General features: G+C 47.9%; 4 protein-coding genes and 1 long non-coding RNA gene across 7 annotated transcripts; 4 read left to right on the top strand and 1 right to left on the bottom strand.

Annotated features, from left to right (window-relative positions):
• The first annotated feature begins 15267 nt into the window (after positions 1-15267).
• Positions 15268-16030, top strand: LOC120703083. Its single transcript, XR_005686753.1, has 2 exons — positions 15268-15699; positions 15840-16030. It is a non-coding gene; the product is annotated as an uncharacterized LOC120703083 (long non-coding RNA).
• A 2454-nt stretch (positions 16031-18484) lies between these two features.
• On the top strand, positions 18485-21966 carry LOC120703084 (probable galacturonosyltransferase 9). Its single transcript, XM_039987092.1, has 2 exons — positions 18485-19839; positions 21347-21966. Exons 1-2 carry the CDS (start codon positions 18610-18612, stop codon positions 21623-21625), a joined length of 1509 nt encoding a protein of 502 aa, XP_039843026.1. The 5' UTR covers positions 18485-18609; the 3' UTR covers positions 21626-21966.
• A 4220-nt stretch (positions 21967-26186) lies between these two features.
• LOC120703085 lies at positions 26187-30683 on the top strand. Its single transcript, XM_039987094.1, has 5 exons — positions 26187-26341; positions 26691-27530; positions 29086-29202; positions 29306-29787; positions 30028-30683. The coding sequence occupies exons 2-5, from the start codon at positions 26709-26711 to the stop codon at positions 30425-30427; spliced, it is 1821 nt and encodes a 606-aa protein (XP_039843028.1). The 5' UTR covers positions 26187-26341; positions 26691-26708; the 3' UTR covers positions 30428-30683.
• A 3155-nt stretch (positions 30684-33838) lies between these two features.
• LOC120703086 (sphinganine C4-monooxygenase 1-like) lies at positions 33839-37748 on the top strand. Of its 3 annotated transcripts, XM_039987096.1 has the most exons (4): positions 33839-34283; positions 34632-34831; positions 36003-36297; positions 36990-37748. In XM_039987096.1, exons 3-4 carry the CDS (start codon positions 36073-36075, stop codon positions 37554-37556), a joined length of 792 nt encoding a protein of 263 aa, XP_039843030.1. In that variant the 5' UTR covers positions 33839-34283; positions 34632-34831; positions 36003-36072; the 3' UTR covers positions 37557-37748. The 3 variants fall into 3 exon arrangements, with proteins under 3 accessions (XP_039843030.1, XP_039843029.1, XP_039843031.1); XM_039987095.1 differs by lacking the exon at positions 34632-34831 and having other exon boundaries at positions 33842-34283; XM_039987097.1 differs by lacking the exons at positions 33839-34283; positions 34632-34831 and having other exon boundaries at positions 35694-36297.
• A 9277-nt stretch (positions 37749-47025) lies between these two features.
• Positions 47026-49274, bottom strand: LOC120703087 (transcription factor TCP15-like). The gene has a single exon (XM_039987098.1). The coding sequence runs from the start codon at positions 48723-48725 to the stop codon at positions 47526-47528; it is 1200 nt and encodes a 399-aa protein (XP_039843032.1). The 5' UTR covers positions 48726-49274; the 3' UTR covers positions 47026-47525.
• Positions 49275-70628: the final 21354 nt, after the last annotated feature.

The raw sequence follows: 70628 nt of genomic DNA on the forward strand, positions 1-70628 counted from the left end.
CCAACACGGCGTGTCCAGCACTATATCTCAAAGGATCGAGCACAGCAAAGTGACCTCACCCACCGCTGCGAAGGGTCTGGGACGATGAAGCCAGGTCCGGAAAGATCGTGCTGTTTCCTGGAGTGGTCCGGAGCCCTGCGTAGCGCCTTAGCCTGGTTCCGACCCTAAGCCTACGCACTCCCCCACTCTGTAACAAGCACAGAGCTACCTGGGCTTGCGCATCTAGAGTCCTGGACCTGGTACCAGCCTGGGATTGGTCAGGAATGAGCCCCGCGGGTCTGCTACTAAGCTATAACTTTGAAGTGGTATACAGGTTAAAACCTGGCCAGTGGTAGACAGTCTCAAACCATTGAGCCTACCTACCAGGGGGTCCGAGTATCTGCTTCAAAGCTTTCATGCAGGATAAGAGCCAATCTCGATGGTAGACAGACTCATAGCGACTGAGTCTCTCTCCCAGGGGGCCCGGGGCATCCGCTTTGTCCCAGACATCGTGGATGAATTCTGCATGCGTCAAATAGCTAAGTTGCAGTATCGATGCTACTATATAAGCAAATTTGATTATTCTATCTGTACTCCTGTATACTACACAAGGAACAAGGCGCTTGCTCGTCTTACAGGCTACGCAGCCCTATGCCAAGGAGGTCCGGAGTATCTTCTACGGCTCAGATGGCAGACAGGTCCAAGCAACTGAACCTGTCTGCCAGAGGGCCAGGGCGCCGGGGTGCTGCATATTGCAAATCAACAACTGACAAACAACTAAGTTGAAGTTTTTCTGCTTCAAAAATTTCAGCTAGTACAAGTTTGTTACATAATGCAAAAGGAAAAAGATACGATGCCCAGCTCAAGAGTCTGCAGGTTCTCGCTTGAAGTAGGCAGCGACGAAGTCAACGACCTCCTGCACGCTGTACCGAGGGGCGGCCTCCGTCTCCGCTACAGGGCCATCGATCACGGGCGCCAGCGAGATGGTCGGGTCGTGGCTCCGGAGGCAGGTCAGGATGTGCTCCGCCACCAGCCGGATCAGCTCGCGGCCCTTGGACTCAAGCTGTCCAGCAAGGACTGACCCCAGGCGCTGGAGCCTATCCGAAGCAGAACTCAGCACCGGGAGGGCGTCAGCTACCGAAGCTGGCGGCACCGCCACCTGGATCGGGCTCAGGCCAAGTGGCACCAGCGCCAGGCTTGCTTCGCTTGCCCAGTCAGCGATCCGCTGGGCCTCGACGCGCTGGTCTTCCTGATGCTTCCGGACCGCCTCCCGGACAGCCTCCTGCACCCGGGTGTCCAAGGCCGCCTTGGCCACCTCCACCTCGTGGGACCTCTTCTCGAGCTCGCGGGATCTCTCCTCGAGTTCGCGGGACCGCTCCTCCAGCTTGGCCTCCTTCTGCTCCGCATATACCTTCCGCTTCTTGAGCGACTCTCGCTGGCGCCCAAGCTCTTTCTCTATGCCGGTGGCGTGAGCCTCCCGCTTGGCGAGAGATTTCCGGTCCTCCTCCAAATCCGCCTCGTCGGCAGCCAGCTGGCAGGCTCTTTCCTGCAGTTGTTCACGCCATCCCTGCAGAGTTGTAGAGAAGACGTCGAGCTCCTGCCTCTGGACCTCGAGGTCCTCGCTGCGAGTCTCCAGCTCTGACTGCTGGGCTGCGAGGTGGGCCTCGAGGTCGGACCGTTGAGCAGCGAAGCCAACAACCTCCAGGGTGAAGTCCTACTCCCGCTGCGCCAAGGATTTCTCTCGGTTTGACACTGCGAGCTCCCGGTCAAACACCTTCTTAAGGTTGACTCGGTAGGCCTCTTGGTCCGCCTTGAGCTTTGACCGAGTTTCCGCGGCGTGGGAGGCTTCAGCCTTCGTGAGCGCCTCCAGGCGGGTGTGCCAGTCGGAGAGGCGCTGACGCTCGCTCTCCAGCGCAGACCACTTCCGCCGGAAGGCCACCTCGGCGGAGGAGGTTGCCTCCTCGATCGAACGCCGAACTCGCAACAGCACTTGAGGAAGCGGAGTCGCATCCTCCTCCGGGGATTGGAGCTGCAGGAGCCGCCTGCCAAAGACCACCTCCAACTCTTCCTCCACAACAGGACCGGAGCTGGAGGTAGGGGCTTCCGCTGCGGCACTTGTCCTCGGCGCCTCCGCTGCCGCCGAGTCAGGAGCGGCCGAGCCCAACTCCGGCGCCCCTGCTGCTGCCGAGTCGGGCGCGGCCGGGCTCAGCTCCGGCACCCCCGCTGCCGCCGAGTCGGGAGCGGCCGGGCCCAGCCCCGGCGCCTCCGCTGCCGCCGAGTCGGGAGCGGCCGGACCCAGCTCTGGCGCCCCCGCTGCCACCGAGTCGGGCGCGGCTGGGCCCAGCTCCGGCGCCCCCGCTGCCGCCGAGTCGGGCGCGGCCGAGCCTAACTCCGGCGCTCCCGCTGCCGCCGTGGCGGACGCGGCCGCATCGGGTGCCCCCGCCACCGATACGTCAGGAGCGGCTGCGCCCTGCACTGGCACCTCCACCACCGTGTCGGGTGCGGCTGCACCCAGCACCGGCGCCACCGCCGCCGCCGCTGCTGCACTGAGCACTGCGGAGTCTGGAAATGGCATGACAGTCAGCATCGCGTCATGTGCCACGGAGTAAGCAGCAGGACGCCGTACCTGAGGGTCCCGCACCTACTGCCACCGTCACTGTCGATGCCGAGGTCGCCGCCGCCCGGGCACCTGCTGATGTGCCAACGGTGGTAGAAGAACCGCTGGGGCGGGAAGCCCTGGTAGCAAAGCAGAAAAGCCATCAGGAAAAAAAACGAACAAACAGAACACCAGCGCAAGGGAGGAGAGCAGGATGACACTAACCCAGCAGTACCGGGTACCCAGCGTCCCCGGAGCCCGGGCCTCTTCTCTTGCGGCTGCTGCTGCTGCTGTTGCTGTTGTTGCCCCTGCAGCTGCGATGCGGGCGCAACCCGGGCCTGCACCCGTTGCTGCTGTTCCTGCGGCTGCGGCATGGGCGCAACCCGGGGTCGCACCTGTTGCTGCTGCTGCCGTCCGCGTGCCTCCTGCCGCTGCTCTTGCGGCTGCTCCTGCTGCTGCTGCTCTTGCTGCCGGCGGGATGAATTCCTCGGCGGCGATGGTGGTGGTCCAGTTACGCCAGAGGACCCGTGGGGGCCGGCAGCCCGGGAGCTACCCTGGCCTGCGCCCTCAGAAGACCTCTGGCGCTTCGCGGCGGGCTCCGAGACCAGGGTCCCGTCGCCCCGGAGTAGCCTCCGCCGGCCTACGTCCCCCGACGACGCACCGGAGCTGCTCTGAGCCCGGCTGGAGCCGGCCGCGGCCGTGATGCTAGCCGCGGCCTGTTTCCCCTTCGTAGTGGCGCCGGACCCCGCAGCGCTCAGCGTAGCCTGATCCCCGGACGTGCCAGGGATCCAGAGCCCACGGTTCGGGTCACCTCCGGTCTGCCGTGGGGCCAGTCCCCCGTCGTCCAGGGTTGGCAGGGTGGCCAGCACCGCCACCCTCGCCGGGTCCTCGCAGAGGGGGACTATGCTCTGCGGGAGGATCGGGTTCTCTGGGATGAAGGCGTCTCCCGTCACGTTCCGCACCAGGACCTCCAAGGCCTCCTGGGTCAGATCGCTTTCCTCCCCGCGGTGGGTCCTGCTGCAATCGTTGAGGCCGGTGAAGCTCCACGCCGGTCGCGGCCGCTGCTTTAGGGGGGCGATCCGGCACTTCACGAAGTCGCCGAGCACGTGCCATGAGGTGAGGCCGCTCCCTGCCAGCGACCTAATCTTATCCAGCACGGAGTCGAACTCCGGCTGCAGGGATGGCTTGGCCCTCCAGGATGCTTTATCGGAGGCGGGCCCCGCGGTCGGCAGGACAAGGCGCTCGTTGGCTTCGGTGGTGGCGATCACCCAATCCCTGCGCCACTCCTCCCACCTTCCGCCAGCAAGGCCCGGAATGTAAGGAGTCGGCAGGTCACTCCTTATCTGGAAGTAATACCCTCCCACTTCGTCCCTGCTCCTTCCGGACCTCACCAGGATGAAGAAGTAGCGGAAGAGGATGACGCAGGGACGCACTCCCACGAACATCTCGCATAGATGCACAAAGATGGATGCCAGGAGGAGGGAATGGGGCTTCAGATGCTGAAGCTGGAGGCCGAAGTCTTCCAGCAGCAGCAGCAAGAATGAAGAAATCGGCAGTCCCACACCGGCAGAAACGTGCGAGGTGAATAGCACGAACTCTCCGGTGCGGAGGTGGCCAAGGGGAACCGAGCCTGCTCGCACCCCCCAGCCAGTCTCCTGAGCGCTCCACCCAAGCAGGCGGCGCACTGTGTTCAGCTCTCCCTCGGTCTGGAAGCGACGGGGATGAACAAGGGAAGCCATCTCTTGGTGGGTGAGGAAGGAGCCTGTGTAGGGGGGAGAGAAGGGCGAGGGAAGCTCGGAGGCAAAGGGGCGCAAAGGCTGGAGGAAGAAGACGAATGCGGGAAAGCAACCGTGGAATGCGGTATGCCCCGTTATAAAGCCTGTCTCAACCGGCGCGCCCCGGAACCGTCGCCGGAACTCAAGCGACGCCCGCACCCGGAGTTAGCCGCCCAGTCCATGACGTGGGGGCCAGGGCCCACCTGTCAGGGAGGGTGGGTAATCAACGAGGGTGCGAAAAGGCGGGATCTGAACCGTCGCCCACGCGCGTGAAGCAAGGCGGAAGCTGAGCTGACGTGCGCGCATTAATCGCAGGCATGGCCGAGCTTTTCGGGAGCTGCGCCGGTGGTAAATGATCCGTTTACTCCGGCCGCAACAATGCCGAACGTCGCGCGTGTGACTAGGTGAACCACTGATCATGGGGCCCATAGTCAGTAATCCGTTGCGACGTGATGAGGCAGCAACCAACCCGACGGGTGGTCAAAGCCGGTCGAGACCCCTACAGAAAGGAACTTCAAGCCATACAGAGCCAAATCACAGAAGTGGACCCACCTGTGGGTTCGTACCTTCCCCAAGGTGGGCCCGGGGGCCACTGTCGGTACCCTGTAGCAGGGATACCCACTCTTACTGCAGCAAGGCAGGACCCGCGTAGTTGTCCATAGCTGCGCGGGAAAGGCGGAGTAGCCAGGCCCCACAGGTTAGGCTCTTCCCTCACTAGGCCAACGGCCCCGGACCCGCTCCCCGCCTGGGGAAGGGTCCGGAGACGCCACGTATCCCTAAAGAAGGGAAGCTCCGTGCTGATCGCCGAGGCCCGGACCCCCATAGGGGTCCGGGACCTCCTGCGCCCGTCCAGACTACCCTCACCATGTAGGGGTCCGGAACCGCCACGTGTCCCGAGGACGCGGGATCGTGCGCGAGTCTTCCGCAGGGGGACTCGCCCACCCACCGCATTTAATGTGGTGGACAAGGCATGCTCTGTCGCCGCGGTATGTGAGACAGCCTTTGTCAGGCCTCGCTGAGCACCGCGTATTACCAAGAAGCACAGTGCAGCCGCCTGTGCCGCACCCGCGCAGAGCCCGCCTGCAGCATTAAATGGATACGACAGCACGGCACTTTTCCATCATGCCGCCTATGCCGCAAGCTACACCACCCGCTTAAGCAATGTGACGGGCGGTGCCACTAGCTACGACAGGCCCGACCTGACAGGACGACGCTAGGGCATGATGGACGAAGGGCTCCGGGAGCAGGCAAGGGAATCCAAGAGAGAGATCTCCTTTGCCTGCAACGCCATAATGTATGAACAATCCGTTATTTTATATTGCATCATTGGACCCACCTGTCGGGGATCCAACAGCCGTGTACGCACCCCCGTGAGATATAAAAGGGAGGTGCCCGCTGTGCACAGGACAATCAAGACAGACTCAAGCTCTCGCACCTTCTCACTCTCGTGGGAGGGCAATACAACACACAGTGGACGTAGGGTATTATGCTCCGGCGGCCCGAACCACTCTAAATCCTGCTGTGTTCCTCGTGTTCTTAAGTGAGATCGATCTAAGACTAGCTACCCCCTGAGTACACACCCTCTGGGCTAGGGCGGGTGCCTTCCGCCACCCGGCCGTGGTTTGCTGCACCACGACAGTGGGTTAGTTTTGCCAAAATCAAGATTTAAGTTTTTGGGGCGAAAATGGTGTGAAGCTTTTTGGGGCGAAAATGGTGTGAAGCCCGGAGACTCCGGGTATAAGCCCGGATACTCCGGACTTGGAACACTCCGGGGAAAACTCCGGGTATAGGCCCAAAAACTCCTGACTTGGGAGTCCGGATACTCCGGGTATTCGTCCGGATACTCCGGATTTTTGGGGAATGTTTTGGGCCAGGGAGTGCAATTTTTGTGTAAATTAATAGTAGTTGCATCTAGTCATTGGCTATTTTAAGGTTGCAACACATTTCTGCATTTCTCATGGCAATTGCATACGTGTAGAAACCGCAGCAGAGGAGGTCATGTACGAGGTGGTTGCGGAGCCACCGGAGCCGCTGGAGTAGACCCAGCAGGAGGAGAGGCGTGAGAACCCGGCCCAAGGCCCAGTTCACCCCAGTACCCAGCAGCAACCCGAAGGCAAGCCCCGGTGCATGCCCTATTATTTCAAATTTATGACACATATATATGTTTCTATTACTTGTGCATTAGGTTTAGGAATTGTTTGGAACTCTAGTTGCATGATCCCTAGGTTCCCTGGAGTTATACTAGTATGTATAGGATGATAGAAATGCTATGCTTAATAAAATCTCGGTAGAAGTCGAGTGATTTCTGGTCACTCGCGAGATATAGGATATCTCGTTATTTTGAGTATATGGAATATTGGAATTGGTTGGAGAAGGAAAAGAAATTGGAGACCGGGAGGGGAAAGGCTAGCCCCGTCTGTGTCGATTTAGGACCGTTCGTTGTCTGCCCCTGTGATCGAGTTTGAATTGTACTAGCCGTATGCCGGGAGTAGGAGGCAGTCGAAACCGGTAAGCCAAGTACTGCTTTGCTTCGAAAGTACAGAACTTTTACCCACCCCTTAGGGCAAGTCGAGTGGCCGCGGAGAATTGAGATGATATGTTTACTTTTGGTGGTCTCTCGTAGGGCTCGGCCGACTATATGCAGGTGGGGCGGTTCTGTAGTTCGAGACAGGGAGGGGAAAGGTTGGTGCGTGGGGTCCGACGGGTCTTTTGCGTGCCGTGTTGGTTAGGTCCACCTTGCAAGGTTAAAGTGGACTGATTCGCCGTCAGTCGCTCTCGAATATGAGCACCTTGATCGCAGCACCGCATCGTAGTAATGCTATATGAGATTTAAGTGATGATTGGAAATGATTATCATGAATTATTACTCTATGTTTGTTACGATTGCTTAGCAAATGCAAATACTAGTTGATGATTTTAGAATATAGAATTTGGAGCTAAAAATGGGAAAAAAGGACTCATTTTAGAAGTTTTTTCTGCAAAATTAACCACCAGCCAGAAAGTCTTGCATGTCTAGATATGTGGGCTAAGTTATACCCACTGGTCGGATAAGTCTTGCTGAGTATTAGTTGCTCTGGGTTTGTTGCCACCACATTTTTTTATTTCAGGGCATTCGGACGTTGATTTCTGCCCCTGCTGTATCAAGTTTATCTGCAGAGATGCAGAGGGGTGGGAAGTGGTGGATCGAGACCCCTAGGCTAGGAGTTAGCCGGGTTGCACACTCGTGGGCTGAGTGTGTAATTCATTTCCGATCTTATGTATTGTAGTGGGTAGATTCCATGTTTATCAAACTTTGTGTAAATGGCAGACACACTTGTATATTATTATGTATTTCAAACTCGGTTTGTAATTTAAATGTTTCATAGTATATGGTGTTTGTATTTTTAAGTATTGTGTGGTGCTTGTACCATCTGCGCTCACCTTCGTGTGAGACTACCGGTGTTGTTTCGATCAGACTGTGGGTTGAGAAAGGATCGCCAAATTAAGCTGTTAAGCTAATGCGCCCGATGTGTTCAAATGACGGCCATTACGCTTAATTAGAGTTTTAATTTGGCGGTTCCGTCACAGCTGGTATCAAAGCCAAAACACACTGGGGGTGGTACGAGCATGACTAATTTTGAGGTTTTTATGACTTAAAAACGAATTTCAACTTAAGATAAAAGGTTAATTAGTAGTGTGGGCAGGATTATTTGTAATAGCCTTATATATGGTTAATGCTAGGGTTGTGGCTAGATTGTTGGTTTTGGAGATGAGAGGATTATCGTAGGACGATCATGCTTTGTGCATCATGCCATTCATTGATTTAAAAAGATTCTTGCATTTTGAGGGGGGAAACGGTGTGAAACATCACGAGTGTAACCGGATACTCTGGACATAGGTCCGGATAATCTGGATTTGGTTGCAAAAATTTCCGGCTTTTTGGTGCTTCCTGCATTCTTCCATGGTTGATTGTTTTGTAATCAGAATCATGGGACTAATCTAATCATGGTTGAATACAGAATGGCTGGACCACCGAACCCTCCTAATCTGGCCCAGGCCATTGCGGCCATGCTCACCGGACGCGATGAGCAGGGCAGGGCACAGCGGCACGAACATCACCACCAGCCCCCTACTCCTGGATATCCGGAGTTTCTGGCTACTCAACCACCGCTCTTTCATAAGGCGGATGAACCATTGGAGGCGGACAGCTGGCTTCGGACTATTGAGTCCAAGTTTACCCTGCACCCATACAACGATGGGGATAAAGCAGGATTGGCAGCCCAGCAGTTGAGGGGCCCCGCGCGCACATGGTGGGTGAATCACGTGGCCATGTTCCTGGCGGACACTCGGTTCACCTGGGCCCAGTTTAAAGAAGCATTTAGGGCACATCACATCCCAGCAGGGGTGATCAGAAGAAAACTCATGGAGTTCTTGGCCTTGAAGCAGGGCAATAACAGTGTACTACAGTACTCCCAGGTCTTCAACACTTAGTCACAGTATGCGGGGTACCATGTAGTCACCGATGCGAAGAAGTAGGCGTGTTTCTGACAGGGGCTTAGAAGCAAGCTCCAGGATCACCTGGCCATGATCAAAATTGACACATTCAGTGAGCTAGTCAATGGGGCTATCATTCAGGAGGATGCCCACTTGGCTCATAAGGCGGAGAAGAAAAGAAAGGCGCCGGCAGCGGGATCTTCGAGCAGCATTCCCCAGAGGTTCCGCCTGGTACAGTCGGGCCCACAGAGAGCCCCTTTTCAGCACCAGCCACAGAAGCAGTGGAGCTATCGGCCACCTCAGTACACATAGTCACAGGGGACCGTCAGGCCTCCAGCTCCTCAGCAGAATGAACAGAAGGTCTGGGTGCAGCAGCCGGGGGTGTGCCCCACTGTGTTTCCTTGTTACAACTATGGGTAGCCTAGACACTTTGCACGTAACTACCCAAGGCCACCCAAGCAGGGCCAGCAATCAAGTCAGCAGAGCCAGAAGCAGAAAGTGGCTCATTTCAAGCCAGGACAGGTGCACTATACCACCTTCGAGGCCATCCCTGAGGGAGTACCAGTGATGTCGGGTACGTTCTCCATTAACGAGCACCCCGTTACTGTGTTATTTGATTCTGGTGCCTCTCACACATTTATTAGCAAGGAATGTGTAAGTAGATTGGGATTGGAAGTGGAAAGCATATCCAGGCCATATAATATTCACTCACCCGGGGGCACTTAATTACTAATCAACTTGTTAGACAAGTACCCTTGCAGTTACAGGGTAGGATTTTTGCCACTCAGCTTATAGTGTTGCCATCCCAGAAGATGGATATCATTCTTGGCATGAATTGGATGGAAGTTCACGGAGTCGTTCTTGACACTGTTTCTCAATCTGTGCACATCAATTCTCCTATCCATGGTTCGATGACCTTGGGTCTTATGAGCCCCACCCCGTTGGTCCATACGGTGAACCACGCCGAGGGCAAGAAGCTAGTAGATATACCAATGGTATGCGAATATCCGGATGTCTTTCTGGATGATTTGCCTGGAATGCCACCAGATCGCAATGTGGAGTTTGCCATTGAATTGCAATCGGGAACGTCACCAATTTCCCGAAGACCTTATCGAATGCCACCCAATGAGTTGGCAGAATTAAAGAAGCAATTGCAAGAGTTGCTCGACAAAGGCTATATCTGTCCTAGCACTTCGCCCTGGGGCTGTCCAGCGCTCTTTGTTAAAAAGAAGGATCAAAGCCTCAGGTTGTGTATGGACTATAGACTTTTGAATGCCGTCACAATCAAGAATAAATACCCACTCCCCCGGATTGACATCCTGTTTGACCAGCTATTCGGGGCCAAGATATTTTCAAAAATTGATCTCCGCTCAGGTTACCATCAGATCAAAATCCGAGTAGAAGATATTCCTAAGACGGCCTTTTCTACCAGATATGGGCGTTATGAATATCTGGTTATGTCTTTTGGGCTGACAAATGCCCCTGCTCATTTCATGTATCTCATGAACTCGGTGTTCATGCCTGAGTTAGATAAGTTTGTTGTGGTTTTCATTGACGACATTCTTGTATATTCCAAGAATGAAGAGGAGCATGCAGAGCATCTTCGCATTGTGCTTCAGCGCCTGCGGGAGCACAAGCTATATGCCAAATTCAGTAAATGTGATTTCTGGCTCACAGAGGTCCAATTCTTGGGCCATATCATTTCAAAAGATGGAATTTCTGTTGATCCTAACAAGATTCAGGATATCCTGGATTGGCAGGCTCCTACCTCTATTCCAGAGATCCGGAGTTTTCTTGGGCTAGCAGGCTATTACCGGCGGTTTGTTCCGGACTTCTCCAAAATTGTTAGGCCCATGAAGGAATTGCTTAAGAAAGAGGTGAAGTTTGTTTGGGACGACAAATGTGAATAAGCTTTCCAGACTTTGAGAAAGTTATTGACATTGGCTCCTGTTTTGGCTCAACCGGATATTACTCGGCCCTTTGATGTATATTGTGATGCATCAGGTACGGGCCTCGGCTGTGTACTTATGCAAGACCAGAGTTTAATTGCTTATGCTTCCAGAGCCCTCAGGCAGCATGAGGAGAATTATGCCACGCATGATCTGGAATTGGCAGCAGTGGTGCATGCATTAAAAATCTAGCGCCATTATCTTCTGTGCAACCCTGTTCATATATACTCAGACCATAAGAGTATCAAGTATATCTTCACCCAGAGCGAGCTAAATTTGCGCCAGAGGCGATGGTTGGAGTTAATAAAGGATTATGACCTGGAGATTCATTATCACCCAGGAAAGGCTAATGTCGTTGCTGATGCGTTGAGCCGTATGGCAAAGTGCAACTGCACCTCAGCAACACCCATGCATGCAACCCTATGTCAAGAAATGGAAAAATTGAATCTGGCCATTGTGGCTGAGGGTACATTCACCAACACCCTTACTCCAACACTTAGGAATCAAATTGTTGCTGCTCAGAAAAATGATGTGGGCATGGATAAGATCAGACAACGGCTCGGTGAGAGTGATCCTCAGGTTCAATGTTTTCATCAAGATAGTGAGGGGATTCTTTGGTTTAAAGATCGGATGGTGGTGCCTAAGGACTTTGAGCTTCGGAAACAAATTCTTGATGAGTCTCATCTTTTTCGATATTCTATTCACCCGGGCAGCAATAAAATGTATCAAGATCTGAAACAGCGTTTTTGGTGGACGAGGATGAAGCGGAAAGTTGCCAAGTATGTATCAGAGTGTGATATTTGCAAAAGGGTGAAGGCGAGCCACTTGAGACCAGCCGGTCCCTTGCAGCCTCTGAGTATACCATCGTGGAAGTGGGAAGATATTAGTATAGACTTCATTGTGGGACTCCCTAAGACTTCAAAAGGGTATGACTCTATTTGGGTTATTGTGGACCACCTTACGAAGTCAGCTCATTTTCTTCTTGTGAAGACCATATATAGAGCACAACACTATGCTGAGTTGTATATCAATCATATAATGAGTTTGCATGGGGTACCCAGGACAATTATTTCGGATCGTGGCGCACAATTCATTGCACGGTTCTGGGGACAATTTCATGCCGCCTTGGGTACTCAACTGATCCGTAGTTTAGCCTATCATCCTCAGACAGATGGTCAGACAGAAAGAATCAATCAAATTCTGGAGTATATGCTCAGGGCATGTGCACTCACCTATAGCCAAAAGTTGGATGAATGCCTACCATTAGCAGAGTTCTCTTATAATAACAGCTATCAAGAGAGCATCAAAATGGCTCCTTTCGAGGCATTATATGGGTGGAGGTGTAGAGCTCCATTGAATTGGTCAGAAGTCGGGGAAAGGAATGTATTCGGCCCTGATATGGTTAGTGAGGCGGAAGAACAAGTCCGGGTTATACAGGAGAATTTGAAAATAGCCCAATCCCAGCAGAAAAGCTATGCGGACAAGAAACGTCAATTAATCTCGTTCCAAGTGGGAGATCATGTCTATTTGCGGGTATCTCCAATGAAAGGGGTCCAATGGTTCGGAGTAAAGGGAAAGCTCGCACCTTGTTATGTTGGGCCTCTTCTTATCATTGAGTGATGTGGACCGGTAGCATATCGCCTGGAACTTCCGGCCCAATTATCCGCGGTTCACAATATATTCCATGTCTCCTAGCTCAGGAAATGCCTCCGTGTTCCAAACAAAGTGATTAACATAGAGAAGTTACAAGTGGAGCCCGATCTTGCCTATCCAGAACATCCTATCAAAATTCTTGACCGCAAGGATCGAGTTACCTGACGTCATACTAGAAGGTTTTATAAAGTGCAATGGAGTAATCACTCAGAGAATGAAGCTACATGGGAGCAGGAGGATTTTCTAAATTCTCAACATCTGGATTTCTTGAACATGCATCAAGGTACATCACATTTCACTCTCTTTTAATCTTGCACCTATGCTATAAATCTCGGGACGAGATTTCTTTTTGGGGGAAAGATTGTAACACTCTAGTGTTAAACTTGGGATTAACTAGATACTTAGCAAGTAATTCGTTTCGTAGCAAACCGAGTCAAAAATCGAATCAAAACTCAGATTTATTTTCTGGAGTCGGGTGGACCCGGATACTCCGGGTTTTAACCCGAAAACTCTGGATTAACCCGGATACTCCGGATTTTATTCCGGATAGTCCGGAACTAAAGCTCCATATCACGTGTTTTTAGCCTTCTGACTGTTCCCATATGTTAAAACACCATTCACTTCAGCCCTCTCTCTCCCTGACGAGCCCTCCTTCAGCCCTCTCTCTCCCTCACGAGCCCTCCTTCCTCCCTAAGCCCTAGACCCCAAGATCTTCCAGTTCAAGTTGATTCCAAGGCTAAGGGAACTTCTATCGGCGTGGAGAATCATCATTTCCATTCATTCCTCCTTGGGGTGCCTTCATTTTCAACTTGTGCAAGGTACTCAAGCTAGGGCTAACGTTATCGATCGTTCTAAAGTGTTTTAAGTGATTTTCTTTGGGTCAATCATCTCCCTATGAACCATTCTATTAGGGCCTGAAAGGGTTTCAAATTTTGTGGGTTAGTTTTGCCAAAATCAAGATTTCAGTTTTTGGGGCGAAAATGGTGTGAAGCCCGGAGACTCCGGGTATAAGCCCGGATACTCCGGACTTGGAACACTCCGGGGAAAACTCCGGGTATAGGCCCGGAAACTCCGGACTTAGGAGTCCGGATACTCCGGGTATTCGTCCGGATACTCCGGATTTTTGGGGAATGTTTTGGGCCAGGGAGTGCAATTTTTGTGTAAATTACTAGTAGTTGCATCTAGTCATTGGCTATTTTAAGGTTGCAACCTATTTATGCATTTCTCATGGCAATTGCATATGTGTAGAAACCGCAGCCGAGGAGGTTGTGTACCAGGTGGTTGCGGAGCCACCGGAGCCGCTGGAGCAGGCCCAGCAGGAGGAGAGGCGTGAGAACCCGGCCCAAGGCCCAGTTCACCCCAGTACCCAGCAGCAACCCGAAGGCAAGCCCCGGTGCATGCCCTATTATTTCAAATTTCTGACATCTATATATATTTCTATTACTTGTGCATTAGGTTTAGGAATTATTTAGAACTCTAGTTGCATGATCCCTAGGTTCCCTGGAGTTATACTAGTATGTATAGGACAATAGAAATGCTATGCTTAATAAGATCTCGGTAGAAGTCGAGTGATTTCTGGTCACTCGCGAGATATAGAATATCTCGTTATTTTGAGTATATGGAATATTGGAATAGGTTGGAGAAGGAAAAGAAATTGGAGACCGGGCGGGGAAAGGCTAGCCCCGTTTGTGCCGATTAAGGACCGTTCGTTGTCTGGCCCTGTGATCGAGTTTGAATTGTACTAGCCGCATGCCGGGAGTAGGAGGCAGTCGAAACCGGTAAGCCGAGTACTGCTTTGCTTCGAAAGTACAGAACTTCTACCCACCCCTTAGGGCAAGTCGAGTGGCCGTGGAGAATTGGGATGATATGTTTACTTTTGGTGGTCTCTCGTAGGGCTCGGCTGACTATATGCAGGTGAGGCGGTTCTGTAGTTCGAGACAGGGAGGTGAAAGGTTGGTGCGTGGGGTCTGACGGGGCTTTTGCGTGCCGTGTTAGTTAGGTCCACCTTGCAAGGTTAAAGCGGATCGATTCGCCGTCAGTCGCTCTCGGATATGAGCACCTTGATCGCAGCACCGCATCGTAGTAATGCTATATGGGATTTAAGTGATTATTGGAAATGATTATTATGAATTATTACTCTATGTTTGTTACGATTGCTTAGCAGGTGCAAATACTAGTTGATGATTTTAGCATATAGAATTTGGAGCTTAAAATGAAAAAAAAGGACTCATTTTAGAAGCTTTTTCTGCAAAATTAACCACAAGCCAGAAAGTCTTGCATGTCTAGATATGTGGGCTAAGTTATACCCACTGGTCGGGTAAGTTTTGCTGAGTATTAGTTGCTCAGGGTTTGTTGCCACCACATTGTTTTATTTTAGGGCATTCGGACGTTGATTTCTGCCCCTGCTGTGTCAAGTTTATCCGCAGAGATGCAGAGGGGTGGGAAGTGGTGGATCGAGACCCCTAGGCTAGGAGTTAACCGGGTTGCACACTCGTGGGCTGAGTGTGTAATTCATTTCCGATCTTATGTATTGTAGTGGGTAGATTCCATGTTTATCAGACTTTGTATAAATGGCAGACACACTTGTATATTATTATGTATTTCAAACTCGGTTTGTAATTTAAATATTTCATAGCACATGGTGTTTGTATTTTTAAGTATTATGTGGTGCTCGTACCATCTGTGCCCACCTTCGTGTGAGACTACCGGTATTGTTTCGATCGGACTGTGGGTTGAGAAAGGATCGCCAAATTAAGCCGTTAAGCTAATGCGCCCGATGTGTTCAAATGATGACCATTACGCTTAATTAGAATTTTAATTTGGCGGTTCCGTCACACTAGGCAGTGCAGAATGTTGCAGCTTGCTTAAGAATCATTGTGTACTCTTTCAACTATTCAATTGATCTTTTTTACTATCTTGCTAGACATTGGGTCGACCTGTATCCTTGCATAAATATATTTCATTTGGAGAACAAGAGTTCCAGCTAAGTATAAATTTTTGGTTTCGGCTTCTACTGCATGGTAGATGCTAGCTGGACAATGGCAGGCACCACAAACATATTTTTCGGGACAAGTTATTGGGCTTTATGTGCTCAAGACAGGGAGATAGTTGAACAACTGATCCTGCATTCCTCATCAATCAGCGAAGAAGTCTGGTTCAGAGTTCATACTGCTCTGGATGGCAGGTCAGCATATCCGAACACCTATGACTGAAACCTCATTCGCGCAGTGGTGGATGAAGGAGAAGTGAAGGAGCTGATTCACATTCTTCAACGGTAAGACAATCTTCTTGAAATGTGAAAGTTAATCTTTATCTTTATCAAGTCATGTTTCACATAAATTTATCATCGATCATCGTCTGAGCATTATTGTACTTACCATTCATGCGGCATTTGGCTCTTGCTCTTCCATCCAGTGTTCATACAGTCAGTGGTAGAGCTTCATGTCAAATTCAAAGGCATCCAACACTTATTTTGAGATTAAATCACTGAAGATTTCCTAAAGAGAAGGTGTCAACAAGATTTGCTCCTGAAGGATCAAAGCATACTCCTCACTTCTCACCAATCATGGGACTTTAGTGGAAGGGGCAATAGAGTACTGACCCCTGCTTTTCAGGTCATTGTGATTTGTGGCCGTTAACTTCGATGATGCATTTTTTTCTTTCTTTGCATTTGTCGGCTAGAAGGATCTTCATTGCAGGTGCACATCCCATATGCAAAATCTTATAGGATATTTCCCTTTCTCAAATTTGTGTGTTTTAGGAATATGAATTACATATATGCAAAAGTTAACTTATAAAGTATATTTGGATGTGCCAATCAGTTGTTCCCCAGATGAAACCAACATTTCCTCTTGCAGGTGGATTACTCACTCTATTAGTCATATTGATTTATTCAAGCATTTGTCTGAAGTATATATGATTGGAATACTACTGTCAGATTCTGAGGATCCTCATCCGTTTGTGCATGTAGGAGCAAGAGCTTTGCTCGAATATGTTGAAGTGAGAAATATTCATTTTGTGTCATCAGGCATGAGGGGCCACGGCGACTTTGATGATGTTGCCGGTGCGAGGGCAAAATAAAATAGTAATATTTTTTCAATAAATGAAAGAGAGATTAATATTTATGTAAATAACTAGACAAATTTATGGGTAAACAGGTCAAGTTTTGGTAGTCCCACTCCCACCTAGCTTTGTTATGTTCTTCATTTCTTTGGTGACAAGCATGTTTAGTCAAGGTGGCTATCTATTCTTATCTTTCAAATATTGTATGATCGCTGCAGGCTATGTATGGCTCCATGTCCATTCATATTTAGAGGAAACTTGTTCCTCCTGTAGCAACGCACGAGCATTCAACTAGTAATCATATATGATATATTATACACTAACTAATTTGTTCTTCAAATTTATAGGTTTAGTTGGATTTTCTTACTCTTGTTTACTTGGCAATAGACTATATTTGACATTCATGTGTGGGTGTAAGATAACATAAAATTTTTTGCCCCACCTAAATTTCTGGCCGTGCTCCGCCACTGATTGTATAATTACTTATTTTTTAATTATATTTAATACTACATATATATATTCGAAGATTTGATATGACGGATACTAGGCCATTTTTTCGAGCTGCAAAGCTCCCACTCCCAACTACTTCATCAGAAGCCGGAGACTACTGGCGCGCAAAGCGCGGTTCCATTCTGAGGATCGCACGCTGCTTTGCTTCTCAACAATCGATCTGACACGCGGGAGCGCCTCCTTCCTTTTTCATATTTTTCTAGCGTGGAGCGCTCCTCTACTTTCTTTTTTCTTCCGACCAAGTTTGCTGCTCACGATGCAGGTTTTCGTGGCCCACAATGCGCAGTCCCCACCCGCTGTTAATTTTCACCCACCCCACGTGAGTGACGTTATTTTCTCTTTTCATTTTTTCCTTTACGTTCCATAATTGTTGTTTTTTCCCAGATTTTTCTTTTACCTTCTATATGTCTGAAGATTTCTTGACAACTTTTATATGGAAATTATACTAAAAAATTATACCAAGACTTTGTGCTTGGAAGTTGCATGATAAATTTATGCGTACAAAAGTTGTGTGAGAAATTTTTCGGATAACATCTTCGTACAATTTGTGCTGAAAAGTTATCCTCTATAAGTTATTTTAGAAAACTACACATTAAATTTTGTGTGCACTGTAAAAGTTGTGCTAAAAAACATTAATTTCAAATTGTTAAGAAAAAATTATACGTAAAAGTTATGTACATCATAAAAAGTTATGATAAGAATCTGGCTTCAGTGAAGATGTGCAAAAAAATTATACTTGCAAATTATATATAGAGGTTATAATGTTCCAAAATTGGAAAAAATTGTCCGAGAAGTCTTCCTAATTATATTTTTCCATAGAAATTGTGCTGAAAAATTATCCTCTGCAAAAAATTTTAGAAAAAGTTATCTCGATAAGTTGTATTTTTATAAGCTTACGACGAACTTATGCCCCAAAGTTGTGTAAGAAGTTTTAGTGAAAGTTATGTTCAAAGTTATCATTTAGTTAGAAGACTGAAAAAAGTTATGCGTAAAATTTGTCTCTGCCGTGTTAAAAGATTATCCTATAAATAGTTGGTTTGAAAAATTATGCGTAAACATTATAAGTATCATAAAAGTTATGCTGAAAAAATGTTATTTTGTAGCTACGTTGAAAAAATATCACTTGATATTTGTCTTCAAAAAGTTGAACACATATATTAGAATTAACTATCTAAAAGTAAAGAAAGAAATTTATTTGGAAAGGAAACAAGCGTACGACTCCTGCGGCTGGCGCGCGCTGATTATTAGGTGCGCTTCTTGTCTGCGGAAGAAAGAAAAAAAGAAAATGACGACACGGAATCCAACAATGAAAAATTTTGCCCTGTCTGAAATCGTTTGTTAGTTTGGCTGCTCGGGCGCGCGCGCTAACTAGCAAGCCCGCGCGCAAAGGGACTTTGCTAATCCACGGCCCAAATCTAACCCCACCGACATCGCGATACCCACGGTTAAAAAATACCCGGTCCAGCACTCACTGACCGAGTGGGCCTACGGGATCCCCGGGGCCCATCGGCCTCTTTCCGCCTCGCCATCAGCTCAGATCCGCGACGCGCTTCCCCCACTCCACTCCCCCACCCAGCGCTCCCAGTCGGCGTCGGCCGCTGCTCCACCACCGATGGCCGGCGGCCGCGCGTTCCGGCCGTCCGCGCCGCGCCGCGCGGCCTTCGCGGCGCTGCTCACGCTCCTACTCCTCGCGGCCCTCTCCTTCCTCCTCTCCTCCGCGCCGGCCTCCTCGGCCCGCTCCTCGGCCCCGCCGTCCGCGCGCCTCGCCGCCGTCCGCCGCCACGCGGCCGACCACGCGGCGGTCCTGGCCGCGTACGCCGCGCACGCGCGGAAGCTCAAGGAGGCGTCCGCGGCGCAGTCGCTCTCGTTCTCGTCCCTCTCCTCCGACCTCTCCGCGCTCTCCGCCCGCCTCGCCTCCCACCTCTCCTCCTCCTCCCTCCCCGAGGACGCGCTCCGGCCCCTCGAGAAGGAGGCCCGCGAGCGCATCAAGTTCGCGCGCTCCCTCGCCGCCGACGCCAAGGAGGGATTCGACACCCAGTCCAAGATCCAGAAGCTCTCCGACACCGTCTTCGCCGTCGGCGAGCAGCTCGCGCGCGCGCGCCGCGGGGGCCGTATGTCCTCCCGCATTGCCGCGGGCTCCACCCCTAAGTCGCTCCACTGCCTCGCCATGCGCCTCCTCGAGGCCCGCCTCGCCAACCCGGCCGCTTTTGCCGACGACCCCGAGCCGTCCCCCGAGTTCGACGACCCCGCGCTGTACCACTACGCCGTCTTCTCCGACAATGTGCTCGCCGTCTCCGTCGTGGTGGCCTCTGCAGCGCGCGCTGCGGCCGACCCCTCGCGCCACGTCTTTCACGTCGTCACCGCGCCCATGTACCTGCCTGCATTCCGCGTCTGGTTTTCGCGCCGCCCGCCGCCGCTCGGCGTGCACGTCCAGCTCCTTGCCTACTCCGACTTGCCGTTCCTCAACGCCACCAACTCGCCGGTGATCAGGCAGATCGAGGGCGGTAACAGGGATGTCGCGTTGCTGGATTACCTGAGGTTCTACCTCCCAGATATGTTCCCTGCGCTGCGGAGGGTTGTGCTTTTGGAGGACGATGTGGTGGTGCAGAAGGATTTGGCAGCGCTTTGGCAGGTTGACTTGGATGGGAAGGTGAATGGTGCGGTGGAGATGTGCTTTGGCGGATTCAGGAGGTATAGAAAGTATCTCAACTTCACCCAGCCCATTGTGCGGGATCGGTTCAATCCTGGTGCCTGTGCATGGGCATATGGGGTAAATGTGTTTGATCTTGAGGCATGGCGGCAGGCTGGTTGCACAGAACTGTTCCATCAGTACATGGAAATGGTGAGCTGCGCTGATCTCTGTTATAACTTATGAGTAGCATTGTGGTACATTGGGATTGTTAAGTGGCTGCAGTTGTAGCGTGGATCATGCGTGCTTCAACTTAACTTTTCCTACTAGCCTGATGTGGGTCCTGTTTAAGTTTGTGTTCCTGCCAAAGGATGCTAGCTCAGTTGGTTAGTCACTCCGGCGGCACCCCTCAGGTCCTGAGTTCGACTCCCCGTGGGAGCGAATTTCAGGCTGAGGGTAAAAAAATCCCCTCGCTGGCCCTGTGTGCCAAAGCACTGGTTGTGAGCCGGCCCCAGGTCGGCCTGAGGACCCTTACATGGCCCAGGCAGGTAGTCCCCAGGGGTTACGTCTCCCAGTGTCAGGGCGGGGCCAGGGTTCGGGGATTTTCTCGGTCGGGGAAGCCGAGTCTTCTCTTAGATAATACCGGTGGGGCGGTCTTTCCCCACCCGGCCGAGTTTTTTTTTAAGTTTGTGTTCCTAAATGTCAATAGTCATGTGTCAGATTTAAGTATATGATATTTATCCTGTTTAAGTTTGTGTTCCTAAATGTCAATAGTCATGTGTAAGATTTAAGTATATGATATTTTCAGCCCATAACATGGTGTTGAGTGAACTGTTTTGTACGGAAGAAATTAGTGTTCCTTGCTACTCATTCCAGTAACTCATGTTATTCATGGCTGCATATTGATGGTTGGATATCAAGCACTTATGTAGGATAAGAATTGTAAACATTTATCAACTTAATTGGCCCAAACAATTGTACAGTGCTTTCTTATGCACTCAGCTGCTCAGCACAGTCTGCTATTGTTTAAGAAACCTACAATTACCTTAAAGCATATCTTAACTAGGCTTGCTTTGATGATTAAAGTGTTTTCTCTTCTTTTGAGTTTAAATAGGTTCTAGTAATTGTTCAAGAATTTATTTTACATAAATTCTTATTGAGGTTGTTTTTATAGTGTAATGATGTTTTACTATCCTTTTAGTTCAATTTGGTTGCAGATGACATCTAATTATTGGGGTTCAAATGTGACTAGGGTCACCAAATTGAGCATGTGGTGTTTCCATTTCTTTTTAACAGGAATTAAACACTTGCCAAATGTAAACCATGCCTTGTCAATTTGTAGTTTTTTTTTCTTTTCTTGGTACAGCTAAACCATGGTATATAAGTTTTTTAAACTCTCTCTTTTTTTGTTGAGAATATGTTAAAACCCTACCATACCATTTCAGTTTTTATATATGGTTGGTGCACCTCATGGTCTCGACCATTTTCCTGGAAGAGTTCCCAAGTAAGAATAGGGTTGATGCACCCTACTGATTCTTTGCTCTGAAACCTAAGCTCTTTTACTTCATAGTCTAACTAACAATATGTTCTGGCCTCTGATTTGTAATGCCTGTAACCTGTATGTGGTTATGCAAATGATGCCCATAGTTGCCTCTTCTTATCAGAGTAAAACATTTCTATTTTGCACTACATGACCGATACTTGTATATTCTTGTGGCAGAATGAGGATGGCGAGCTGTGGGATCCAACATCTGTTCTAACGGCTGGATTGATGTCATTCTATGGCAATACCAAGCCATTGGATAAGTCATGGCATGTAATGGGTCTTGGCTATAATCCAAGCATCAGCCCTGAGGCAATCCGAAGTGCTGCGGTGATACACTTTGATGGGAACATGAAGCCCTGGCTTGATGTCGCTTTGAACCAATACAAGGCCCTGTGGACAAAATATGTTGACACTGAAATGGAATTCCTAACCCTATGCAACTTTGGTCTATGAAGGGATTCAATAGATTATCTGAGAATAAGGATGCCACTGACACGCATTATTTTTTGGGAGGCGAAAGAGCTTTGACAGCACACACAAATGGTACCTATACTATCTCTAGCAAAGTTGCTCCTGTAGGGAAGTTCCCATCTTTGTGCTGAACGACAATGTTCTTGTAGATTATGTAGCTTATTTGTGATAGTATATGTCTTTCCAGCTAAAATGTACTGGATTATTGTGGCATAGAGAGTCAGTAATCCATTGGGAGGAAATTGTAGATGGATATTTATTATCAAATAACGAGCTTATCTGCAATTGTATTTATAAGGAAAAAGAAAAGGTTACTTGGTTCAGGTTGGCATTCTATTTTCCTGGACTTCCTTTTTTCTGTGCACCACTCGGAATGTTCTTTTAGAATACTACTAGCTACTAAAATGCAAGCACCCCCCCCCCCCCCCCCACACCACCACCACACACACAAAAAAAAAGGAAAAAAAAGTTTTTTCACCTGTAGTCCAGAACACATGGTATTTTAAAAAGTTCGTAATGGATGTCTAACATTGACGTGATTTGAAACAGTTCATCAATACATGACAAGTGAACGCTTGCTTATTCATTATCTATGATTTCTCGAATGAAACTTTTCTTTTTTAACACTCAAAGGTTTGATTGTTTGTCACTAATAGTTTTTTTTAGTAAATTGCTTCAACTGTACAATAAATTGTGTGGGTTAGCAAAATGTGCAAACCGATACATGAATTTGTTATATATATGGTCACATGTATTCTATGTAGCTGTATTGTGACACTGGTAAGCGGTGCACATGGATGGTTTTATGCACGTAACCCCAGTGGCGGAGCCAGGGGGTGCAGGGGGTGCTCAAGCCCCCACTACCACCTTGGCTTCCATGGAAGCCCCCCCCCCCCCCTCTCAAGCCCCCCTACAAATTTTGTGGAGGAAGAAGAAATGAGAAAATTTTGAGGAGGAAGAAGAAGGAATGAGAGGAGGGAGGAGGAAGAAGGAAAGGAGAGCCCCCCATTGCTATGGATCCTGGCTCCGCCGCTGCGTAACCCCATATCGTTATTCTCTCTTCTCATAAAAGCTTTAACTTGTGTGCAACGTCCATATTAAAAGAAAATGCTCCACGTACAGGGCTGTCCAGAGTTATTTGGGGGCAAAACGGAAATTGGAGAGCCCAATTAAATACAAATTAAACTATTATATGTCAGTCGCAATGATAATTTTTTCTACTAATTTTGGTGCATTCTCTTGTAATGGAGGGTGACCACGTCATCCTAAATCACCTTGGTCCTCGGATCAGCCAATGCGATGGCCAGGAACCGTTCGGGATGTAAATTTTGTAAAAAAAAAAACTCCGAAATTCGGTGAAATCAACCTGTAGTCCATGAATGACAATTTTACAAAAGAGCCCTCAGAATTTGTGAATGTCAATTTTACAAAAGACACCATAAACTTTGACGAAATCGAACGCACTCTATTGACGGCAATTTTATAAAAAACTCCCTAGATTTGGATAAAATTAACTGTCACTCTGCCTACGTCGCTTTCACATAAAACCCTCTAAACTTCGTCAAAATCAATCTGCAGTCCACAAACATCAATTTCACAGAAAATCACCAAGACTTCTGCGAAACCAACCGCCTTAATGTGTATCGGTGACGGGTTAAATCGCCTCCCACACTTTATACACTGGATATATCACAGCATCGACACCTATGATGACTGTCACATACATGCTTTCTCAGTACAGATGGATGGACGATCCATAAACATATTTCAACGCTCCACACCTCACACACATATATTTAACAACCCAAATCAAATTTGACCGAGCCCGCAAAAAAACTTATAAGCATTGATATATATGTCCGTAACGGGGCTATCGGGGGCGGCGTGGTATTTTTCTAGTTAGTTCATTATAAAAGGTTCTCGTCACTAATAGTGCTGAAAACTAGTGCACACTTGCTTATTCTGGGGTCGGCCATGAGGTGCTGTCATTCTAGGGTTGGCCATGAGGTGCTCTCATTGACGGCTTAGAGGAAAAGAGGAAAGATCAGGGGCAGGAGGTGAACCGGCACAGCAAGCAAGCATTATTTGTGGACTGTGGAAAGACAACCTATTGGCGAGGAACATTACGCTACCTCAATTTGTCGTCACACTCCACGGCTATCACTCCCGCTACTAGGGATGTAAATGATATGGATATTTATTTGAATTCGATTCGGTCTGGGAGAGTTTTATCCATCCATATTCGATTCTGGATACTCAATATCAGTAATCGATCCGTATCCGAATACTAAAAAGTTATATTTTTATGATGTCGATCTCCATTACAATCTTTCCCGGCAAAAACTAACACTATTTGTATCAGACTTTGTATTCGAACAAAAATATAAAAACAAATACGATATCAGTAATATCCGTTCGTTTTTTTATCTGTTTACATCCCTACCTGCTACCATTCACATTCTCTCCTCCCCTCTCACTCATTCAAGGCACCTTGAACCTAACTTCGTAGCCACCTATTCCAATATTACTCCAACCTTTCCTACCATGTTACCTTCCTCTGGACTTCCAACTCCCTTCGCCATTGGCACTTTCCAGTATTATTCCACTTCCATCCTTAGTCACTAATGTTGCCATTAAAGTTAGCATTATTTCCTCCAGCAACATGTGGTCTTAAGGTTCATACATGTCTCATGTGACAAACATAGATTCTAGGGTATCGATAAATGAAGATAATGATGGTTGGAAAGTATCAAAAGAAAGAAGAGAGACAAAAGATAAAAAGTGGGTGAGACCATCTGGACCGACCTGTAAAATAGGCCCAGCCCATAAAGCCCACTTGTGCCAGACCCTAACCCTAGTAACGGAAGCATCTTCCTATTTATTCCACAATCATCTTCCTTTTCCTACCTCTTCTTCCATTCGGCGCCGCCACTCCTCTTCTTTTTCACTTGTAGTTCTGGAGCCTGAAGAGGAGTAGCTAGGCTCGCAGAAGGGAAAAGATGGCATGGGACATGAAGGGCAGAGTGGATCTAGTTGATGATACACTTAGGCGTGCCAAATCAAAGCCATATCTGTGTGTTCAAGACCGCCAGCATCGATTACATGGTAATTTTTATTACATCTTTTGGGCCTAGCATCAAGGTATGTCCTTCATGGTTTCTGACTTTCTTGGTATTCTTCCTCCATTTCGGTGAGCTCAACCATGATGACCTTATGGCTTCCACATATTAAATCTACCGTAGCACCATCCTCGTGTTAACTAGTTTCATCGGACGCTTGTTGTGACACTCTTGCCTGACCATTTTTGAACCGGTTGCTCTCCACCACCTATGACTAGCATCGTCATCATTCCATATATGGTTACCACTGCCGATCTACATTTGACCTCCACATATGGTCCTGACAAATTTGATGGATTCTTGTAAACACTATCTTGCTAGAGAAAAACACCTTTACTAGCCTTCCGAATAAGAATTTCTCCTTCATCAGTATTTTGAATAAGACCTAGTCGAAAGAATATTGGTAAATCTCTATTGCAGTGGATCGAAGTATAAAAAGGAAGGATACAAGTATATGAAAAGAGGACAAAACTACATGTGCCAATTTGTAAAATGGGCACAACACATAAGGCTCACTTGTGTCAAATCTTAACCCTAGTGACAGAAATCATCTTATTATTTTTCTCTTGCCTCTTCTTTCATTATGCGCCCCTTTTCCATTTTTTATTTCAGAGCCATGAGAGGAGGGGTGAGGTTTCCAAAGCACAAAAATGGCATGGGACATGAGGGATGGAGTAGATCTAGTTGACGACACACTTAGTGGTGAGAAGATCAAAACCTCAACCGCTAAGAACCACCCCTACTTGGGTTCAAGACCATCTAGGCCGTCAATTATTTGATAATCTTTATTACTCTTTCGTTCCTAGCATCGAAGTATGTCTTCGTCGTCTGAGATATAATGATCAATGTATACATTTTATTTCACATCTTCTTTCCTTTTTTTTTTGACAAAATCACAACTTCTTTTTATCTTAGTCTTCTTGCTTCGTATCGATGAGTTCAATTATTATGGATTTTTATGCCATTCAACTCTTTTTATCTCGAACGCCATCCACCTACTAGAGCTCGCCATCACCTATCATTGTGTTAACTAGTTTCATCGTTGGCCGCCTGTGTTAACTAGTTTCATCGTTGGCCGCCTTAAAAAGTACCAAAAGGATTTCACAACTAACATTCCTACCTTAGTGCTAGTAGTTGCAGAACTGGGTAAAGACTTTTTGACACAATTGCTAGTGTCATTCTCATCACACCATATATGTTAGTATGTTACCATCACCTAACCCGTCTATACCATTTAATCTATGAAATTGGATATAATTCGTGTAACCATCATGCGAGAAAAACCCATTAACTATCAGTAAGTTTTCCTTCACAAGTTTTAAGACCTAGCCGAAAGAACACGAATTCAGACATGGATCAGTTTTGGGGAAAGAATCAGTAATAGATGGACACATACAGACTCGATTGGGAATCGGATTCCCCCAACTTACAGCCTTATCTGCTGGCTTCATCACGACCGTCCAATCCCGATCAGGGATAAACTGGGAAAAAAAATTTCTTCTTTATATATCCCGTCGCCTCCGGCTCGCAGCTGCAAGTTCCAATCCGCTCCCCCCGACGCCGAACGCCGTCCCTCCAGGTACGCCGCCGCAATCCCCTCCTCGCCGCAGGTTCCGTTTCAATCCGCCCCCAAATTTTCTCTCCAATCTGATAGAATCGTAGAAATAAAATTCATTTTTTTTGTTCAGATCGTACGATTCGTTCTCCCCAAATTTTCTCTCGAATCTGGTAGAACCCTAGACCCCCCCCCCCCCCAAATATCTTGTTTAGGAGTACGATTGATTCCCCCCAATTCTTTTCTCGAATCTGATATTTTGTTTTAGCCGTACGATAAATTATCCCGTGCGCCCTATTCTCGGAGATAGTCTGTCGATTTTGGTGGATCGGATTATGCTGTTGTGGTAATCTTTCTCGTTTCTTTCCCAAAGCTGCACCGAGCAGCGGCCATGGTGAAGAAGCCCAACGGCGTTGCCAAGGCCACTGCGGCCTCTGCCGGCGCGGCGGCCGGGCCATCCAAGGCGAATCCGTCCACCCCTGGGTCGATTAAGACCTCGAAGTTTAAGAAGCGGAAGGTCAAGGCCAACCGCGAGAAGGCAGCGGCCGCCGCTGCAACTGTTGACCAAGTCTCATCGGTGGGCGCAGTCACTGCTGGTGGCGATGCATCTGCATCGGCGGTCTTACCGCAGCCATCCCATGTTGCTGAGGCATCACCTGTGGCACAAATGCCAGAGTCAGCCACTACTGCTGAGGCATCACCTGTGACACAGACGCCTAAGCCAGCCACTGCTGAAGCATCAGCTTCGGCGGCAGAGCCAAAGCCAAAACCTGCTGATGCTGATGCTGATGCTAATGCTGATGCTGCGGCTGCACCTGCCGCAAGCAAGGGAAAGGGTGTGGGTGCTGATAATAGAAGTGGTGATGGAAGGATGAAGAGCAGAAGAGTGAGGACTAGGAATGGCAAGGGGAAGGAGGTTGAGGAGGATGGAGGAAGTAACGGAAAAGGGAAGAAAGCTGCTGTGGGCAAGAAGGAAGAAAAGGGTGCAGGGTTTATATTCATGTGCAATGCAAAGACTAAGCAGGAGTGCTACAAGAACCGTTTGTTCGGGCTACCCAGTGGGAAGATTGGAATGGTCAAGAAGATCAGGCCAGGGGCAAAGCTGTTCCTGTATGATTTTGATTTGAAGCTTCTGTATGGTGTGTACAAGGCAGCATCAAATGGTGGGATGAACCTTGTCCAAGAAGCATTTAATGGGAAGTTCCCTGCACAGGTAATTTGGCTTTTCCATTTCGTAGATTTGTTTGCAGCGAATGCAGTCAAGTGATCTGTTTCATTTTGATCAGTCTATGATAGTTCAGAAGGATGCATGGGAATAGGGTTCGCCTGTGGTTTCAGTATGCTAAGAATAGTGGACAGGAGTAGATATGGTGTTCTGCTTGGTCATACTAGCTATGGCATTTATGGATTTTAGATGTTGGCAAATTTAGTTCCCAATTTGTGCTGTTAAGATTTAGAAAATAGTAGTAATGATAGGTGTGCGCCTTTATTAGAAAAGCAAGTGTCTTTTTAGATGTAATAGATGAATTTTTGTATCCGTTACAAATAGTTTGTCACTATGCACTAGAGAGAATTCGTTGTGTGCTTTTTGCTGTTGACAGGGGTTAACTGTGGTTCAGGCTGGCCATTATCAAATAAAAGTTTATCCTACAAATCTGATAGCAATATATGACTGTAGAGAAAAAATTCCCTTTGTTTTAAGTTTCAACTAAGTATCCCTAGTACATCACTTTATGCTGTCTGATTGTTGAATTGAGAACTGAGCTAAGTCTATTGTTTCTTCGCTGTTTCCAACTGGTGAATTTCTGTATCTTTTACACGGGACTGTTCTGCATTGGATCGATACTCTTTAGTTAGTAGTTTTTACAGATGTTTTGGGCTGTGTTTTTTTTTGCCTCATATCAAAGGTCATGGAAGTCTCTCTTTACCATACATTGGGAAATTTTGGCAACTTTTGGATTACTAAACCCCAAGATTGGGTTTGTATTAACTACTTGGCATTGACAACTTCAATGTGAACTTAACTACTTTTGATTATGTGATGTTCGTCATAGCTCAGCTCATCCCTCGTAGTATTGGGAGGCGTAAGAGATACTCGTTAGTTTTAATAATTGTACCAGAGCCCACATGATTGGAGAATCGTAAACTGTGAAGCAGTTGGATTTGGAGAAGATAAGAGGATTTCGGTGGTGCACGCACCACAGAGGCACAGACATGGAAAACTTGTTGTCTAGCTTGTCTTGGCAAGCCAAAGCAATGAGGCAAAGGCTGCAGATGCAACTGTGTTTGGTCAATGGTCATTAGGGGAAATTCAATAACGCATAAAACATGCAACTGCTAGATTGTAAGGAATTGAAGTGTTAGTGAGTTTTTGAAAATACGCCCAACTTGCTAGTGTTTTTTTTTCTGCAATTTTCTGGTTTGTATTGGTATATTTAGTTGACTTCATGAACATGGACCTATAAACCTTTTTGGATTTTGGATGATTTGTAGCGGAATATCCAATTTTTCCCTTTCAGAGTTTCCGTGGTCAAACATTAATTCTCGAGAACGATGTTGCCTCCGCATTGGCATAGTTTTTATCTGATGTAAAAAGCCAAGTTATAGGGTTTCTCAGTTCAATCCAAACTCTTCCCCACAAGTTGAAGAATAATCTTAGCACTTGGCCTGACCTAGTATTATAAACCTTACAAGAACACTTGCTATAGTAGGAGGTGTTGAATATTTGTCATTCTTGTATTATGAACTATGGTATATTTGTAATGCAGGTTAAGTTTAAGATTGAAAAAGATTGTCTGCCTCTCTCTGAGAGTAGTATCAAGCATGCTATTAAGGAAAATTACAGTGCAAGGAGCAAGTTTGACCCAGAGCTCACTTCAAAACAAGTGAGTGTCTTGGAATCGTGCTACAAATTTTATTACTGTTCCGGAATTTTCGTACATAAATGCTAATATATTTTCAATACTATGGATATGTGATACTGTGCAGGTCTATAGGCTACTTGCTCTGTTTAAGCCTGTCAATGTACCTCAGTCTGCTCCAAATAATCACTGTGGAGAAAGGCGCCACTATGAAGAACGAAGGCAGCCATATCATTATGAGGAAAGGCGACCTTCATTGCCTATCGAAGAAGTGCGTCAACCACGGTTTGATGAGGAAAGGCGCCCTGCGGTTGTACATGTTCCTCTTGAAGATCCATATAGGGAACCACGCTTTGCTCCACTTCCTGTTGAGTCTCAGCTTGGCCATTCTTTGGCTGGTGGTCGGGGTGATCACCACAGATATTATCAACCAGCTGAGCCTCGACACATTCCTCTTGCTCTAGAGCCTCGACATGTTCCGCTATCCTTAGAGCATCACCATGTGCCTTCTGTGCCAGAGCTTCGACATGTCCCAGCTGCTTATTATCACACTTTGGCTCCATCCAGTGATTCATACTATCGGTCTGTAGAGAATCTGGCACCTGAGCGGTAAGTTATGAACATTTTGGTTCTCTTATAGTTACAAGTTTACATGCACCATATTGTTCTCAGTTTTTGTCAATTTATCATCCATATCATATGATTCGTGTACAGTCATTGTGTTGGCTGTAAATGCTAATTCAAAGAATTTGGTTACATGGTGTTATGGTTTTCACAACACCTTGCATCTGTCTATAATTCTAGAACCATATGATATGCTGCTGACTAATTGAAATTCTTAAATTTCAGATATGCTGACAGGGATCCAATCATTCCTAGGGATCCCACAAGACTGCCGGGTGAGATATCTGCTCGGGCAGACCGCTTGGAGGATCTCTACCGGACTGGGGGAATTTCTGCCCGTGGTGCACATGTGGAGGAGCTGTATCCTCCAGGGGAGATTGCTTCCCGTGCTGACCGAGTGGGGATCACCACTCGCGCTGATCGTTTGGAGGACCTCTACCGCTCTGACAGACTCATTACCCGTGCTGTGGACCCCCTGCCTCGTTCAACCTATCATACAGCTGCTTACGAGACACACCCTGCTTATGCTGAAGCAAGCACAAGGCCTGTCTTTTCAAGGGTCAATGGACCCGGTGTCCCAGTTTCGTCACTCTATTCCTTCTCTGGTGCGCCAGCGTACCGGTGATGAGTGATCAGAACTCATCGCTTTTGTTGAAATTCTCACCTTCAATGTGTGAAGTTAGGATGCCTGTCGCTATAACTGCAACTGTTGTTTACATTAGGTTCAGTTCTATATTTCCTTAAACATCCATCGCTGGATGAACAGCATTCGGTATCTAGTTTATGTTGCATAACCTCCTGCCATGCTTGATTCTCATTTTATCCTGCAGATGGAATGATGCCCCCCCCCCCCCCCCTGCAGATTTACTAGATTCTTGGTAGGGCAATTTTATGCATGTTCATTATCTGAGCTGGTTTCGAAACTTATATGCATCGAATGTTGTTCTGTATTCGGAATGTGAAAATTCCCTTTGGTCCTAGAATATACAGGGAAGATTCTGCTCAAGGTTTTATTCAAAAAAAAAAAGATTCTGCTCAAGGAGACCATCTCTGACGATTTGCATTTGTGGTCACGAGTTCTGACGATTTGCAGTTGTTGTCACGACTTCATCATACCTGTCAATTTTACTGGGCGGGCAGGCAGGCAGCAATGGTAGGCTGGTAGTCTACTGGCGGTTTTGTTTTTGGAAAACCAGCTGCCAGTTCAGAGTGCAGAGTAGTTATATGTTCAGAACGGTTTCCTTGAGCAGCTTTGACCGTCACGCCGGTCTCCCTCAGACATGGCCTGCCTCGTCATCGGCAGCACCTGTGGTACTCGGAGCGTTCCGTTAGCAGCACGGCCTGCTTGAAGCTGACCTGGTTCATGGTCCACAGTTCTACACTCAAGACTTACTACGCCTAGTATAAACGGTTTTGCCTTGTGGTGTTGGCCTTCAATTCCAGAGGGGTTTCCTCTGACCCCTTTTTTGTTTTTACAGATAAAGAAAAGGTGTCTCCGATTCAGAGGAAATGCCCAAGACAGTAGGCTAAACCGGTTAAGGATGCAGTTGACTTTGGGCCGACACGGGGCCGCCAGATGGCCCAATGATGTAGTCAGGGGACGGAGCCTGTGTGTAAGAAGAATCCACGTCCTCCTCCAAACCACCCGATGCAATTTCTTTTCTGGCAACTACAGATGGCTGACGAATTTCACGGCACATGTTCAGTTTCCACGGCAAAATGCCCAATAAGGCGCCTGATTGTAAATCTGACTGCATGTAGCCACATCAGATGGAAATAGTCAGATCGCACTCTCTTTTTTTCACTTGCACTTTGTTCTGCTAGCTGCTTCTCCAGCCAGGCAACAGCGTTTTTCACTCACATCAAACCAGTCACCATTGACCAAAGGGGAGGACAAGCATACTTACAAAGATGTCAGGACTCGAGGCGATGACGAGCAAGCATTCCGGTTTTTGGAAGTTGGCAAGTTGCCTTCCACTACTATCTACTACTACACCGCTTCCACTAGCCCATACACACACAGTCCCTGAACCTAATTGTCCAACGTTTCTTTAATTCCTCGTGTTCCGTTTCGTCCTCCGCAGCTGACAAAAAAGCTTAGCAGAACACCGAGTGGGACTATTTCTCAGACTCCCTGCGCTGTGATGGTCGCTACAATTATTGCCGGGAGTGTACAAAAGTTGACCTGATATTTTTTTTTGAAACGAACCAGGCAGGAGAGCTGCCGATTATATTAAAAAGAAGAAACAACATCCAGACTGGGCACCACAACAACCAACAAGACACCACCACCGGCCAAACGACCATACAATTCCTCTCCAACTCGACTCAAACAACAACCGGTTGGATTGGGACATCAACACGGTTACACAACTCAACTCGACTCCACACCCCATTGCTCAGATCAGAATGAGACATCAACCCCCGGTCGGATTGGGTCGTCGATCAGAGCCTCTGCATCATGCTCGATCGGATTGGGTCCTCGACGCGAGCTGCACCAACACAAAGACAACAGAAGGGATACCAAGGCAACTACTAAGGCTAAACTACCAACACAAACCTCGAAAACCACCAACATGAAACAACACCAGAAAACACAACAGAAAAAGCTTAACGAAGAGCCAAAGATGCCCCTGCCACAACATCCCAGAAGTCACTGAATCCATAAGCTGGTAAAGTCAACTGAAGGTGTACCTCTATTGTAGTATTTATTAGATTCAGGATGGAGTCAATAGCGATCCTGAAATAAGAAAGTGTTGTTACCCAAGGAGAAAAGGACAAAACCATTCGTGCTCACTACAAGTAGATTTGCGTTTTTTTTAAGAATATAAACAAGGTGTGAATATGATGCTGAGGATTGAGGAAACCTAATGTGCAAAGTTTAGCCCATCTGATAAATACAGTTGTGTTTTCACCTACATACATAAAAGAATGCATTTTCCAATGCAGCCATGGAGTTGCATAGTGAATTTTTACTGGTTCGATAAAAGAATGTGGAAAGAGCACCCAAAAACCGTGGATATTTTGAACAACTGGCTAAGCCTTCATAAATTATAAAAACACCTATGCAGAATATGCTCGCCCTTCCTCTGCAGGTAGCCATGTCATTTACACTTTGTTAAAAAAAAACTGGAGTTTCTAAAAAAAAGCATATCATCTAGTATGATGAGAATTTTATGGAATCCGCGAACGAGCCGTAGCTCGGTTGGCTGGGTCCGCTCGGTGGAGCGCCCGCCGTCCGCGTTCGAGCGCCGCTCGACGCGGATTTCGCACCCGGGAACAGTAGGTTCCCTAAATAATCTCAGATGAGCCTCTCAACGCGTGGAGCCACAAAGGGACTGCGATGCGCCCATCGCCGGAGCCTCGATGACTCTAGTGATTTCTCCAAGGACGCGTCTTGATATCTGTGTATAGTTGTAGGTCTGGTTGTATACTTGTGGTGTGTGTGAGGTGTGCGTGTGTGTGGTGTAGTGTAGGTGTGTGTCTGTATACAAACAGATGCTCCAGCTGTATCCCGATGAGAGGCTTTGAAAAAAAAGAATTTTATGGAATCCCCGCCGTGAAGTCCCTGCTTCCAACCAAACCATTTGTTTTTTTTTTTGTTGCCAAACGGAGGAAGCCAATTACATTTCATGCATAAACAACTTTGCAACTAAGTCGATCTAAAAAAAAATCTTTGCATCTAAGTCATTTAATGCCAATGTTTTGCTCTCTCACACTTGCATTACTGTTCTTTTCAAAAAAAAAAACACTTGCATTACTAACCCCCGAGTACACGAACAGATTACACATTCTCGTCAAGAAGTTTCCTAAGCAGGTGACGCATGTGCATCCCCCGATTGTCCAGAGAAAATCCGCCCCCACGCCCTGCAATCCTGTGTGCCACCACCATTTCCATTTTTTTATGGCCGCTAGGGTTTAGACCTAGCCAGAGCCACCACCGCTGAGCCGGTCAAGCCCCCTCCCCCGGCACTACAGGTAACAGGTCGAGAGCACCAGCAGCGGAGCGGCGGCGGCCAGGAGAGAAACACGAGGCAGCTGACAGCGTGAACCCGATGGCAAGCACGACACGAGGATGGGGAAGGAGTCCGCCTCCGGTCGGCCGGAAAGGCGCCTCCGAACTAGTCAAAACAGGAACGCGCAGCAGGAGTGCGCGGCTCGCCTTCTCCATCCAGTTCTCGGCCCCTCTCTAGTCTCTAGTCTCCCCCTTCTCTGACGCCTGGACTGGACTGAAGCCGGGGAGGTAGAGGAAAAATCTCCCCAGGGCCGGCAGGTCGCCGGTCTCGCCGGCCTTCTCAGACCGCCCGCATTGCCCTTGCCCGCCCAGCTATAAGTACTCGCCGGACAAGGCGGCCACTCATCCAATCCCCATCTCATCCATCTCGGGGCAGAGGCAATCCATCCAAGGCGCTTCTTTCCCTGCTCGGAACGGAGTTGCAGGAGAAGGAATCGTTGGGGGGGCTCTTGCTTGCTCTTTCCTGGTAAGGACAAGATCCGCCTTGATTCTTCACGTTCTTCTTGGGGGCAATGCTTTCTTGGGGTCATTGGCTAGGGGAATCCTCTTGGGGACCGCGCATTCGCGGCCGCGTCTTGGTGTGGTGATGCCCGCTGCTAGTTTTCATCTGCTACTAGGTCAAAATGCCAAGACATTGCGGCCGCGTGGTTGCGGGATTTGGTTTTGAAGCATCGGTTTTAGTCCAATCAGCTGCTGGTTAACATCTAAGGCTCTGTTTGGATGTAGATATTGAGCAGCTGGAATTGAATTGGGATACCAAAACAGAGTAGTATTGGAAATGGGTTATGATATCAAATCTGCTGTTTGGATGTAGATGGAATTGGCGGATGGAATCCAATTAAGTGGCAGGGGCGGATGCACACCCCGGGCCACCCGGGCCATGGCCCGGGGTTCGGCCTAAATTTTTTTCATTTTGCAGTAGCTTCTACCTCTGGATTTGGATCAATTGCTGAAGAAGGACTTGGATCAATTGCTGAAGAAGAATAAATATATTACTTCGCGATGATGCTTTTTGTATGTTATCTATCTTTCTGTTTATATTTTCATGTATCTTTTGAACTGTGAGTTTGTGAACGTCTATACTTAAAACTCGGCCCGGGGTTCAACTCAATCCTAGTTCCGCCACTGTTAAGTGGCAAATGCCAATTCATGTTTGGATGAGCATATCAAGAAATTGGGAGGAGCTCACCCCGCTGCCCTCGCCTCGCCGGAGCAGGCCCCGCTGGTCCGGGCCTCCAGGCTGCCGCCATCGTCGCGCTAGTCCGTGCCATTCCCTTCTCACGCGGAGGTCGAGCCCACAAGCGGATGGGCCTCTCGGTGGCAGAGCTCGGGAAAGCGAAGGGGCGCAGGGGCGGCGGAGCTCGCGGCGGAGGAGCGCAGGGGCGTAGTGGCGGACAGAGAGGCGAAGCGGAGGAGGAAGACGAGGAGGCCCGCCGGCCGCGAGGAAGGGGAGGGCCGCCGGCCGCGAGAAAGAAAAGGAGGGGACGCCGACCGTGAGGAAGGGAGGGCCGCCGGCCGCGAGGAAGAGGAGGAGATTCGCCGGCCACGAGGAAGAGGAGTTTGCGGCGGTGAGGAAGTGGAGGAGCCGAGGAGGAGGCCGCGTCGGCGAGGAAGTGGAGGAGGTTGCGACCGCGGGGAAGGAGAGGATGGATGCAGGGGATGGGCGCCGCGGCTTGCCGGCGGATGGCGCGAGGCTTGCCGCAGAGGGAGGTAGGGGAGGGGCGGCGCGGCTCCTCGTTCGCCCTGCAGCCTTCATCTCCTCCCGCACAGGGAGGAAGATGGAGGAGCCGCGCGGCTCGCCGATGGAGGGAGGCAGGGGAGGGGCGGTGTAGACCTGGGATGCCGGAGTGGGAGGCAGCCGTGTTGCGGGGGTGGCGCCCGCGGCCTGCCGGGGAGGGCGCCGGCGGCGTGGCACAGGAGCTCAGGGGAGAGGAGCGGCGCGGAGGGAGCAAGAGGCCGGGTCGCTCAATGCAGCGCAATACGGAGGCCAAGAGGTCCGAATTGCGGGAGGTGGTGGAGCGGTACCCAGAATACCGCTTGGCATTGGGTTCAGTTTCCAATTCCAATTCCGAAATCATCCAAACAGCTGGCATTGAGTGTATCCAATGCCAATTCCGTATTCCAGGCTTCAATGCATACATCCAAACGGGGCCTAAGTGTTTTGTGTTCTTGCTGACGGTCTCAGGGTCCAGTGGTGGCAGCTGCTGCTGAGGTAAAGATTTGAGCTTTGAGGTGCTGCGGGGGGCGGAGCGAGGATGGCATTCGCGGTCACCGACGAGCTGCTGGGCACGTTCGTGCCGATTGCGGTGTACTGGCTCTACTCGGGGCTGTACATCGTGCTTGACGGGCTGGGCATGGACGACTACCGGCTCCACCCCAAGGGGGAGGAGGTCAAGAACATTGTTTCCAAGTGGACAGTCGTCAGGGGCGTCCTCGTCCAGCAGGCGTTCCAAATTGCCGTCTCGCTACTCCTCTTCACGGTAATGCCTCTTTACAGCATCAAATTACCAAGAAAAGCTTGTATATTTGGTATTGAACTCTTCAAATGTGTCATTACTATTTACTAGGAGAACTACTACTATTTGTTAGTTGTTTTTTCTCTCCAAATGTTTGGTTTGGTAATGTGATCCCGTAGTTAAGCATGCAAATGTGGATCAGAGCGCAGTGGAATTTTGATTGATATCCTTTTCTTAAGAATTTGATGGTTTTTATCGATGCCTTGGTATTGGTAATTGATGAACATAAAAATCAGTTGGTTCAGGAATTGGTCAGAAGCCAGTAGCAATTAGACCCACTGTTTGTGTTTTATGAATAAAGATAACTGAATCTTTGTGGTTAATCAAAGACCTGAATTGTCGATTGTTGTTTTAGTCTGTTGAACAAGTCTCAAGCTTAATAATTGTTAAGTAAACAGAAGTAGCTTTGCTATTTGCATGTTAGGGTAGTTTCACAAGGGAACTTGACTGTAGCAAAAATAAACTGAATTCTGAAGGCAGGCAAGTTAGGATCGAGTTTGAATTAGCTCATTGGGTTACCAATATGACAGAAAAAGATTCTCTTTCTACACTTGACCAACACTGGCTCAACATGGCACATGCTGCTTCTGGAGTTGACTTTGAAATTTTATCTGTGACAACTGGATTTACAACCATGTAATTTCCTGGAACTGCAGGTTCTTGGTGATGAGAGTGGAACTGTGAGGAAGCAACCTTCCACGCTGGTAATAGCTTTGCAATTCATCATTGCTATGTTCGTTATGGACACATGGCAATACTTCATGCACAGATACATGCACATTAACAAATTTCTGTACAAGCACGTCCACTCGAAGCATCATACTCTTGTTGTCCCATATGCCTTTGGAGCTCTCTACAACCACCCCCTGGAGGGACTTATCCTGGACACCATTGGGGGTGCGCTCTCATTCCTCATCTCTGGCATGTCCCCAAGGACGGGCATATTCTTCTTCTCTTTTGCGACCATCAAGACCGTCGATGACCACTGCGGCCTGTGGCTCCCCGGGAACATCCTCCATGTCTTCTTCAGCAACAACAGCGCTTACCATGACATCCACCACCAGCTCTATGGCAACAAGTACAACTTCTCGCAGCCCTTCTTCGTCATGTGGGATAAGATCCTCGGAACATACATGCCTTACACCCTCGAGACCCGCAAGGGAGGCGGGTACGAGGCGCGCCCGGTCAAGCTCAGCCAAGCACAGCAGACCAAGGCTGATTAAGCTGTGCGGCTTCTCCTGTTTTCTCCTACTTGCTCTAATCTTTTTTTCTTTTTCTGACTGCAATTGTGTTGTAGTCTTGTAGAAGTATTTTCCGTCCATATAGTAAAATCCTTTAGGCAGATGCCATCTTGTACCAAGATATAGCAAATAAAACATCGTGTTAAAGGAAATCCACTCAGGCTTGTTTCCCTCCGGATTGTGTCTCTGAATCAGCTGATGTTGGCAGGGGATGTATGCAACAGTGAGCTGGCGTTCACACTCTGAATAATTTCCTTTGGTGCGCTGGACATTGTCTCTGTTGTCAGCCATGCTGATGCTTTTGCGATTTTAGAATTTGAAAGGGAGCAGTGAGCTGTGCTTATGGCCCAGGCTGTCGACTGGGTAGTGCCAGCCTGAAAAAACGTGATCGTGGCTGTTGCCCGGCATCTGGAAACCATGAGCTGAGAGCCCGTTTAGTTACCAAAAATTTTCACCCAAAATTTTTTGTCTCACCTTTAGACACATGCATAGAGTATTAAATATATTTAAAAAATAAAACTAATTGCACAGTTTAGATGTATACGATGAGACGAATCTTTTGAGCCTAATTAGTGCATGATTAGTTATAAGTACTACAATAATCTACATGTGCTAATGATGCGGTCAAAGGCCTCAAAAAATTCGTCTCGTAGTTTCCAAGCGAGTTTTCAAATTAGTTTTTTAATTAGTGCCCGAAAATCTCTTCCGATATCTGGTCAAACATTTGATGTGACATTTGTACCAAAAATTTTCATCACCTAAACACAGTGATGAGCTCCAAACAGCATTGCCCACAGGAGAATCTTCAGTGCAGCTGGAATGCTCCGTAGCTGTGGTGTGGGCTTATATCTGGGTTACCGGCGAGGGTCGATCTTCCTACCATTTTTTTTTGTTTTTTAGTATTTTTTGTCATTTTGACAACAATTTTTCAGAGAAATTTTTTAAGAAAAATATTTTAGAGAGAGAAGGCAAAACTTTAATGAGAAAAAAATTGAAAGCGAGTTTGAAAAAAAATTGAGAAAAAAAAACTAAAAGAGAAAACTTTTGCATCCAAATCGAAACTAAAAAATTTTGGAAAAAAGTTCAGTATGAAACTTTTGAATCCAAGAAAAAAAACAATGCTGCCTCGGGGAGCTCGCCGCCGCCGCCGCCGCCGCGCCTCCCGGGAAGCTCGCCGCCGCCCCCACCGTGCTATGGGTGGAGCTTCCCCAGTCTGAGATGTCGTCGCCCCCAGCAAGTCTGACGCTGCGTCTCCCCGCTGCCGGCCCACCGAGCTGGGCGTGGAGCTCGCGGAGCTCCCCCAGCCGGAGTCGAATCCAGAGAAAGAGAAGAGAGACGAAGAGGGGAATGGAATGGAGAGAGACGCCGGCCGGGAGGAGATAATCACGTGTGTGTCAGGCCCCACCGCGTGGTTGGTCGACCGTGAGTTGGCCTAGTTGCGGGCGACAGTAAAACCTGGGCTTATATCTGAAGAATTGCAGAGCATATTTATTTGATTGAAATGGACCTGCAGCTCGTGTCCATCGTGAAGTAGAGGATAATATTATAGGAAATATATATATGAGTATAATATAATATTTTGGCATCATTTGATTCTTAAGTAGCTGTCACATCAAATATTCGGATGTCAATTCGAAAACTCGGATGCCAATTTAATATAAAATTAATTGAATAAGTTGCAATTAGGGTTCTAGACGATCTAGTAAGTATAACTAATACACGATTAGCGAATGACTACTGTAGTAATTAGTGATCAAATTAGAAATTAATTATACTTAATAGATTCGTCTCGTGATTAAATCACGACTTATGAAATTAATTTTATAATAAATCTATGTTTAATACTATTAGTTAGTATTTAAATATGTGATGTGACGAATTTATGACTTAAACTGAAACAACCCATTATCATCGGCCAGAGTGCGGCCTGCCCATCCCGATCTGTCGGCTTGCCTGGCTGCGAAGGGCGAACTCCGGCCATCGCCGCCACGGGACGGACGACGGAGAGCTCGTGGCGGCGCGGCCGGCGTAAACGCATCTTCTCTTTCCGGGCCACGATGGGCTGGCCCAGCCTTTCCTTCGCTCGTGAAGCCCAACTCCGAATTGAGGACGGGAACATCACTTGGGCCTGCTCTTTCGCTGCTGCCTGGGCACGACTATCATCATCGTTAATTCGCACGCTGCACCATCTGATGACAAGTCTCTTCCCCAGCTTTCTCCTCGCTACAGTTCTCCGGAGGCGAAAAGCAGGCGGACCGGCGCCCGGCGGCGAGTCCGGCGTTCTTCCTCGCCTCTGTCGGCCTCTGCGCCGGTGGAGGGTGGGGGAGCGTTTGGATTCGTGGTCAGGTACGTGTATAGTGTTTTTTTGTCTTCTATAGTTAGTATAGGTCTCGTACCTCCTCTTCCTCGCCGGAGTTGATGACGGGGGCGCAGCATGGCGCGGCGCGGCGCGGCGTCGGCCGTGGGTGTCCCGGATTAATCTCAAAAAAAAAAATCAATTCGGAGATCTCAACAAGATTCACGGACGGAATCCAACTCCAACTCTGCACTGTACATCTGCACGTGGTCCCACCTCTCTCTCTCTGCTCAGCGCTGTCGACAGCACAGCGCTGCCGGGCCCGGGCATCGGTGAGGGAGGTCGTCGGCACGCGGCCATCTGGCTCGAGCGCCGCCGCCCCGTCCTGTCTCTTGGCCGACGCCGGGCGCCGACGTGCGCGCCTCCATCTCGCCACCGTATCAGGAGGCCACAATGGAGTCGGGGTGTTCAAATCTTCAGTTTCGTCAGACATCGGCATCGAGGGTGGGTATACAGCTGAGCAGGTCGGCCGCTTAGCCACCATCTCGTCGATTCCGCTTCTCACCGTCGATTCTTCATCCGACGGCGACCACATCCAGCGCCGAGGTCGCGTTCCTTTTTCTGCTTTTCTGAACTCATAAACGGTGCCATTCATCAGTAAACTGCTTCATTAATGTCATATAATCGATCAGCAAACGCCAGGTATGATCTGTTTGGTAGCATTGGTTTGGCAAGAAGGGAGAGTAGTATCAGGTGACTTCGTCTATATGGTACTTGTTGGGTACTAATTCTTCGATGCCATGAAGAAATTCCAAAGTCTGATCTTAACTGGTTGTACCTAGCAATAGCCTTGCTGAAGGCATTGTTTAGATTCCGAAGAATTGCTCTCTAGAATGAAAACCTATGATCTGGCCTTAATTGATTGGGTCACTGCAATGGCAGTGCGTGCGCGTACCGTTTCCTCGTTAGGGGCGTTGTCTTGGGAGCCTTATTCGAAGTTCAGGTGTTGCTATGGTAATGAAGGAGGCAAGGAGCTGAAGATGAAGTTATATGTTGTAGTTTGCTACGGCATGATTTTTTGTCATATCGCTCTTTTGTTCCTTTTACTCTTTAGGCTGTATGCATTCTAACTATATAGAGGTCGGGTTGGATCTTAGTATGATTGTATCATCTTGATGTAATTGTCTAACATCAATAAAACTTCACTTTTCCAAAAAAAAAAGCAAACGCCGCTTCCCACTAAGCGATGATCTCGAGCTAGCAAGCTCTCGCCATCGGCCGGCGGTTTGCAGAGAGCTCTCGCTCCATCCCAGCCAGACAGTAGAGCGCCCTGTGAATTACAACCCTGAACCCCGCGATCTACGTGGTGAGCGTGACGGCGACAACACGAGCACTCGACACGACACGGTCACCGTCGAGTCATCGGCAAGATTATTCCACAGATGGCATGAGCAATTGAACATGGATGTTTCCGTTTCGGGTGAGATCGATCGCCTGCCGTAAGCAAAGCGATCTCATCTGAAACCTGCCGCATTATTTAGGCCTCTATGGCCGTCTGTCTAACCTCACTGATAGCATCTCGATCAGAGCCCATGGACCACACGAAACCAATTAAAAAACCATTAGAGCCTTCTAATCCGATAGATTACCTAGCCGCCTACCAATATTGCGATCGAAGACGTACGCAGGCACTACCACTGCCAGAGGCCGCAGTAGTCATTAGGCTAACCAAACAAGTATTTAATCCATGATAGTAAACAATAATTGTGCAGGTAGCCCAGCTGTGATTCCTGCAATCATGCCCTGTCCAGGAACAAGAGGCAGCCAAAACCGCACTAAAATCCACGCCACTTTTTTCGCAGCAGATCTTGCAGATAGCTACTACTAGGACTACACTAGCCGACTAGCACTACCGGTCTACCAGACTAGCACAGAGGCCAGTGAAATACTGACAAGTGACACATGTAGCCTCTGGCTGCTAGTTACCCCTTGTTAGAGCAAGGTTAACGATAGTACGATACACTCCGCTCCTAGCCGTAAAGATCTTTGCTGTCAACCTGTCAACTTACTCAGTATAATAGTTAGCTCTTTACTATTAATATATAGTTCAATTGTTTCTCTCTCACGAAATTTGTTGATTCTTATGTTGAAATTGGATGTAAACTGACATCTCGCTTCTTCTTTCTCTCCTCTCTCCTATCCTCCACCTCAGTATCTAGTACCTCTTATAATACTTAGCTAGCTATGAACCATGAGAGGTGCTGGTGCTGAAACAATGCTGGCATGCTGCACCCTCCGTTTGACTGTTCGACGGCAAAGGCGCACAAGGCTGCAACAGGCGGCCGTGCACGCATAATCGGCGCATCAAACGCAAATCATGGCGCGGGATGGCCTCGCCACCTCGCCCGGCCGGCGGGGCTGCAGAAAGGAGGGGAGGGAGGTAGACGCGGGGTTTCAGAGCGACGAGCGAAAGCTGATGAGCCCTTCCGGAAAAAGCCCCGGCCCCGTCCCGCGCCGCGGCAAAGGAGGGGGGAAAACACGCGGCGGCAGAATTCATCGCCTCGCCTGGCGCCGCATGCGCGCGCGCGCTCGCCGCGGAAAAGGCCATCCAGGGAGCGCAGGCCTGGTGGGTGGGAGGAGTGGATGGGCAATGCCGCTAGCTGCCGGGGCGCGCGCGCGCGAGCACTGTGCCCGCGGCGGGCGTCGCGGCCGGCCGGCCGGCGCCGGCGCCCCCACCCGCGCACGCACGTAAATCTCTGACGGGGGCCGGATAAAGCTGCGGCAGCTGCCACCCAAAGGCCAAAGGGCCCAGCAAAATGTGTGTGCGCGCACCTGTGTGGCATCGCGACGCATCCCGAGCCAGCCACAAAAGCGAAAAAGACTGGGAGGGAGGGATCAAAGCCGCCCTGGCTGGCCTCTGTAGACTTTCAACACTGTAGGTGTAGACTGTAGTGTGTCCTGCGCGCGTGACTCCGCGCCCGTACGTGGCCGCCCTCTGCAGATTCCCTCCTGGCTCCGGTAGGCAGAGAGGGAGCAGATGAGATGGTGCAGGGAGAGGGAGAGAGGGAGCGGAGGAGGGAGGAGAGTGGCGCGACGGCGATCGATCGGCCGTGACGACTGGCGAGCGAGCGAGCAGATGGTCGCTGGCTCGTTGCCGCTTTGGCAGTTTGGCACTCATGATCCCTATGAATGAGAGGGGATTTTGATACCCCCTGCCCCCCCCCCCCCCCCCCCCCCCCGCTGCAATCTTTGCTGCCTGCCGCCTCGGTCGCCACGCACACATGCGCCTGCCTGCCTGCCGCTGCTGCCAGCAGGCAGGCCCTATCTTTTCGAAAGAGGAATTGCGCGCGCCAGTCGAGGTCCAAACGAAAGCTCAAATTCAGAGCTCCAATGCCCCAGCGTCGTCGTGCCTGACGTGCAGAACTAACACTGAACTCATTGTACACATACACATGGCTTCAGCGTCCTTGCTTCGAATCCGGACGGTAACCGTGTACGTGCTTGGGAATTTTGAAAAACCTCTGCGCTCTGCAGCATGCACAACGCATAGAGCATCAAGTCATAATGTAAAACCAATGTTATAAAAATTTTTTTGGAAAAAGAAGAGTTTTATTGATCTTAGACAATTACATCAAGATGATACAATTATATAAATAGCTGGCTATAGGATTTAGCAGCCGGGATCTCAAAATGCTATCATCGTCGCTATAGTCCGCTACAGTGCATTATGCTACTGCAGTGGTCAAAGTGACAGCTCCACGAAACCGCTATAGTCCGATGTTTAGGCCTTTAGGGCTCGTTTAGTTTCCAAAAATTTTCGTGCGCTACAGTAACTTCGAACGTTTGACCACTAATTAGAAGTATTAAATATGGATAACTGACAAAACCCATTCCACAACCCAGGCAAAATCACGAGACGAAACTAATGAACCTAATTATGCAATGATTAGACAATATTGTGCTACAGTAATCAATCTCTAATGGCGGATTAATTAGGCTTAATAGATTCGTCTCGTGATTTCCCGTCTATCCGTGTAATTAGATTTACAATTAGATCATGTTTAGTTTTCCTAATCATTGGTTGAAAATTGCTACATTATTTTTTCCCAAAAAATTTTGGGAACTAAACACGCCATTAAAACATCATGTAAATTAAAACTCAGTTCTCTCAATCGAGGAGGAGGAATAGGTGGCACATTACATGCATCATGTGGTTATATTAGGGAGCAGGGGCAGCAGCAGCAGCTGCCGCCGGCGCTGGACCACTCGATGCATGCGTCCAATCGGCCGGCTCGACATGTGACGGCGCAGAGAACAACCGACAGCTCCAGCACGTTATTGGCCTCATCATCATCCCCCCCCCCCCCCAGCGCGCTCCTTTTCGCGTCTGCGCGCACCGCCACATTGCAGCTAATCATGTGGCCATGCCAGTCAAGTGTACATGCATATGCATCTTTATTTGGAAACAAAAGGCCTCGCTCTCCGATGGATGACCTGGCTAGCAATCCGAGCCAAACACATATGGTACGTACTAGGTGATACGAGAGGCCGAGATCGAAGTAGCAGCATTAATTCGTTAGCACAGCTCTATGCTATAAACTGCTAAACGAAAAATTTACAAGTACAAGCAAGCCCCATCTAGAGATCCTCCGTGTGAATGAAATAAGGAGTTGTTGGGCCGACGATAGTGAGTGATAGCGAGATTAGAGGAAAATTATACTGTCTCCGTTCCATAATTCGTTTGACCTTTTAAACTCTATAAGTTTGAACACTAATCTTTTGCACAAACTTTTTAAATAAGATAAGATGAGTGGTCAAACTTGGATTTCAATAAGTTAAATGAATTATAATTTAGAATGGAGGAAGTATGTATATGACAGCGGCTAGCTAGACCGACGGTGGTGTACGAGTTTGTAGCTATGCTGTTAAAAACCAAGTTGTTATCATGGCGGTGGGGCACTGCAAGAGATGGTACGGTGATCGCCTCATGGGGCAAGACCGCAAGAGAACATAATGTTTCCCGATCAAGAGAAGGAGACGAATCAGAGCATGCGACCATAAGGGAAGAGAAGAGGCATGGAAGGAGAAGAAGAAGAAAAAAAAATCCCCATCAAATAAGCCATAGCAAAAGCAAGTCGCGGCAGCCACCAGGTCCAGGATTCAAATTCGAGACTATACATAGTTCATATGAAAATCCTATATATAACGCCTTCAATCCCACATATTATTTCAGCAACTTTTTAAAGTAAATATGTGCTCCAGCAACTGGTGGACCGCACACACGGCGGGTCTGCCACGTTTTGGCGAACCCAGGACGAACTCTGCCCGGGTTCCAAAAACCCCACGCACCTCCTCGATCAGTCGAGCACTCGTCACACCCAAACACTCGGGCCTAGTCATGGACACAAAATGGAACGTGCTGCATGCCTGCGTGCGGCGCAGTTTGTTGGTCAGCCTGGTCACCGCGCGAGCAGCCACGGGGGCCCGGCCGGGGGGCGACAATAAGGGCAACCCTGGAGCGCAGGCCGGGCCACTGCGCACTCCCGTCCGCTCGCCTGCTGGGTGCTGGCTGGCTGGCTGCTGCTGCTCTGCAGGAGTAGCTAGGGTCAGTCCGCAGCCAGCGCCCCCGCGTGGGCCGGTCGGCGCGGGTCCTCCTCCCCCTCCCGGCTCCCGCCCGTGCAAACTCCCTCGCCGCGCCCGCCGGCGAGGGAGTACCCGCGGCCCGAGCATCTCGCGGTGCACCGTACCATCCACCGGCCAGCCGGCCCCGCGGTTGGTGCACGGACGCGCTCGCGAGTCGCGCGTGCTCATCTCCCCCAGCTGTTTCGCCCGGGTTGGAACTTGGAAGCCTACTGCTTAATTTGGAGCGGGTCGTGGTTGGTGCCGGGCGGGCGCGGCCGTGATGTGATGCTGGTGTACGGCGCCCGGTGGCGGCTGGCTCCGGCTCTGCTGGCTGGTAGATAGATAGAGAATATATATGGGCGCGTTTAGTTCCCAAAAGTTTTCGCCTCGAAATTTGTGAATTTTCCTTTGGACACGTGTATGGAGTACTAAATGTAGTTAAACAACAAAACTAATTGCACAGATTGGATGTACACGGCAAGATAAATCTTTTGAGTCTAATTAGTGCATAATTAGCCATAAGTGCTACAGTAACCCACTTGTGCTAATGATGCGGTCAAAGGCCTCAAAAGATTCGTCTCGCGGTTTCCAAGTGAGTTCTGAAATTAGTTTTTTTATTAGTGTCTGAAAAGTCCTCCCGACATCTGGTCAAACTGTTGATTTGACAACCAAAAATTTTTGAGGGGCCATTTAGTTCCCAAAATTTTTTGTCTCCCCTTTGAACACATGCATGAAATATTAAATATAGTTAAACAATAAAACTAATTATACAGTTTGGATGTACACGATGAGACGAATCTTTTAAGCCTAATTAGTGCATGATTAGCCATAAAGTGCTACAGTACCCCACATGTGCTAATGATGCGGTCAAAGACCTCAAAAAATTCGTCTCGCGGTTTCCAAGCGAGTTTTGAAATTAGTTTTTTAATTAGTGCCCGAAAAACCCTTCCGACATCTGATCAAACAATCGATGTGACCTTTGAACCAAAAATTTTCACTAACTAAACAACCCCTGATTTGGGAACTAAACGCGCCCTATGTGCCACAACATGGCCGGCGTGTGTTGCGACTGTGGGGTGTGTGTCACTGTTGCCGTGTTTCGTTTTGGGCAGCATAAAACCGGGTGCCAACGCGATTCAAACGGAAGGAGACAAACGGGTAGCTCTCTCGCCGAGCATCTCCAGCAGCCTCCCTTCCCCCAAATATTGAGAAAAAGATATACTACTTCTGCAATACCTCAAAACCTTTTTAGTTCCCTAATAATTATTATTGGGCTATTTCCAGTATTTCACCCCGGCCCCTTCAAATGAAGGGAGAATTTTGATTCTCCCAACATGTTAGTTTTATTGGGATAAGGTTATTGGGGAACTACAAAAGCATCTCTCTCAATAAAATCTATAAAAATAGTATTAGAATATCCTCAAATTAACTTATTGGGAGATATTTATTGGGAAACTGCTGGAGATGCTCTGACGGCATATGGATGCAACAAAACTTTAATCAGGTGACCGATGTGGGGGACATGATTTTTCCTGAATTAATAGCTTGTATTACTTCTTATTAATAAGGGTGGTCGATCTTGCTTTTGGCTAGCAACAGAATGTGGAGAGCTGGGAGAGAAACGCAATGCAAGGAAAAGGTAATTCGGCATCAGAAATCACCTGGAGTGGTACATGCATCCCGGAAAGAAGGGTCGCGTGCTTGGAAGTTGGGCAATGGAGCGTGTCACACCACACATGGCTGTCTTCGATCTCCCGGCATCGATCGCGTCGGCGAACCCTAACGATGCAAGCCTCTCTCCTCCATGGATTTGTTCCTTCACCACGTCTTCTCTCAGTGTCATCATCAGTGGCACCACAAAGAGCACAGGAGAGACGATGATTGTCCCACAGATGCCATGAAATGCAAGCCAGAGAGGGCCGGAACAATGCAAGCCAGAAAACAGCAAACAAGAAGTCAAGGAGAACAGACTAAAAACAGGAGAGACGACGACGACGCCTTGGAGGACCAGCAGCGCACGCCCCCGCGGAGACCTACGAGTCGTCGCTGGGGCTCATGCTCTCCTGCCGCTCGCCGCCGCCGTGCTGGGGTTGTTGGTGCTGGCTGCTGGAGCCGCCTTCCGCGCCGTTCTGCGCCGCCGCCGCAGCGTCCGAGGCGGCCTGCGCGCGGTACGCGTTGAGCGCGGCGAGGATCCCCATGTGGCCCTCCCCTCCGCCGCCGCCGCCGCCATTGTCGCCGCCGCCTGCCGCTTGGCCGAGCCCCAGCTGCTGCCCGCCGGGGAGCAGCGACATGGGCGCGGGGAAGTTCATGAAATGTAGCCCGCTCGGCACGCCGCGGTACAAGGTCGCCGCGCCGCCGCCGCCGCCGCGTGCTGCTTGCGGGAACGTCCAGATCGACTCGCTGCCGCCTCCGCCTCCGCCCGCCGCCGCTGCGGCGGCCTGCGCGTTGCTGCTCGGCACCATCCACACGGTGCCCGGCATTTGGCTCTGCGTGTACCCGGCCATCTGCTGCTGGTATTGCTGCTGCTGCTGTTGGTGTTGCTGCTGGTGCTGCATTTCTTGCTCCCACTGGCGCTTCCTCGACAGGTCGGAGCTGGCTGCGGCAGATGTCGACGACGGCGACACGTCGAGACCGACGCTGCCGGAGTGGAAGCTCAGCAGCGGGGACGACGCCGAGGAGGTAGCGGACGGCGGACCCTCGGCGCCACCGAACCCGAGGCCCACGACGCGGTCCCACGGGTCGCCCCGCGCGCCGCCGAAGCGTGGGCCGGGCAGGCCGGCGGCGCGGAGATGTGCCGGGATGGAGAAGGATGAGCCCGAGGAGCGGAGGGAGATGTTGAGAGAGGTGAAGTTGGCGGGGATGGTGCCGGTGCCCGTGGCCGCGATCACCGCCGGCTCCGCCTGCTGCAGCAGCCACTCGATGGTCTCGCCATCCGTCTTGTGCCCCAGCTCCCTCGTCAGCTGGAACACCCGCGCAGCGCAAATCGCCGGCATCCGGATGCGCCGCCCGCGCCCGTCCACCTTCGTGTGCCGGTCCTTGGTGGAGGTCCGCTTCGGCGGCGGCGCCTTCCTCACCTGCAACTCTCCCGGCCCCGCCGACCGACCATTACCCGCGGCGCCGGCGCCCACACCAGCCGCTGGGGACGTGGAGCAAGCCTGCTCCTCCTTCTTCTCCAGCAGCTGCAAGGGGAAGTTGGGGCGGCGACCTCCGCCGGCGTCTCCGGTGACATCCATGGCCGATTAGACCATGGTATATATAAACAAGATGATCTTTTTTTTGGTTCAGAGAGCTGGAGGAGTATGGGTAGTAATGGATTCCGTGACCTACGAACAGTTCTTGTGGGGCTGATGAGCTGATTTGGTGTGATGATGTGGGGCGGTGGAGGCACCGGGCATGGCAGGAGAACGCCGTCGGCGGCGGGCGTTCGATCGAGAGGCAGAGAGTGAGGTCAAGCAAGCACGGCGGGCGTTCGAGCGAGAGGCAGAGAGTGAGGTCAAGCAAGCACGGCTAGGTGCTAGGGATTAGGGAAAAACACTGTGGCTCGGCAGAATTTTTTTCAGAAAGAGAAAGAGAGAGAAATGTGCTTGTGGAGATCGACACTATTTTATGGAGTTCTGGTTGGGTTTGTCCACCGATCTAGTGGGTTGCAGTGAGGACGATAGCCGGAGGAAGGAGAAGAAGATAGGAGGCGAGGAGCATATGATAGGTGAGGAGAGAGAGGGAGGGAGGGCGACGGAGGGAGAACATCAAGACAGGAGACGATGGTGTACTTTGTCGGGATTGGAGGAGAGAGATCACGACGCATTAAAGGTGCGCAGAGAGAGAGAGAGAGAGGATAAGGCCGAAGGAAAATTATTTGGCACACATCTTTCAAAAATAAAATTGTTAGGCACACACTTACTCCTAGACTATCCTAGTTCTCTTGTTGTCCCGAAAACAGAGTAGTTTCACACTTCTGGCAAAATTCTCCAGTTCGAAGGTCAAGCATTTCAGCTTATAGTAGTTAGATCCTGTTTAGTTTTCAAAAAATTTCCTATAGTATTCGTCACATCGAATCTTTTATAACTGTATAACTATTTTATACGAGATGAATCTTTTAAGTCTAATTAGTCTATAGTTGAACATATTGTCAAATAACAACGAAATGTGCTACAATACCAAAATCCAAACTTTTCCACGAACTAAACATAGCTTTAGGAATTTGCTGGAGTTAATTTAGTTAAAAAAAGGTCTTGGAGCACATGGACTTCTCCCGAATCTTACGAAAGTTGAACTGATTCCATGCATCTGCTATTTTAATTATTCAAGAAGTTAATGATTTCTTAAATTCGTTCGTTCTGACCAATGAGTGGAGGAAAGCAACGTTACTGTTGTGTTCATATGACACGGGTTGCTATCCCAATCTTACACTTTCTTTCAATTGCTACCAAGTCGTTATTCATCTTCAAATTAGTTTACTCTTAGCACAAACCTGGTGATATAGCTTTTGTAGATTGAGCATTCGTATAATTTGATCAATTGTTATTATTCTAAACTTGCAACGTTTGACATTTTCCATCGATAATAAATGGAATGTTTAAAATTTAGCCCACGTAAACAAATAAATGAAAAATCGGTGTAATAACTTGGTGACTGCTCCCGACCCCCCATCATTCCAGCAACCCTTTGGAGACAAAATGGTAGTTATCCTTAAATGAATATTCGACTAAAAATAATGCTCAAAAAACAACCATCACAAATGATCTAGCAGGTAGACCGAGAACATGAATACTCAATATAAGGCATTATTGGAGAGTTTAAAATTTGTACCCAAATATAAGGCATTTTAGGTCCTTTGAACAAAAAAGACATGCTAATATCTTTGATTTTGGTGCGAGCACAATAAAAAGGCATATTAATGAGGGGTACATGTATTTTTCCTCCACCCAGGGGCAAAGCCACGTTCATGGTGCCTGGTGCACTAGCACTAGGGTACAAACAGTTTTTTTCCACTGTTAGTGTCGGTATTTACCGCCAAGCCTACTCAGGGATACCCTTAGCAGTAAGGTTTGTAGATAGGGATCGACGGTGTGAATAGCTTCCTGTTTTTATTGTGGGTAATAACACTCATTGTGGGTAATAACACTCGACTGAGGGCCCAACAACCTCAGGAGTCTTCTCCTCACACTGAGACGGTGTGCGATCCATAGTGCCAACAGTGTCGTCAGGCTTACGCTTACGCATAGGATCCCGCTGGTTGTTGGGCCCTCCACGGTCGTTGTGGCGCTTCCCGTTGTTGTCGTTGTTGCGGCGGGAAAAGCGACTGCATTCTTGCTCCTCTTCATCTGCCCAGCGCTGCATCATGTCACGTAGATCTACCACCGTTTTGGGCCGATTACGCCCAAAGTCGCGGTATAGCGACTGGACGGTGATGCCGCTCTGGAAGTAGTCGATGACGTTGTCGTCGGCGATGTTGGGGATGGTAGCTCTTGTGTCGAAGAAGCGCTTGACGTAGGATCTGATCGACTCACCTTGCTCCTGCTTGATCATGGATAGGGCGTGGCGAGTAGCTACTCGGTGTAGCGACCCTTGGAAGTTGTCGACGAACGCCTTCTTCAGGTCCTCCCACGAGTGGATTGACTCGCGCGCCAAGCTTTCGAGCCACGTGAGGGGTGCGGGCTCCAGGGCCATCGGGAGGTAGAGGACCTTGGTGTTGGTGTCTCCCCCTGCAACACTAATAGCGGTCGAGTATAATCGTAACCATTGAGCAGGGTCTTGCTTACCATCGTACTTTTGGATGTTCATAGGCTTGAAATCCTTCGGGTACTCGATGTTGTCAAAAGCCTTGCTCAAGGCTTGGAAGCGGTCGGAGTTGTCCGCAAGTTGCGCTCTGCGTCTTGCGTTGATGATGTCACGTGCGTCCATAATGGAATCGGCTACCTCTTCTCTGTTGTTCCCACGGTTGTTGTTGTTGCGGTTTGGCTGAGGGCCAGGAGCTTGATTTGCTTGTGGTTGGCCACCTCTGGGGCGATGACTACTCGCAGCTTCCTGATCCTCTTGGTTTCTTCGGTTTTGTTGTTCCTGCTGCTGTTGACGCTGGTGGCCTCCGGGGGTACGGCTTGCTTGAGGTATTGCTGTTGCAGTAGCCCTTGATCGCGTATCGTGAAGCGAGGACATGGGGTTCTGTCTCTCGAGTTGTTCAACAGCGTTTTTGGTGAGATTTATGACTCATTCCAGCTCGGGATTCTGGGGCATCGTCATGAGTCGCAGGGTTGCTTCTGTCATTGCGGCGATTGGTGTTCTGAAGATGGGATCCGCGGCATTGTTGAATTCGTTGTTGAGGTTGCATGGCGGGAGATGAGCACGTTCATCCGTGCAAGTCCTGTGCACTTCTTTGCGTTGATTCCTTTCCCTGCGGGCTGTACGAGTGTCTTCGTCTTCATCAACTGGAGCGTCTTGGGTCAGATTGTCTGCTGAGATCTGATCCAAGGCTTCGTTTGGATCGTGGTTACCTGGAGCACCCCCGGGCTGGATGATTACCGGAACCAAATGCTCGTGAGAGAAGCTTTCCAGGTCTGATTCATAATCAGCTAGGGCAGTTCCACCGGAGCCAGTTTCCCTCTCGGTGTCGAGGGGAGTGTCGTGTTGAAACGGGAGATCGTCAATGCTGGCGACTTCTCGCAGGTTGTCGAGTAGTTCTGCGAGGGTATCATCTCGGCAAGATTTGAGTTGCATCTTAGCCAGCGCATTGGTGATGAAATCCAGGCTGTCTTGAGGTGACTCGACTGGATCTGGGTAAACGTCAAAAACGGGTGCCTCCCGGCTAGCGGTGGCTGATTGGTTTTCGACGTGAAGTGGGCGATCCAAGCTATTTTCATAGGAGGATCTAATCATCTGTTTGTAAACAGACGATGAGTTGCGCAAGCCAAAGACGGGTCACGCAATAAGAGTCCCAATCCGAGTGGATTTTGGTTTGAGATCAATCTGAGTCCGAATAGAACTCGAGTTGTATTCGAGTTTCGGCTCGATCTCCTTGGCGAGGTCGGGAAGCAACATGATGCCGTGATCATGAGATCTGGCGAGCTTGTTGGAGTCTTACGACGTGGAGTTCTTCGGCATGGGAGAGTTGGTTAAGTGGCTATCAAAGCCGCCTGAACCATTGGCGACGCAGACTCACGAACCGAAGATGAAGGTGGCACCTCTGGGAGGCGTCATGGTGCTGAAGGCGAAAGTGGCCATCGAGCTCGCCGATGAACTCGCCGAATCCCCTACCTGGCGCGCCAGCTGTCGGTGTTTACCGCCAAGCCTGCTCAGGGATACCCTTAGGAGTAAGGTTTGTAGGTAGGGATCGATGGCTCTGGAACTCGATGGTGCAATAAACACAAAGATTTAGACAGGTTCGGGCCTCGAATTGCATAATACCCTACATCCTGTGTGGTGGTTTGTATTGGCTTAGGTGTAGATGTGTTTTGAGGGGGTCCCTGCCCGCCCTTATATATCCGGGGGAACAGAGTTACATGGAAAGTCCTAGCTGAGCATAGTTGTAGTCCTTCTACAACATGATCGGATAGTTTCCTTGTACTGCAGCTACTACTACGCCTATTAGGATAGTTACAAAAGAAGTAAGATACATCCATGAGCTATCCCTTACTATAGAACATTCTATGCCTGTGAGCAATCCCGCTGTCCCGGGTCTGACAGTTAGTACTAGAAATTTTTAGCACTTAGAATAAAAATACTAAGTTGTGCACCAGGATTGTTTGAGCTCTAGCTTCACCCTTGCCGTGGCTCTATAATCTGTCTAAAAAGCACAGGATGCTCTACATTTGAGGACGGAAGGAGTACTACTCAGGCACATGGAGTACTCATATGACCTCCATTGACAACGTCTCATCCGTAATTTTCAAGAGCCTTGTAGTAGGACGGTACACCAATATATCTAGTAGAGTTCAAGTTCAACTACAAGTCTACACAAGCAGTGGCGGACCGTGAAGCAAAATGTAGGGGGGGCCAATTTTAACAAAAATCCAAGTGACATATAGCTGACGTCAGAAATGACATTATATATATATATATATATATATATATATATATATATATATATAGCTTCGTTTTATGGGCTTCGCTAGCTTCTTTGTTTCAGCGTTGACCCGTTCGTGGGCTACTAGGCTTAAGTTTTATGGGCTGCAGAGATATAGTTTGAAAATTTCTTTTGGGCAAGGGGGGCCGGAGCCCAGTTTCGCCGCCAAAGCGGTCCGCCAGTGTACACAAGGTAGATACTACTTGCAGGAATAATACACAATATCAACAACCTCAGATGGAAGGGCAAGTTCATATGCATCTCCTGCACCCTTTACCCGTCTCGTGTTTGCGGCCTGCCAGCGAATCTGTGATGATGCGCTAGTGTTGGCTGCTAGGGCCGCTAGTTGTGGCGGAGAATTTGTTTTTTGGAGGCTGCTACGGGGAGAGGGATCTCCTGATAGGATTCGGTCGAGAGCCCCCGCCCCCCTCCTCCTTCCTCTATCTCTCTTCTTCTTCCTCCCCTCCGTCTCCCTCCTTCCGCCCCCGCCGCCCTCCGCCCCTACTGCCGACCTCCCCCCTCGCCGGCGTCGGCCGACGCCGGCGAGGACCGCCACTCCAACCCCTCCCCTCCCCCTCCCTTGTCACAGAACCGCCTAAATTAAACCGGCTTAAGTGCGCTAACTATCATTTTAAGTATTAATCAAGCCACCGCGCACTTAAAACGGTGTAATCCGGCAGCCTGCTGGGTTAAGGATCGAAAACACCGGAAGTCTCCCCCGAAGGCGAGCACAGATGATTACATGCAAATAGAAGTTTCTCAAATTTAAATTACAAAATAGAGCTTAACAAAATGAGTTTATCTAAAATATCAGAGTTCAAAAAGCAGCAGAATTTAAATAGAAGTTTGATTCAAAAATCACGATACTACGAAGACGTGAGGATGTCACATCGAGCCCACCAATGTGAACCCTGGTTAGCTTCAACCAGCAGCAGCTACCTGAAAACAGGGAAACAACAAACCCTGAGTATACTAATACTCAGCAAGTCTTACCCGACTATGGTATATACTTAGCCGACTCCTAAATATGCAAGGCTTTTGGCTTTGGAGTTCTTTTGTTGAAAAGCCACTAGTACTGGAGCCTTACTTTCAATATTTTAGCTCCAAGCTCCAATTAGTTTGATAAATAACACTAGATTTGCCTGAACAGCTAATACACACATGGATGATCATATTATCTTTTTACGAACATAACCATACATCCACCTTTCATTTTTTTGTCCTTTCAATACTTACTACGATGCCACGCATTGACCAAGGCTCTCATATCCGCGAGTCACGGCGAATCGATCCGATTTAACCTTGCAAGGTGGACCTAACTCACACGCCCAGTGCGACCCCGTCGAGTCACACCACGCAACTGTTCCCATGATTACCCCGAAGTCTGAATCAAGCCCGCAAACACCCGGATGATGAGCCCCGCACGTGCGAACACCCGGTGAACCCATGGACGACTTCACCATCCGTCATCCCTACCCAGCACCGCAGGTCGAGACTCAGATTCCGACGCAATATAGGTAATTAGCTTACCGGTTTCGACTACCTCCTACTTCCGGCATGTGGTTAGTACTGTTCAATCCTCAGTCAAAGGGCCAACAACGGAACGGTCCTCAATCGACACAGGCGGAGACTCAACTTTCCTTTAACCCATAATCACGTCCAACTTTCCTCCACCCGGTCTCCATTTTCTTTCCTCATTAATTCATTCTCTAGCAACATTTCCATAAGTAACAAGACCTATATCTCGCGAGTGACAGAAAATCACTCGACTTTTACCGAGTTCCTACTTAGCAAAGCATTTCTAATGACACCTGCATACTAGTAAAAAAAACTCATAGGTACCTAGGGAGAAACATGCATACTAGGGTTCATACAACTCCTAACAACATAAATGCACAATACTTAAATAATAATATTGAATACTAAAATTAAGGGTTATGCTCCGGGGCTTGCCTGGGTTTGACACAAAGTCAGTGTTAGTTAGATGATACTCGCTTGGCGAGCATCTGCCTTCGGTCATGCACATCGGGATCCATCCATCCATCTTCTGGATATGTCAACCAAACATCATCTTCAGGTTCGGCTCCGACTTTATCCTTTAGTTCCACGCGTCGTGCATCTAGCGTACTTATATGATAGGCAACGATGCAAATGCATGAACGTAAAGAAAACAACACACGATGCATTTAAAAAGCATACAAGATAAACCGAGTCACACCACACAGATTTAAGCACCACAAGGTGTTTAGTTAGATACTACTCAAATCTGCCATAGAAAGATAGCAAGGAACATTAAGTATGGTAGGCAAAACACGAGAGAGCAACTAAAGACTTTATTTAGCTAACAAGCCAACATAAGCAAGTTTTATAAAAACTACCAACATACTAGTTCTAAATGATTTCACAAGGTTAGCACATGAACAAAATAAGTTGCCGCAATTATCTATGCAGGAAGACTTTTCTTAGCAATAACAAAAGAAAAACTATATCTAGGAACCATATAAATGTAAAAACTTGACATGCAGCAAGAATATGATAGCACAAATTAAATATCATGCTAAGATACTGATAGGGAGTGTAAAAACAATTTGCCAACATTTTTTGATAACATAAAGTATTTATTTTGGTCTTAGCAATACAAGCTGAATAAAAATAGATTTACAAACATGCACATGGCTTTTGGATCTGAAATTTTTACAGTGAACTAGACATGCAAGGAGTAAGCTACTGCATAAATTTCATAATTTTTGAACATCCAGAACTGCAGATATTAAATAAACAATGTAAAACAAGCATTAACCATGATTAAACCAATACATCACAGAAACATTAAACAACCAGTAGGTTAAATATTTTTCCTAAGTTCTAAATGGTAAAAAAAAAGCTAACCCAACTAGTTTTACATTTTTTTTCCATTTGTCTACTATTTACTATGTATTTTCAAAGCTTGCAACCACTTAAACTAACATTTAAATTAGAGCAAAAACTATTTAGAAACTGAAGATCAACCTGTAAGTAAAGTTGTAGATCTTAGGACAAGGAATCCAACAAATTTTAGTTTGCATTTTGTTGATTTTTCTACGATTTACTATGATTTTTCAAAGTTTCAGCCAATTATTACAAAACAACCCTTCGTAGCACTATTCACTTGAGTCTATAGCTATGTAGATAACCCCCTGAACTTGTTTCAATTCTTGCCCGAGGTCCCTCACGTGGATTTGGAACAGAGGAGTGCTCAGGGAGCTCGATTCCGGTGGGGGAAGGCCGTGCCGACTGTCGGAGAGTGGTGGGGAAGCATGAGGGGCTCACCTAGGGCCGGATAGAAGCAAGAGTTGGAGCCGCGGATGGTTGGAGGAAGGGCGTCGGCGGTGCAGCAGCACGAGCGGCGATGGCGGCGGCACCCTCGCCTGCTGCGAGGCAGGTTGGTGATGGGGCGGCCACGGGAGGGTTCAACAGAGCCGGGCGGACTGGGGGTGCTCGGCGGTGCGGCGCAGGGGTGCATGCGCGCGGCTCGCGACGAGCAGCAGCATGCCGGCGATGGCATGGCTGGAGAACTAGCATGGAAACAACGGGAACGTGCAAGAATGAGGAGAGCATGAGCTTTAGGAAGTCGAGAGGAGTCGATTTCAGCCATGGGTTGGTGGAAACGGTGGCCGGGAGGTGGAGTTTGACGGTGGCCTGAGTTTCGACGAAACTTTAATGGAGGTCCCCGCCTCCGACACCGCCCGCCCGGCGGCGCCATCGCCGTCGGCCTCGCCGCCCACCACCCGCCTCCTCCGCCGGGCCGCCCGCCGCCCACGGCCATCCCTCTACTGCCCGCCAGTCATGGAGCCCTCCCCCAACCCCAACCCCAGAAACCCTAGAACCTAACCCTGCGGGCCTCCGCCGCAACCCCGGCAGGCGGCGACCCTGCCGCCGACCGCCCCGTCCACAACCCGCCGCAGGAGTTGCTGTCCTTGCCGGAGTTGGAGAAGAAGAGAAGAAATTACTTTCTGGAAACCCCACCCCTTTGATTCCTCTTTGATTCATAAAAGTAACATAGAGGGCTCTCGATTTATGCTAAATCGAGAGGGCTCTCCGTGCAGGATTTGCCTTGTTTTTTTTCCATTGAACCAAATCCTCACTTTATTAATAATGTTTATGCCCGGAGGAGGGAAACCAAACCAAGTTAGCGCTATAGCCATTATATATATAACACCAAAAAGACTTGAAAATGTGTATAACCATTTGACTAAACTTAAGAAATAGTACGTTTAAATAAAACACTGCATTTAAATGAGTTTTCATCCAAGTGATTTCAATTGTTGGATCCTAAGGCTATACTCGAAAGTTTAACCAACACACAATAAATGTCTTCATTTAGTTTTAGAAATCACCTTAACTGAATTATATTTTATTTCATATATACAAAATTACATAGGTTATAGATCTTTCCATATAGTGCCATTGAGAAAAACATAAGCTTTTAAATATTTAAAAAAATTTGAATTGCAGTTTATTATCCCTAGCCACGTACATCAATATCATGTCGCCCCCCAAAACGACTGAAGGTTTGAGTCAAGATTGAAAGGTGAACAATTTCAATTTGGTTGAGGGTTAAGATGTAGACGTAAGCCATTGTTGGGGATTGGAGGGCGTTCTCCGATCCTTAATGATGTGCTCTCACAGTGCAGATTTAGTACATAATTATAGGATTGTCTATAAGAAACATGACACTATTATTAGACCATAGTTCATGATTATGGGGATTGAGTGACAACATGATCATGGGACTAACAAGTACGCTAAGTGAACGATCTTAGATCTCATGGATTAAGTACAACGCTCAAGAAAACAAGAAATGAAGAAAGAATTCAAAGAAATATAGAAATATAGAATTGGATGAGTTTTGCAGAAGATAGGCAACCGGTTGAACCGATGACATGAAAAATGAATACGTCGGTGCATTGGACAGTGCAAGTGAAGGCCAAGTGAGGAAGAACCGGTAGGACCAGTTGGACCAACGCTACCAGAAGTAGGCGTCGTCGGTACAATATTGTGGGGACATAGTGATCAAGTGAAGAAACTCCTTCAAGACCGGTTAAACCAACGCTATGTACAAGAGGCATCAGTGCAATGGTAGTTGCATTGTCTAGAGAGCATGTCAAGGGCGCAAGAATAAATTCTTCAGGATCGGTGTAACACCCCAGGTGTTAATCCCTTGTAATTAAGGATAAGCCCGTGATTAACATGATTATTAGCCTTAAACGCGCATGAACAAGATCGCTAAATAAAATTTTTGCTAGCAAGTTAACTTATGCGAGGAGGAAATAACTTTTAAAATGATTTTCAATAACGGTTCGAGCAACGTTTGAAATCCAAATCGACCCAATATCAATTTTTCTCCTCGGAATCAACCTGGGCCCGGATAGTCTGGGTATTAGCCCGAATAGTCCGGACTAACGTCCGGATACTCCGAACACCAGTCCGGATACTCCGGATCAGCCGATCGGATGTCCGATTGTCTTCTCCTCGGACGGTCCACTAGGGGGCACGGACAGTCCGCCATCTATTTGAAAACGGTCTATCCGGTATTGTCCGGATACTCCGGACAGTCATCCGGATACTCCGGACCTGGATTTTTTCTATTTCATTTTATTTTGTCCTCTGAGCTCCACAATCATTAAATATCTCACTCTCTCTCACTCACAGTTCACTCTCTCACTCTCTCCCTCTCGTTTCCTCCTCCTCGACTCAAGCTGAGCCGAGCTCGCTCACGCCGGCGCCCCGGCCATCTCTGGCCGCCGTTCGTTGATCCCTTCCATGAGAGCCCTCCCAACCACACCTCGCACTTTCTCCACACCTCCATGAGCCTCGCTCGAGTTTTTCCCGGCCGGAATCGGCCCTCCACCGTCGACCTCCATGGGAGCACCGTCCGAGCTCTGCCCTTTTTCATCGATCCACTTCCTCGGTCCTCCTCCGCCCAAATCGACCGCACAAATGGGTTCGTGGTGAGTTCCTCCATTTTCCCCACCCTTTCCCTGGCCCTTTTTCCCTGCCGTGCGTCGCTCGCGTCGCCGGCTACCATGGCGTGCACAGTCATTGGCCTTTTGTTTAGGTTTGCCCGGAAACTCTGGATATAAGTCCGGAATCTCCGGATTAGGGGTTTCGGAAACTCCGGATGAGCGTCCGGAAATTCCGGACATTGTGTCCGGAGAATCTGGGGTAAAACCCGGAGTCTCCGGTGGTTGGTTTTTGATTTTTATTATTTCAGTGAAAACTTGCAGGTTGCCTAATAAATCAAGAAAAAAAATAGTAAAAATACAAAGTTAGTTTTGTTAGATTGGTTACGTCTGTATCTACAAGGGAAAAATGTTTGTTCTTGCGAAATGTCCTTTTTGCCCATAGTAGAGTTTAAGTGGTGTTTAGACTCATTTAATTAGTTTCAGCAAAATCTATTAGTCCAAAAATTATGAAACCGAGATAGTGGTTTAGTTTTGGCATGTGTAGTTCACTCTACAAGTTTCCGGCCTAGAAAACATAGCGAGGTGTTAGTGAATTCTTCATGTGTTGGTATATTTGGAAATTTAAGAATAGTTTCCAATTAAGAAGAATCAGGTTAAATTAAATTAGAGAACTAAACCAGTATTATATGACTTAGCTAGGGTTTATTTTCGGCCGGCCGGTCTGACCGGTGCTTGGACCGGTCTGACCGGTAGGGGTCCGGACAGTCCGGCCATTTGTGCGGATACTCCGGGTTTGTAGTGGTCTAGACGCTCCGGGTTTAAGTTCGGATTCTCCGGGCTTGGGAGTCCGGATACTCTGAGAATACGTCTTGATAACCCAGATTTAGGGTTCAGAGTCTCACCTAGTCATGACCGGTCTGACCGGTAGTAGTAGGGCTGGCAGGCGTAGTTGTATGTAAATCGTAGTATTTGTACTCGTTCGATAGTTATTTTGTGATTGTAAAATTATAATTGCATTACTTATTTCATGAGCATTTAATTGTCATGTCATATGCATTCATATAGAACCGTGGTGAGCGCATCATCTACGAATGGATCGTGAAGCCCAGGATCGGAAGCAGGATTGGGAAGGAACCCGTGAAGACCCAGCCCAATGGTCGGAAGGGCCCAAGGCCTTGCTAGAATTAACACTAACTTAGTGTTACCCTCAGGCAAGCCCCGGTGCATATCTTACTATTTTAAATTATGTCACCTATATATGTCTCTAATAATTGTGCATTAGGTTTAGGAATTGTTTAAAACCTTAGTTGCATGACCTCTAGGTTTTTCCTGGGCCTTATACTAGTATGAATAGGTCGTTAGCACTGTTATGCTTAATAGGGCTCGCTAGAAGTCGAGTGATAATTCTGTCACTCACGAGATATAGGATGTCTTTATATTACAGTATATGAATCATTATATTCAAGATGGAAGGTATGGGATGGGAGACCGGATGGGGAAATGTGTAGCCCCATCTATGTTGATTAAGGACCGTTCCGTTGTCGGCTGTGCTGATCGGGGATTGAACAGTAAGCCGCATGCCGGGAGTAGGAGGTAGTCGAAACCGGTAAGCCGAGTACTGCTTTGCTTCGAAAGTACAGAACTTCTACCCACCCCTTAGGGCGAGTCGAGTGGCCGCGGAGAATTGGGATGCATATGTTTACTTTTGGTGGTCTCTCGTAGGGCTCGGCTGACTATATGCAGGTGGGGCGGTTCTGTAGTTCGAGAAAGGGAGGGGAAATGTTGGTGTGTGGGGTCCGACGGGGCTTTTACGTGCCGTGTTGGTTAGGTCCACCTTGCAAGGTTAAATCGGATCAATTCGCCGTGTCTCGCAGTTATGAGAGCCTTGATCTCTTGGTCACATCGTAGAAAGGAAATGGAATAAGAATGAGATGAGATGCAATGAGGGCTGATATTATTTAATTAATGATTTGCTCACCTTGCTTGTGGTAGCTTTGCAAATCCTAGATGGATAGTAAATTTATTGATATAACTGGAAGCTAAAATTGGAAAAATAAGGACTCACTTCTAGTGCTTTTTCTGCAAAAATCAACCATCAGCCAAAAAGCCTTGCATGTCTAGATATGTGGGCTAAGTTATAACAACGGGTCGGGTAAGTCTTGCTGAGTATTAGTTGCTCAGGATTTGTTGTTTACCCTATTTTAGGTATATGAGCTAACTGGGTTTCACATCGGTGGGCTCGATGTGGCGTCTTGTCTTCACGTCTCGGTAGTTCTCGACTAATTTAGTTTGTTTTGTTTATTCTCTTGTAAAAATGCTCTGTAAGTTAGATTCTCTTCTGCTGCTATCTTCTCTTTTGGAAATTTTAAATTTAAAACTGTTTTGTAAAAGTCTTAATATTATTTACTATTTTTATAAGATTTTGTCATGCTGGTACCTTCTGCGCTCGTGTAACGAACATGGCACCATTTATGCCATTTCGAGTGATTTTGGTGATCGAATGACAACGCAATCAATGGGACTAATGGTATTGTTAAGTGAACATTTCTAGATCCCAGGGATGAAGTAAAAAGGCCATGCAAAGCAAAACACGAAGAAAGAACTCAAAGAAACGCTGAATTGGACGAGTTCTACTGAAATCAGTAGCACCGGAAGAACCGATGCTATAGGCATCGGTGCATCCGATGGTTGTCGGATGATCCGACGGCCTGGCTTTTGGCACAAGTATGTGCGCCTCTGGAGATCATGTGAAGATCAAGTGAAGCACCGGTTGAACCGACGGCTTCAAGATAGGCATCGGTGCATTCAACGTACCATGTTCCAGAGACGATGTCAAGCGCGCAGTGCCAAGTCTTCAGCACCGGTTGAACCGATGATGCATCGGAGCATAGCACCGGTGTAATGACGTCAGCAGAAGAGGGAGGCCCAACGGCTAGTCCAGTTGCTGTGTGTGACCGGTTGAACCGACACCCTAAGCATCGGTTCAACCGATGGTCCCTGGAACTGCTGCACTGTGTCAGAGAAGCCAACGGCTACTTCGGGTCTGAGAGTGACCGGATGAACCGACGATACCCCATGCAGAGGCATCGGTTCATCCGATGGTACGCAGATTTTTGCTGACCTTTGGAGCAACGGCTCCACGACTTGGAGGCCTATATATATGGCATCCCCCGGCCATTTGAAGCTTGCTGGAGTTACTAGAAGTCACAAACACACCCAAGATCATCTCCAAGCCATACAAGAGCCCATTGATCATATCCTTAGCCTTTAGCACTAGCCTTGTAAAGTGTGAGTGCTAGATTAGCTCTTAGTGAGTGAGATTGCAAGGCCTTAAGCCTTTGTGCTGTGGTTCTTTAGTGAACCAAAAGAAGAGCTTGGTGCGCCGGCCCCTTGGAGCTGTGAAGCTCGCCGGCAACGTCATCGACCCTCCGACTTGGTGTGGAGCGGCGACGACACTTTGTGCGGGGGACGTGGAGACCCCCATCCTTTGTGGAGAAGCTCCTTAGCGGAACCCGGGGCCAAGGTGACTGTGATTGTGTTCACAGAAGAGACTTGGTGGCCGAGTAGCAATATGTAACGAACATGGCACCATTTATGCCATTTCGAGTGATTTTGGTGATCAAATGACAACGCAATCAATGGGACTAATATGATTGTTAAGATGACCATTCTCAGGCTTTTAGATCCAAGTGATGACAAAGATAGGCATAGGTAGGCCCGAAGGGCCGCCCCTACGGACAAGAATTGAAGAGACTGTGAAGAAATCCAAGTCAAAGAAATCAAGACAGAGATACTTCAGTAGCACCGGAAGAACCGATGCTATAGGCATCGGTGCATCCGATGGTTGTCGGATGATCCAATGGCCTGGCTTTTGATGCAAGTCTGTGAGGCACCGGTTGAACCGACGGATCCACGAAAGGCATCGGTGCATTGGGCATACTATGTTCCAGAGACGATATAAAGCGCCCAGAAGAAGATTCTTCAGCACCGGATGAACCGGTGAAGCATCGGTGTAATGACATCAGCAGAAGAGTTGAGTGCTGTGAGTGACCGGTTTAACCGACGGCTAAGCATCGGATGAACCAGTGGTCACTGTGTCAGCTGACAGAAGCTCAACGGCTACTTCGGGTCGTAGAGTGACCGGATGAACCGACGCTACTCCTACCAGAGGCATCGGTTCATCCGATGATACGCAGTTTTTTGCTGACCGTTGGAGCAACGGCTACAAGACTTGGTGGCCTATATATACGCCTCGCCCCGGCCATTTGAAGCTTGCTGGAGTTGCTAGACATCCCACACACACCTAATAACATCTCCAAGCCATACAAAAGCATCAAGATCATATCCTTAGCCCTTAGCACACTTTGAGAGTATTGTGTAAAGGATTAGCTCTTAGTGAGTGAGATTGCAAGGCTTCGAGCCTTTGTGCTGTGGTTCATTAGCGAACCAAAACAAGAGCTTGGTGTGCCAGCACCTTGGAGCGTGAAGCTCGCCGGCAACGTCATCGACCCTCCAACTTGGTGTGGAGCGGCGACGACATCTTTGTGCGGGGGACGTGGAGACCCCCATCCTTTGTGGAGAAGCTCCTTAGTGGAACCCGGGGCCAAGGTGACCGTGATTGTGTTCACGGAAGAGACTTGGTGGCCGAGTAGCAATAATCTTAGTGAGTGCTACAACAACGTGGATGTAGGTGTGCCTTTGTGGCTAACCGAACCACGGGATAAACACCCGCGTTAAGAGTTTGCTATCTCCTATCCCGCTCTTTAAGCTTCCGCATTTTATTCTAGCATTTTGTATGCCTTTACTTTCATAGAGTAGATTCTTGATAGGAAAGGCTATAGGTTGCCAAACTCTTTTGTGATAGGGGTTTCACACTAGAACAACCATAGTTGCACATCTAGATAGCTTGTTTTAGTTTAAGTTTTGTGCAAACTAGTTGGAGCCATAGGTCTAAGTTTTTTAGAGTGCCTAATTCACCCCCTCTCCCTCTTAGGCTAGAGCACCCGATCCTTTCAATACTCTTAGTGAGTGCTACAACAACGTGGATGTAGGTGTGCCTTTGTGGCTAACCGAATCACGGGATAAACACCCACGTCAAGAGTTTGCTATCTCCTATCCCGCTCATTAAGCTTCCGCATTTCATACTAGCAATTTGTATGCCTTTACTTTCATAGAGTAGTTTCTTGATAGGAAAGACTATAGGTTGCTAAACTCTTTTGGGATAGGGGTTTCACACTAGAACAATCATAGTTGCACATCTAGATAGCTTGTTTTAGTTTAAGTTTTGTGCAAACTAGTTGGAGCCATAGGTCTAAGTTTTTTAGAGTGCCTAATTCACCCCCTCCCCCTCTTATGTTAGAGCACCCGATCCTTTCAGCTCGCCTTCGTGTGAGACTTCTGGTGTGTTTCGATCGGCCTGTGGGTTGGAAACAGCCTGTCAAGTTACACTTAATTAAGCTAATACGTCTGATGGGTTCAAATGATGGCGGTTACGCTTAATTAAGCATTTTAACTCGGCAGTCTGTCACAGTGTGTGGATTGCTGCCACAGGCTGTTAAATGATTAAAGGTCTAAAGTGTTGAATTCCCTGTAACTTTTTAAGAAAGGGTGGAAAAGGAGGATAAAAGATGAAAGGAGCAATCAACGGTTTTTCAGCTTTAGTAATAAGTCATAATGTTGGATGATTTGCAATACACTGTTCCAGGACTAATTAGGAATTAGGAGACCAGATTTTAGTTAGTTCAACTACCCAGACAGGTCTATTTACCAAACCCGAAAATCAGATCATGTCTTCCTTTGTCCTTTTTTATACTACTGCGCTGTATATTATCTCATCGACTCATCCCTAATTTGTTACAGAGACAAGGATATAAATAGCACTAATAACAAAGAAGAACTATATATATCTTTCCAATACAATCCCTTCTTTACTTCCCAAATTTTGATGAAAGTGTCTGCGTGTTGCTTTATGAAATGCGCATCGCCACTTCATCATAGGTCCCACGTATGAGCTGCTAAAGAATGAACTGGTGGTATATCTTCAAACTCCTAGAAAGAAAACAAAATTGTGCACACAAAGGGCTAAGCCGGAATACTTGCAACATTATTTAGGTTAGAACTGAACATGTACCTAGAGTAACTAGCTACTGCATTATTTTGTTGGGTGGACCATCTTTGACCTGAACAAAGGTATAGGATAGCATATTTTTCAGATCTCAAATTAAAGCAACACCAGAAAAGGCAGCCAGCAGCACATTGCTGGCTGCAACAATCCTAGCAAAGTTTCAACAATATGATTACTACAACCAGTCAACCACTACCTAAGTAGCCAACACATATGTGTGCGCACCCAGGAAAAAAAAGGCTGATCAACAAGTACATGAATTGGCTAGGATCATTATTCATTAGTTCACACACACACACACACACACACAAAAAAAAGGGAGACATTGAGTGATTCTCGTGATTATATAATGTAGGCGGTATTTGAAATGATATGACCTGTTCTTTAAAATATAGACAATTTGTATGAAAAGAATCGCTGCATAACAACAACAATGTCCTATATTTCCTGAAATGTCAAGCTAGAATATTCGTCGTGTTATGGGGGCGATAAATTAAACCGCGAGCATCTTGTGTTGAATGATTGAGGTTTGCTAGCGCACCAAATTCAGCACTTAGTTTAATTATATTGGCAAAAGCACCTGTGTGCAAGGATTAAATAGTGCTACTTGTCCTAATGAGTGTGCATGATGACATGGGGCTGGGACTTGTGCCTCCCCTCTTGGTACGGTCAGGGAAGATAATCTTTTGAAACTCGTTTTGAGGCCTAAACGCACCTGCAAGTTGCAGTGCTAATAATAGTCGGCACTGGCGATGAAAGGGGAGCGGCTTCCTACTATTCTAACAAGGGGTCATCAAGATTGGTAATGATCGTCGACTCGGCCGGGCTCATCACATTGACAAGCACACCCGGATTTTGAAATGCTGCATTGTCACTTTTGCTTTCTAGCTAGGGTTTAGTGGGGGTTCAGGCCGCAATAAACTTTCATGTTTTTGTTCAATATCTTGCAACCCCCCCCCCCCCCACCCACCCAAAAAAACAATGGTAAAAGGCCAGCAGTGTGTGTAGCAGCTGTGACATCAGCTCGTCATCATGAGTCATGACTGATAATTTCATTGGCTTGGCTGTGTTTAGATCCGCGAAAAACTGGTAAAAAGTGTCATATCGGATACTGTAGCATTTTTCGTTTGTTTGTGGTAAGTATTGTTTTATTATAGGCTAACTAGGCTCAAAAAATTCATCTCGCAATGTACATTAAAACTATACAATTAGTTTTTTATTTACCTATATTTAATTCTCCATGTATGAGATAAAAAATTTGATGTGATAGATGAATAGTGAAGTTTGGAGAGAGATTTTGCAACTAAACACAGCCATTGTTGAATGTGGCTTATCTACCATGAGTTCTGCACACTGCTGTTTAGCATGCACGACTGTGTGAGTCTGTGCATGCTTCCAAGCCTCCAAGGTATGTCGGCCCGTTTTATTTACCAAGTGAATGTACGTACTGACGGGTCGGCGCAAGCACAGTACTGAATGCATGGCCCCGGCGGGGCAGTAAAGTTGCCACATCAGTCAACAGGATTGGCTAGGGGCCGGTTTTAATTTTTTTTGTGGTTTCTTGCTCCACTATCCCTCAAACAAGTCCTCATACATATGGTCTCTACTGTTTCTGCAAAAAAAAAAGACGTACTACATTAGTCTCCTTATACAGTTGATTACTTGGATCGATCGATGCGTTAACTACCTCACCTGGATTTGCCTATTGATTTCAGAGACTTTAAGTATTAACTGTCACCAGAGCATGCGAAAACAGGAATCATGACAACAAGCATCCACTTATGGTGATCTGTTGTTGCATGCATGGCTGATGGCTCGCAACTTTTGTACCAAAAGTGCTGATAAGATACAAAATTAAGAAGATATGAGATCACTTGGTTATCAGCAACACCGTCCGGCAGGTTGTCCAGAGAACATGCATGTACAGGAGATGATCATGCCCTCAGGGGAAAAAAAAGATAAGAAAATGCAGGATATATATATGACCAGGATGCTATGACGTGACACAAAAATTCAGCAAAATCAATCTTAAAGCGACACAACCATATACTATGCTGTACCGGCTAGTACAGCACATACTCTTTATTTAATTTGCAGAGCGAAGAGTCCAAGTTGCCAAGTTTAGGCTTTCTTCAACTATTTCCCCCATTCAACTCCCCCCAAACGTACTATTTACTATATTTTACTACCTCCCTCCAAAAGATTCCTCCCTCTATAACTCCTTCTCTCCAACCATTCCCCTCATATCTATTCCCCCTGTATACTATCACTCATTAACTAACTATTTATTTAACGTTTTTGAATTTAAAAAAAATCATACAATATTTGTACTGTCATAATACGCATTATCATCGTGTTACGGGGCTCAAACTAGATTAATATCGCGAAAAAACGGTGTGATTAGAGATATAGGGGGAGTTGAAACTCACCCTATATATGGGGGGAGTTTCAACTCCCCCTGTATATAGGGGGAGCTGTGGGGGGAGCCGTTGGAAGGCTCGCTCCCCCCAAAGCCCCCCCTACGTAGGGTGGGGGGAGGGATACGGGGTGCCATTGGAGAACGCCTTATATGTGTTGCTTTGAGTTGACTGAGGGAGAAAATGTAACACCCCGGATACTCCGGGAATTTGCCCGGATACTCCGGACCTCTCCGGCCTTATTTACTCCTGCGCTCTTCTCTCTCTCATTTCCTTCCCCCTCCTGCTCGAACTGAGTCGAGCTAAGCTCGCCTCCGCCGGCGCCCCGGCCATCTTCCGCCGTTCGTCCATTTCCTTCCACGAGAGCCTCCCCAACCGTGTCTCGCACCTCCACGAGCCTCGCTCGAGCTTCCTCCGGCCGGAATCGACGACCCTACCACCAACCACCATAGGAGCACCACTCGAGCTCCGCCTCTTCACATCGATCCGCTTCTCCGGTCCTCCTCCACCCAAATCGACCATGGGAATGGATTCCTAGTGAGCTCCTCCACCTTCCCCACCCCTTTCCCGGCCCTTTCTCCGCCGCTCCGTGCGCTGCGCGCGCCGCCATTCACCATGGGTGCGCGAGGTTGGCTACTATTTAGGTATACCCGAAAACTCTGGATATACGTCTGGATTCTCCGGACTAGGGATCCCGGAAACTCCGGATAATTATTCAGAAATTCCGGACATTGTGTCCGGAGAATCTGGGGTAAAACCCGGAGTCTCCGGTGGTTGGTTTTTGATTTTTTTATTATTTCAGCGAAAACTTGCAGGTTGCCTAATAAATCAAAGAAAAATGGTAAAAATACAAAGTTAGTTTTGTTAGATTGGTTACGTCTGTATCTACAAGAGAAAAATGTTTATTCTTGCGAAATGTCCTTTTTGCCAATAGTAGAGTTTAAGTGGTGTTTAGACTCATTTAATTAGTTTCGGCAAAATCTATTAGTCCAAAAATTATGAAACCGAGGTAGTGGTTTAGTTTTGGCATGTGTAGTTCACTCTACAAGTTTCCGGCCTAGAAAACATAGTGAGGTGTTAGTGAATTCTTCATGTGTTGGTATATTTAGAAATCAAAGAATAGTTTACAATTAAGAAGAATCATGTTAAATTAAATTAGAGAGCTAAACCAGTGTTATATAACTTAGCTAGGGTTTATTTTCGGCCGGCCGGTCTGACCGGTGCTTGGACTATAGTTAATTTATATAGAATCTGGAGCTAAAATATAGAAATTAAGAAATTACTTTAATCGCTGTTTTCTGCAAAATAACCACCAACCAAAAGCATTGCATGTCTAGGTATGCGGGCTAAGTTATACCCACTGGTCGGGTAAGTCTTACTGAGTATTAGTTGCTCAGGGTTTGTTGTTTACCCTATTTCAGGTATAGGAGCTAACTAGGTTTCACATCGGTGGGGTCGATGTAGCGCCTTGTCTTCACATCTCGGTAGTTCTCGACTTATTTAGTTTGTTTTACCTATTCTCTTGTAAAAATGCTCTATAAGTTAGTTTCTTTCCCGCTGCTATATTTTCTTTTGTATATTTTAAATTTAAAGTTGTTTTGTAAAAGTCTTAGTATTATTTACTATTTTTGTAAGATTTTATCGTACTGGTACCTTCTGCGCTCGCCTTCGTGCGAGAGTTCTGGTGTGTTTCGATCGGCCTGTGGGTTGTAAACAGCCTGTCAAGTTACACTTAATTAAACTAATGTGCCTGATGCGTTCAGATGATGACGGTTATGCTTAATTAAGCGTTTTAACTCGGCGGGTCTGTCACAGAAACATGGCACGAGATGGGTGTTGTGTGTGTAAGTGTCATGGGAACTAATTAAGAAAAAGCAGCAAGCCTATGTATGTCACTCCAGTAACGCCGTGTTTAGTTCGAGGTAAAATTTTTTTGCGTTGGAATCTTACTAATTTGAAGTATTAAATGAAGTCTATTTATAATTTTTTTTTCACAGATGGGTTGTAAATCGCGAGACGAATCTAATGATGCTAATTAATCCATGATTAATCAATAATAGCGGATAGTTACTGTAGCATCACTGTTGCAAATCATGGATTATGTATGCTCATTAGATTCGTCTGGCGATGTACAGCCCATCTATGAAAAAGTTTTGTAAATAGAATTCATTTAGTACTCCATGTATGTATCGAAATATTCGATGTGACGGTTTTTTTACGTTTACGGGGCTTGCGGGTAAAAATCTAAACAGGGCCTAATTCAGTTAGGGCCATTTTTGCCCTTGCAGTCGTTGCAGCAGACGGCGGCGGCCGGAGCCGCCGGAGCACGCCGGCCGGTGATTGGTGGCACTGTTTGACGTGCGGTGCCACGTCACGCGGACAGGAAAGGAATCTAGCGAGCTACGAGTACCTCCAAAGGATCCCGAGGCAACGGGTTTCCTGTCTCGCCTGTCACGGTCCCGGGCTCAGCTCGACCTCTCGCGCTCTGCCCCCACCACTGCCAGTTGCCACGGTGGAAGCGCTGGCTGGCCGTACCCGTACGTACGCGCCGGCCTGGCCTTCGGTTAGTATTTCTGCACGCACTGTACAGT

This window comes from Panicum virgatum, chromosome 4K, assembly GCF_016808335.1.
Source record: "Panicum virgatum strain AP13 chromosome 4K, P.virgatum_v5, whole genome shotgun sequence".
NCBI classification, from domain to species: domain Eukaryota; kingdom Viridiplantae; phylum Streptophyta; class Magnoliopsida; order Poales; family Poaceae; genus Panicum; species Panicum virgatum.

Bases quoted from the DNA above. Each gene is read 5' to 3' on its own strand.
- LOC120703084 (XM_039987092.1), top strand. From the start codon at position 18,610: ATGGCCGGCGGCCGCGCGTTCCGGCCGTCCGCGCCGCGCCGCGCGGCC. The intron at 19,840-21,346 runs GTGAGCTGCGCT...TTCTTGTGGCAG, and splicing joins TCCATCAGTACATGGAAATG to AATGAGGATGGCGAGCTGTG.
- LOC120703085 (XM_039987094.1), top strand. From the start codon at position 26,709: ATGGTGAAGAAGCCCAACGGCGTTGCCAAGGCCACTGCGGCCTCTGCC. The intron at 27,531-29,085 runs GTAATTTGGCTT...TTTGTAATGCAG, and splicing joins ATGGGAAGTTCCCTGCACAG to GTTAAGTTTAAGATTGAAAA. The intron at 29,788-30,027 runs GTAAGTTATGAA...CTTAAATTTCAG, and splicing joins GAGAATCTGGCACCTGAGCG to ATATGCTGACAGGGATCCAA.
- LOC120703086 (XM_039987096.1), top strand. From the start codon at position 36,073: ATGGCATTCGCGGTCACCGACGAGCTGCTGGGCACGTTCGTGCCGATT. The intron at 36,298-36,989 runs GTAATGCCTCTT...CTGGAACTGCAG, and splicing joins TCTCGCTACTCCTCTTCACG to GTTCTTGGTGATGAGAGTGG.
- LOC120703087 (XM_039987098.1), bottom strand. From the start codon at position 48,725: ATGGATGTCACCGGAGACGCCGGCGGAGGTCGCCGCCCCAACTTCCCC.